General features: G+C 40.2%; 3 protein-coding genes across 4 annotated transcripts in view; 2 read left to right on the top strand and 1 right to left on the bottom strand.

The window, feature by feature from the left end:
- FAM180A (family with sequence similarity 180 member A) overlaps positions 1–23463 on the top strand; it is a 24798-nt gene extending 1335 nt beyond the window's left edge. Inside the window, exons 2-4 of one of the 2 annotated variants that reach the window (XM_039708110.1) lie at positions 20213–20313; positions 20616–20991; positions 22487–23463. In XM_039708110.1, coding sequence (XP_039564044.1) covers positions 20213–20313; positions 20616–20957 — 443 coding nt within the window. In that variant the 3' untranslated portion in view covers positions 20958–20991; positions 22487–23463. Of the gene's footprint in view, positions 1–20212; positions 20314–20615 lie in introns of both variants that reach the window. The other variant, XM_039708109.1, reaches the window with a different exon arrangement.
- A 1465-nt stretch (positions 23464–24928) lies between these two features.
- Positions 24929–54861, top strand: SLC13A4 (solute carrier family 13 member 4). Its single transcript, XM_039708205.1, has 16 exons — positions 24929–25686; positions 30992–31120; positions 33701–33837; positions 34043–34224; positions 34917–34971; positions 36573–36612; positions 37322–37399; positions 38687–38877; positions 40014–40133; positions 42933–43034; positions 44128–44229; positions 45286–45381; positions 46488–46620; positions 46958–47119; positions 48601–48738; positions 49447–54861. The coding sequence occupies exons 1-16, from the start codon at positions 25522–25524 to the stop codon at positions 49582–49584; spliced, it is 1968 nt and encodes a 655-aa protein (XP_039564139.1). The 5' UTR covers positions 24929–25521; the 3' UTR covers positions 49585–54861.
- A 350-nt stretch (positions 54862–55211) lies between these two features.
- Positions 55212–61543, bottom strand: STMP1 (short transmembrane mitochondrial protein 1). The gene is made up of 3 exons (XM_039708206.1): positions 61436–61543; positions 58171–58224; positions 55212–55676 (listed from the first exon to the last, which is right to left on the bottom strand). Exons 1-3 carry the CDS (start codon positions 61541–61543, stop codon positions 55596–55598), a joined length of 243 nt encoding a protein of 80 aa, XP_039564140.1. The 3' UTR covers positions 55212–55595.
- Between the last annotated feature and the right edge of the window lie 10154 nt (positions 61544–71697).

The raw sequence follows: 71697 nt of genomic DNA, 5'->3' as shown, positions 1-71697 counted from the left end.
ACAAACTTTTTTCATCAGACTCTTGTCTGATATTGCATGAGTCATTGTACCTGCATGTACCTTACTTTTCTCTTCTGGTATAAGACTGGAAATAGCACCAATATTTGTCATCAGATCCTGTAATTCTGTAGGTAAGAATTTGTTGTTCCAGGGGTGACACAAAACTGTGAGAAAATCAGAACTATATCTTTATATATTAATTTTAAAAAACCCACAGCCCCACCCTTTGGAAGAATGATGTCACGTTGCCTAAGAAATGGAAAAAAAGTAAGAAAAAGAGTTCAATTTCATGTAATAATCACTATTCACTTTAAGGATGTTCTTCACTTTTGCTAACACACTTACTTTAATTACACAACATCACAACACTAAAAGAAATTTATGCAGCTATTAAAGTTCAATGTTAATCACCATGAATATTTAAAGAAAAACATCAGAACTCTATTGTGTCTTTTGGGAAAGCAGATTTTTTTTCAAGCTGGAAACTTTGGAGACTTCAGAGGGAAGAGAAAATTCATTCCCTGTTGTGATAAGGAGTTCAGTTGTCACTAATAGTGTGTGCAGGCATTTTCTGAGGAGGAAACCAGATTTTCACATCTACTGGGACTATTCTGCTCTAAAGATGTTTTAGAGACACGACTCCTTCAGCAATAACTGCTTCAGTGAACCTCCACTCCCTTGTACTGTGTGTCAACCCAACCAAATCTGCAGTACCTTGAGAGGGTCCAAGCACTGTCTTAATTTTTGAATTGCTTAGAAACCTAGGATGAAATTTGAGCAATGACACATTCTGCTGCACACTCAGAGCTCTTTCCCTCCCTCCCTCCCTCCCTCTACAAATGACAACTGAGTCTTGTTTAGGTTAAACTTCAGTCATTTAAGTCTTATCTGAGTCCTGATTTGCGTTTTGCAGTGAAAACGCAAAGACAGATCAGCATCTGGTCTGAGGGAAATGAAAGACAGATCTGTGTATCATCTCCATGTTGACTTGTCATCCAGATTGTTTACAAAACAGTAGGGCAAAGGTCTTGCTTTAATTGCCAGCAGTTGTTGTTTGCAGTAGAAATGAGCAGTCAATATTGTATACAACAATGTCTGGCTTTGACCATTTTTCCATGGGAAGCACTGGGGCAGCCTGGGATCCCCAGCCCTTGTAACCAGTCATTCAAGCTTTGGCTCAAGAAGAACTCGGACATGTGAAAAGATGAACACACTTGTGCTGACTGGGAACTCCCAAATCCCTTTTCCCTTTGCTTGGAAGCATCAATGAGTTGGTGGGGGGGGGGTGGGGGGAAGGAAAAAAAAAAGCATTTCTGGCAGGAAAACAGAGGGCTTTATTCATTCCTTTTTCTTTTTAAACTGCCTCAGCCTTTTGCATTAAAAATCTCACACACACACTTCTCAGCCTGCCTTGACTGAGCTGTGGACACGGGTCCAGAAGTCACAGGCAAAACTTACTCCCTAGGATGGGTGTGTTTAAAATAACAAAGAAAAGATCCTGAATGATGATGAAATAATTTTCTTGTCATCACCTCAAGTTTCCTTGAGCCTTTTTTAGGCTTGGCTGCATGGAAGTATCCTCTCGGATTTTGTGAACCTCCTGTCTAGGGAAAAAACATAAAGAAAAAAGGAAATTAAAATTCTCTACTGACTAAGTACTATTCCCTATGCAATGGCAGAAGTGAGGTTATATAAATTCTTCAAGTTCTAAATAAGAATTCCAGATCTTAAGAGATATTTCTTCTGAAGAAACCAAGGATCAAACAACAAAAAAAAGCAAAAAAAAAACCAAAAAACCCTTCCATGCAGCTATGGCAACCAGTGTCACTGCTTGCTGGTTGCTTCCATCAAACTTTGAGAAGTACCAATCCACTGGAGAGCAGAAGCCAGTATTATGAGCATTACAAGAGTTGTCTGTTCCCTGAGGAGAAACCCTAAGGCAATCCTTACTAGCACATCTCGGCTGGCAAGAGTTTCTTTGCTGTAAAGGCTGCCTGATTCTAATAAATGGGACTCACAAACAGTAGCATTCTTGCTGTGCGTTTACTCAGGGTGGGAAGATGCAGATTTCTTATAATTGTGTCAGTGCAGGAGCAGCTGCAAGGCTGAGTTTTTCCATCCGTGGAGGCTGGAAAAGGAAATGTTAAAAGACACAAAATAAGGTAGAATGCTTTTCACCCATCAGTGTCAAAAGGATATTTCAGCACCACAGAGGTCTCATGCTTTTGGGGAGTTTTTGTGCTGCTCCTTCCACACCTCTAAAGCATCACTACAGTCCCATCAGATCTATCTGGTCCATGTGCATAATTTTCTACCCAGTCTCTGGTGGCTGGTGAAAGTGAAATGGCTGTTTGAGAGCACCAGGGGAACAGTCTGCTCTCCTCAAAGGTTTTCTGCAGAAGGAGCTGCTTGAAAGGACAGAAGGTCCATCCTCTTTAATTTCCCCACAACATTGCAGACTCTCAGTATTTGCTCTGGTGTGGTGGGAGCTCAGTTTGTGGGTTTGGTGGAGCAGCCACTGTCTGAGCAACTTTGGCTGGCTACTTCTGCTTGTGGACTGAGCAGGCTGTCAGCTCTCCAGTGCCAGGAGAGGGAAGACTGTGTAGAAGAGAAAGAGAGACTGGCTGTTGCTAGAAAGCCAGCCAGTACTTTTGTAAGGAAGCACTGTTTAATATGTTCTAATCTCTGTGGTCATTTGGTTGCTGGTGATCTCTGCTGTGTGTGCAAAGATCAAGTGGCCCAGAAATTAGAGCATGCCCTTTATCCCCACTCCTTTTTATCCTATTTCCCTCTCTTCCCTGCTGCATCTCATATTGCACCTCTACAGCCAGGCACTCCCTGCTTGAGCAGCTTCTGGGATTCCACCCCAGCAGTAACTCTTGGGTGACTCTTTTGGCTTGGAGAGCATGAGCAAAGGGAATGTGGCCTGAACTTTTTTTTTAATTGCAACAAAAATGGTCAAACACGACTCTTTTGGCTTGGAGAGCATGAGCAAAGGGAATGTGGCCTGAACTTTTTTTTTTTTTTAATTGTAACAAAAATGGTCAAACACATACACATTTAGGTACCAAGTGGTCCTTCAGTAAACCAGGTTATGGTCTGTGTTATCTGATATGTGACAAGGTTTCCAGAGATCTGGTCCAAGTGTAAAAAGAGGTTACATCATCTGGTCCAGCTAACAGAAATTTTTAAATTGTAGCATCTATCCAACTTCTTTTAATTTCTATAAATTTCTCTTCATTTCTATAAAGACTTTGTTATCCAATTCTTAAAATGTGCAGTGCAAATGATAGAGATGAAATGCTAAGGAACAGCACCAACACTCTCTAGGCCTGGATGTGAAAAGAACATTACTTCTTAAAAGGAAAATGCAATATTTCCCTTTCCTCTGGCTCTCATGTGATGACTTGGAAGACTGCCAATTGCCCCAACTTCCCTGCTTGTTGGGCCCATTCCAACAACCTCACTGGAGCTGCAAAAGGCAATGGATCTCCTGCAGAGGTTTTTCCCACCTACCCAGAGTTTGTTCCATGAGTCTGACCAGTTCCTGGGAATGCATGTTGGTGGGCTGGAATCCCCTGATGCAAATAATTTCTGCACAAAATATTGCAACTCTGTCTGTAAGGAGATGAAGGCATCTCCTAAAGAAGGTCTGGAGAGAGATTAGTTATTAGTAAAGCTGCTTGGTTTTGCAAAGGTAGCTGAAATATCACAGTCTCTGAACGGATTTTAACCATGGTATGATAAATATGCAGTAAGGCAGGGCTGTGACTATAATCAAAATCCATTCTAGTGTGTTCTGATTCCCCAAATGCTCCTTTAGGGCCAGACTTAATTAATTTAACCTGCATGGAGGATGATCCCTGAATCAGAATTCACCTGAACCTGAAAGACATGCAAAGGATGCTTAAAAAAAATAAATAAATCAAAGTTTCCAATCTCTTCTAAGGCAAAGATGCTAAACTCTGATGAGATCAGAGGGAAGATAGAATATGGAAGTTTTCACATTTTAGTTTAGATCACAGATGGATTTTGTACTCTTTAAAAGCAGTCATGCTGTTAGGAAGGAAGGATCTAAGTGATTCTGAGACTTTATTCACCACAGGAAGCAGCCAAAAAATGGCTAGAGCTTACTGCTCACACAGTAAAAGTTAAAAAGAGACAGGAACTGGACAATTTTGAGGAAACCTGAGTAAACAACAAGAGGAAGACACAAGAAGTAAAGCTGTTTTCTCTTTGATACATCCTAGACCAAATGAGATCTATTTGCTGAAAGTGGCAGCTGTAGAATATTCCTGGTGATCCCAGTTCCATCCCAGCACTGAGGACTACCAAATCAGTTAGACATTTGCTGCCACCTTGGTCATCTTTCTCAGAATCCCTGCATGCTGTAGTGTCACATCCATTTGCCCCAGTTCCAGGGATAGAGCTGTCCTGGGATCTGGATCAGTTGATATGGATCAGTGTGCACAAAGGTCCTCCTGCCCCAGCAAAGCTCATCTGGGAAGCACCTCCTGCCCTTTGAGCCCCTCCTTCCACTTTCACCTCGAAATAGCTCCCTTCACCTCACCCCTAACAACCATCTCACTGCTCTTAGTGCCTGTTCACCAGGCAGTGTTCTCTTCCAGAGGTGAGGCAGCTCCGTGATGAGTGAAACAACTCATGCAAAGACTGTAAAACACTGTGAGTCCCCTCCTGGTTACCTTAACTGCTGGGCCCAGACGCCTCAGTGGTACCTGGCATTATGCAATACACATAATTATGCAACACACGGAATAAAAAAGAATCTGTCCTTCTCCAGAGAACTTTCAGTGTAATTAAGGAGACAAAATATTAGCATGCTTTTTTGTTGTGAAGCACAGAGTCATTAAATACCTCACCCCAGGATGGTTGTGTGTGTATATAGTCCTGTGTGTTGTTAATAGCTGTGGTTATTTTATTTTTTAATTCTGTTTCTGAAGCATAAAGTGCTTTTTCTTGTTTTCCTGGGGTAAATCATGCCAAATTCAGCAGGAGTGTAATGACTTCTCATGCAGAAGGGAATCCTGTCAGAAGCACTGAATGGTACAGTCGAATTGAAAGGGAAGTCAGCAGGCCTTAATGAACATCATCAGGCTGCAGAGGCTCTGATTATTCAGCTGGTGACAGGCAAGATGTAAACTGCTGAGGTACAGAACCGAGTGGGGCAGCAATTAACTCTGCAGCAGTGCCTGTGCCCGGGTTCAAGGCAGGGCAGGACCATGGGCAAGCCCAGGAGGAGAAACTGGTGATTGCCCACAGGCACAGCCAGGGCTCTGTGAGTCTCCCTGCAGCCCAGTGGCTCTGCTGAGGGGAGCTGAGTCCATCCAAGATGCAGAGAAGCCAGCTGGGTACATGGACCTGGCTGCAGCAAAACAGGGAGCTGTGTGAGTGTCGGGGTTTGAAGGGCACAAACCTCGCCCTTGCTTTAACTTCAAAAGCACTTCAATGTGCAAACCAGCATGACAAAAGTCAACAGTAGTTTTTCTGCTCTCAGGAGCAAGGCCACAATTTATTATCTGAAATTTTGTTTCCTTGCTTTTTAAAAATCTTCCAGCCCAAATCAGGTATTTGTTGTTTAAAGAATTTTTCAGCAAAATGGCACTGGCATGGGAGAAGGTGATGCAGCATCAGCTGTACAGAGAGCAGATGCTGGCAAGCTGAGGGGGAAATGTATCAAAGCATCATTAAAAGAAAAAAAAAAAAGGCAACTTGAGAATAAACTGCAAATGACACTTGTTATTTAACACAAACCAAAAACCCCAAGGGGACTGTTATCTCTGGGGTTTTCCCCCTAACTGGAAGGGAAGAAAGTCAATGCAGGGATCCTGTATGACTCTGTTGTGCCTGACTCTCATTACACACAAATCCTGTTTAATTTGCGAATTGCAATGGCAGCTTTGTGATATATCCCCAACATCATGGTTGCTCATTCAGGTACATTAAACCAGCCCAGATCTGCAGCACAGGCTGCGGTGCTCCCGTGCCTGCTCAGTGACCAGTCCTCAGCCAGTAACCCCCTTTCCCCTCCCTGAGGAGCTCCAGGCTGCCGCAATAGCCTGTCTGCACTTCTCTCCTGTCACAGTGCTTGTTACAGCACAGCCTCAGTGTCGGGCTGGAGGCTGAGTGGGAGGAGAAGGGAAGCAAAGTTAAAAAAGCTCCACTACTCCCAGTTTCCACAAACATTCCTTTCCTCTGGTGAAAGCATATGCGAGGCCTTTCCTGGCCCAGTTTGCTGGTTAGGTTTGGCAGCCCCTCAGTTCCCCTGAGAGCAGCCTGCATACCACTGGTCCTCTGGAAATTCCTCCCTGGCCACAGGGAAGCAGGTCACCAGCCAGGAGCCAGGCTCCAAACCACTGAGTCTCCCTCTGCTCAGGAAGAGCCAGGTGGGTAGCTGAAAAAAGATGCTGAGAAAGGGAAAAATAAGCTGTTGAGTGCTCAGAGGTTATTTGGGAGGAAATGGGACAGTGGAAGGACAATGCTGTGCTTCAGTCTCACGTTGGTGACCCAAACTCACAGGGTCTTCTGTGACACCTGCCTGCCCCTGGCACCCTGGCAGGGCACAGGGGAAGCAGGACACTTCAGATAGGTTCTGCATAATTGTAAAGAGAGCAAGCTGCACTGGTCTGGATGTGGATATCTTCTGCAAGCCAGGACATCAGGATTTAATCATCTCCATCCATTTGGCAGGTGGTGGTGTGCCACAAAAATTACCTTGATGTTTCTGATCTCTTCTCTGTCTTGGGAAGAGTAGAGACTTTCCAATCTGGCAGGGATCATTTGAGCCACAAAGAGGGAGACAGAGACAAAGGACAGATATGCTGAGAAAGAAAAGGGTGGAGGTAAAAATGAAAATGGTGTAAAGGACAGGAAAAATGAAGATAAAGGAAAGGTGCAAAGAGAGAGAAAATATATAAATATGGATGGGAACTATTAAAGTGCACGACATCAAGATTAGAGTAGCATTGTCAGCACGGTATGCATCCTCACTTGAACCCACACTTCAGCAGATGCCCATCTGGCACAGCTGGTCTCCATCTTACCCATCTGCCTCTCAGGCTCTTGGAATGGTTGCTTTCCTTTGGAGCTCGCCTCTGCCTTTTTCTCATGTAAGCAAGACTCAAGTTTGCTTCTAGTCCCCAACAGACTCTCATTCTACCAGGATACTGAGAGCTTCCAGTCTGGGCAATTGACCTCTAGTCACAGTATAAAAATTAAAGTTACTGCTACTGAATCATCAGTGTGTCAGGATTTCTTCACTTTTTTTAGCCCCTCCCTTTGATCTTCTACACTATGTAGGCAAAAAGACTCTTGCCACTGCCCAAGAAACAGCCTGGTTTTATTCCACAGAAGCTGCGGGAATCTTGCAGTTTTACAGGACTGTGGAGCTGCAGCATTTCCCATTAACATCAGTCATAAGAAATAGCACCACAACTGCACAAGTCCTTGTAGGTCCTTATCAGTCCCCGGAGGGATGGATCAAGTTTTGAAAGCCCTCAGTTTCCTCCCCAGTTTTCATAATGCTCACAGCCATGACATTACTTTTTTGTTTATGCTTGGCTCTGAAGAAACACAAAGTGTTTATTGAATTTATTTATTAAGCACAGATTTTATGTCTCAGAGAAGTGTTCGTGTTTTAAGCCCTCTTTTAAAATAAAAGACATTTAAAACATGCTTCATTTTTTATTTATGTAATTATTCATGGCTTGGCACTGAACAAACTCCATTTCCAGTTAAACACTACTTGTGGACCTCCTAATATAGTACAGCATGTGTTGAGTGAAACCATCTATTTTTCATAGTTGCAGCAACTTCTGTTTTCCTAGATTACCATGCCAATTTGGCAGAAAGTTTTGGAAGGTAATAGTCTAATGATAAAAATGTATACACTACTTGTTCTGCTGCTTTATACTGCCAGGTTTTTAATAAACAGAACTCAAAGTGGCTGTCCTACCTTGACTTGTACTTAGCAAACATAAAGTTCAGTTGGGTCCTCACAAAGGAATGAGGACACAAAAAAATCCAAAGATTTTTCCACACTGGGCTATCCCACAGCAGGAATCAGATGCAATCAGCAAAAATTAGATCTACCAGCCTCAGTTAGGCCCAAGTGGCAGGAGACACTGTGTGTCTGCCCTGTTGGGCTCTCCAGCAGGAGAGGATGATGATGATGATGATGATGATGATGATGATGGTGATGATGATGATGATGTGGCCCTGTTGACACACAGAACATCTGGGAAAAGCCAGGGTGAAATGCATGGGCACATCATTTCACAGCATCTGTTCTCTCCCTAAAACCATCCTGCTGTTCTGAGGGAAGACAGCAGCCACTTGGCTGAGGCCTGGGCACTGCTGCATTGTAGGGATGGAGGGAATCCTGCAGGAAGGCAGAAAGCAGGATATGTTTAGCAGAGGGACTGAGAGAGATGGGGCAGTCACACAGGCTGGGGAGTAATGTCACTATAGGACACGAGACAGCACGGTGCAGACACGCTGTTGTAGAAAATCTTAAAAAATCAGGGCGACAGAGTAGTGTTGCCATGGTGCTGCATTTTCCATGTTCACAGCAGGGGAATGCTGTGGGCTTCAGCTGATGAAGTCTGGTTTTGAAGAATCTGCCTGGTAAATACCTAAGTGTTAGGGATACCATAACAAATTGCATTTCCCTAGAAAGATGCTCCTTTTCTAGCCAGAAGCTATATTTTGGGAGGAGGCTGCTGGACACTTGCTGGGAATTTCTGGATACCCTTCAAGCCCTGCACGACTAACTGCATGTGCCATAGCCCATCAATCCATCACGCACCCAGCTCTGTCAGCCCCACTCCCTGTGCGTGCTGCTTACAGCCAGTGTGCTCCAGCCAAAGTGAATGCCAGAGCTGAAAAACATCTGCACTTAGATCCTCCAAAGGAACACAGAGGGACTCTGAAGTAAAATATCACCATTGAGGCAGAGAACTCAGTTTCTACTTGCACAAATTTGGCGGTGTAACCAACTTGTCACATGTCTTAATTACCCCCTTTCTATTCTCATGATCAAAGATGGAAATGTGTGTCATGCCCAGCTGGCTTTTCACACCCACTTGTGATGTTCCCCCAGGAGCTTTTCCCTGATGGTTGAATTCATGCTACCAACCATGATATGATACATCCTCTGCTGGACCTGAGGGTGGAGGTCATCACCCCCTGGATGTCTGCCCACTGAGGTGGAAAAGAGTGCCAGTCCTTCCCATTGCATTTCCAGCTGGGAGCAAACTGTGCTTTACTGAGCTGTTTCCAAAGCCCAGTGCATTTCCCTATGAGTGCTTTTTGCTGACAAATTAACACATGTATTATTCAGACAAAGCTATAAATCACCTTCTGAGCATTCCTTTCACAAGAAACCAGCATGCTCGCGGCAGCCTGTCCCTGTAACCCACTGCAGTGGTTAACAGCTACTAATCCAAGGAGCTCAGCCATGACAAGCTAGTTTTCATTCTCCTTCATCCATCCTTAATCCTTGGCACTCAGAGGTCAAAGTAGAACTTAAAGATTACTGGGGCTAGCATTTGGAATTGCAAATAAAGAGACAAGTAGTCCCTGCCTTGTTTTGTGGCCATACTAAATGTCAGTCTACCCCTACAAATGACCTCTGTGTTCCAGCATCTCAGACAATGATTACCCTAACTTGACAAAAGGAAATCATACGAAGATGATGTACGATGTGTATCAATCACATATTCATAACCAGGTGGTGTCTATAAGCTTACCTGGGAGGTCACCATCACTAAAAAGCAGAGGAAGATCTGTCACGCAGATATATCACATGCTGAAGTCCAGCTTTGGCAAGGAGTGATTCTGTAGGCCAAAGCAACAGACAGCAGACGGACCAGAAGATTTTTCTCTAGCAGGATGTAACCCATACACCAGCAAGACCTTGCTAAGCAAGCTCATTTCATTATGCAAGTTTCAGAGTCTCTGAGCTAGCAAGGAGAAAGCCCAAATGGAAAATCAACAGGATGAGATTTACGATGAGTATCACAGCATCTTAATTAAAGTGCTTCTCCACAATAACAATGCCTTCACACACAGTCCTCACACACAGAGGATTTAAACCAAGGAACTGACTCCCAGCTGGTTTCAGTCAGCAGCATGTTAAAGGGTTTCGTGGAAATCAGGCCTTCCTCCCTTTCTCTGAATTTATTCATGCTAAATTTAGAAGATGAGGTCATTTTTTCCTTAAACACTTACTTCCATTATTTTCCCATAAGCCAAAATCAATTTTACAAGTTCAGCTCAAATGGCTCCAGAAGAGGGTGTACATTAAGGAAGAAGAGCACTGAATCAAATATATGTGACATATATTTGTGGCAAGGAGCCACGATGGCACCTGTAGGGGCAGGCTCTGCAACAGTGAAAGAGGTTGAGAAAGGTTTTGAATTTCCATCAACTTCAGGCACAGCTGTCAGCATTTTTTGCCTTTCAGGTCTCTCTCCTCAAGAAATGGGATATTTGGGTTATTCTGTTGGCTGTAAGAATTCTGTAACCCTGACTCTACCATTCTTGTCCCCTCTGTGATGCCAAGTGTGTCTTTCACAGCACAGGGCCTGGCTGCCAGGAGAGCAGCATCACAGAGCTGGTGGTGCCAGCTCAGGTCATCTGAGGATCTCACCTTCAGCAGCCTTTAACAATTTGCAACATTCCAACTTTTAGCAAAGCTTTCTGTATTTCATGGTGAATCCAGTTGTACGTCAGTCTCAGCTTTATTTCAGCAGATCTTGAAACCTGAAAGATCTCAAAATAGACAGGTTTTAGGAGGAAATAGGAATAGGAATAAGAGTAGACAGGTTTTAATTTGGGGTAACAATGAAGACTGGAAAAATGTCAGCTTTGTAAAATGGAAATCCCATATGTGTGTTTGTGAAATGGGGGATGCAGCTATAAACCCAGCCCATTTTAATTCATCCTTTATATTCCTATGCAATGTTTATGGCAATATCACCAAGACTGCCTTGGCCCAACATCGCATCTGCACACATTGAATTCCACTGATCAGGTTTAGTGGAGCTTTGAGCTTCACTAATATTTCAATACTATTTCCACAGAGATGCTGACATTAAGGGGGCCCAGACATGCACACAGGTGTGTACTTGACAGAATAGATATCTTCCTATGCTGATCCTCACTCACCTCTCCAGGAGAAACATGTGTTTGCCCTGACTCTCACCAGGGATACAGCCCAGCTTTCCATCCTTCATGCTCTGCTTAAGTAACAAAGCAGCTGAAGAAGTCCAATTCAGACACAAACCTAAATCCATCTTCAGGTCTTGAGTCCCTTTCTCAGACTTCTTACCTTTATTGACACTACTAGAAATCATACAATGACTTGAAAAGGCTTTGCCTCAAAAAAATAACACTTTTTTTTTACAAAAAGGACGCAGTACCCCTATTCTTTTTGTTTTCTGGGCAAGGCTGATTTATCCTCTTTCTCATCCAGCACATATTCATGTCATTAAGAAAACCCCAGCAGGTGCACTGACATTTGGAGCTCAATGAACAGCTGGAAAGGCAGCTGGGGTTTCCCTGCTTTTGAAGAGCAAGTTAAATCCCAAAGCTGAGGAAGCAGAAAACTGGTATTTATGTATTCACTTCCTAACAATTTATTTCAATTTGGATGGGGATCTGAAGAAAAAGGGAAGACATTTCTGGTTGTTTCCAATTGAAATGAGAAGATATGGTCAGTCTAATATCAGTTCTGAGCTGTGATATTCATACTTAGTGAGGATGAGGAAGACATTTCTGGTTGTTTCCAATTGAAATGAGAAGATATGGTCAGTCTAATGTTTATTTCTCCTCAGTTCTGAGCTGTGATAGTCATACTTAGTGAGGATGAGGAGTACCTTGTTGTTTCATGTGTTTGAGCAGTTCATACATGAGCAAAATAATAATAGTTGGCAGTCAGATCAGAGATTGCTCGTACACCCACTGTCAGACACTTGAATTTATTTGCCAGTTGAAACCATTCACAGGTGGCTTAAGTGAATAATTCCAGGGTCCCTGGCATTTTTGAGCTGTCATGTAATAATGAAAAATAATTTCATACTACTCCCTGCTAGGTCTGTGGTTCAAACTGGACCTTTGATTCTTTCCTCTTCATCCAGTCTGGGAAAAAATTTAACATATTCTTTCTGCCAGTTGAATTTCCTCTGTGTAAAAGCTCAGTGGGGTGTATGTATAGAAGGGGAAGAAGAGTTTGGCAGCTGATGGTCCTGCAGCCAACCCTCTCTAGCAGGAGCAATGGCTACCCTTGTTGAGGTGGCCATCATCAACAAAAAATGGATCTTCTCTATCTGATGGTTAGATCAAGGGTGTGAAGACATGAGGAAGGGCTTCTGCTTTTCCTCTCAGGGCTGATTTCCATCCTTAGGTCATCTGAGGACTTGAATCATCACCAGCTACACCAATTGCAGTTAGAACACAACTGCACTGGGAGTTTCTCACACATAGAAATGCTGCTGGTGTAGCAGATGTGTTGTGAAGTGAGACTAGCACTGTTTTTTTTGTTTGCTTTTTCTCTTCATTGACAGCCAGGGAGATTCCTGGCTTAGCTGCCTGTGTGGCCACACAAAGCAGTGTTTTTTGTGGCACCAAGGGAAGGAGGGAGCGCCGGGCAGGAGCGGCCCCTTGCAGCTACAGCTCCATTAGGTCAGGCTCAGCAAAACCCTGGCCATACTGCCACCTCTGCCTGCCAAGACACAAAGGGAACCCAGCCATTCTTAGCTACTGAGTGAATACCTTTTCTGGGTGCCCAGTGACTCAGGTCTGAGGAAATGCATACGTGGGAGGTGGTGCAAGGCTTGAGCCCGCTCCTTTGGGCCCTTCGATGTTGATATAAAAAAGGCAGAGATCCGGTGAGAGCTATTTTGTGTTCAAGGGCTTTCCTTCCAGAGCAGCAATAGCACCATGCAGGAAGCCCTTGGGGCTGCTGTAGTCCTTCCTTCCTTCCTCCTTCCTTCCTTCCTTCCTTCCTTCCTTCCTTCCTTCCTTCCTTCCTTCCTTCCTTCCTTCCTCCCTCCCTTCCCTCCCTTCCCTCCCTCCTCTGCTACCTCCTGGGAGAAATGGAAATAGATTGGAGCATCATTATATCCCTTTGCCTGTTCATTTGTAGGAAATGTGAAATAGGAAACTACTTCAAATGTGTTTAATTAGGACAGTTTGGTGTCTTTCCCTTGGATCAGAACCATTGTGAGCAACACAGGCAGGGAAGGAGAGGTGGCTCTGCAATGAAGACAGGAACATAAAGCATTTCCCATCTCTGCCTGAAATTAACTGTGTTACCACAATTATTTATTGCCTATGAGTTAAACCTGTGGAGCAGGGTTGATATTTGTTTCCTTTATTGCTGCCCTTCACTTACACAGTTTTTGCCATAGTCTATTCCAGTTTGTTCTAATATAGCAGCAAACTGACAGATAAGAAAACAATATATTTCACTTCTTCTTTCCTTCAGTTTCTCTGGGTGCATTTTTTCTCTTCACACCTTCTGCAGCGACTTTACTCCAGCATATTAAAGGCTTCTCCTGGCTGACTGGAATGTTTTCTTATGAGCATAAATAATTCCAGGTGGGGACCCCTCCTTATCACACCAAGGGAAGAATAAATAACACAGTATACATTGTTTCAGCCTGGGAACAGGTGAAAATGCTGCATAATGGAAATTCCATATGAGGGAATAAATTCTCAGACCATTTTAGTTGGTTGGTGCTCGTGATATCTTTGAAACCATTTCACTTAAGTCATGAATGTAAATATCCTCCACCTCTCACAAACACAGGCTCAGGCGAACCATTTTCTTCTTTAGCAATATCCATTTCTGCAAGCATAATGGTTTTTTGGTCTTTCTAATACACCTTTGCATTTCTAACTTGTGCCAAGTAGCTAGACAGGCTATTACCACTCTAGTTTTTTAATGGGAATTCTGTTGCACATTAATCTAATCTCACACATCTCAGGTCGTTTATGAAGGGCAGAAGTTTTATGTAGAAATGGGTTCTGTTTTATGCAACTGAGACACCCTTTCAGAATGTGTTTGTTTCTTTAAAAGGAGATAAATTAGTAAAATCTAACTTACTTTGAAAAAAACAGTATGTTGCAGTATGGAATTAAATACAATCTGCTATTAAGTGTTTTAAAGGGTTTTTTTTTCTTAAGAACAGTATTGCCTGTTGCCAACTTTTGTAAGGAGATCTACTTCCTACATCCTAATTAACAAAACTTTTCAAGACAAAGCTTTTCCTTTAACAATTTTTTTTTCTTAATAACTAAATATGATGCTAATGTCTATTCTCACTTTTAATCAACAGTTGTGAATTAAGTTTAGCCTTAGGAGCTAAGATAGCAAGGAAATGAACTGAGGGCAAAAAGAGGCACATTCTCTTGGTAGCTGCTTTTAAACATGTGCTAATTCATGTTGTTTTGTAATTAAAACATTTTCTCCATCTTGCTGCTGTGTTCTCCTAAGGAGCATTGGGATTTAATCCCCCAATGATGGAGATTTAAATATATCAAAGTTGGATAAAAGTCTTTGCACTGCACTTGTTGTCACAGAAGCTACTTATGTCAATAACTGCAAATCCAGACACAAATCCAGAAGTTTCAGATGCTAAACTGTAGCGCTGCAGCATTTTGTCCTTGTCTTTCTAGGATTTTGTATGTGTTTCCCCCTGTTTTACTTCCCTTATTCTTCCTCCAAATCCCCAGTCTGTCAGTTTCTCCTGCCCTGGGACAAAGTGTTCAATGATTTCTCATATAGCAGTTTTGATACAGAAAAGCAAGAAGTGAAAGAGTGCAGCCAAAGCTCATGTTCTGCCCTGGCAACAGCTGCAGGCCCAGGACAGTGCAAACACCTTGCAGATGGTGAAGATGAGTCCTTCTGGGGATGAGCCAAGCACAGGACAAGGAATAAAATGCATAAAACACATTAATACTTTAATAATCCTGCCCTTTTTGTGATTTACATTACCACTTCCACTGCCTGACACATCTGTCACAGGTTAACATCCCCCCCAAAAAGTGAAGCTTTTGACACCACTGCAGAATGGTAAAGGGTACCATTTTCAAGGTATTTTCAAGGGTATTTCCCTGTTAGCCTGAGGCAAAAAATAGGGAATAGAGAATTGTTACTGCAGCAGCGAAGAAACTCAGCATGGACCCACCAAAGTGTCATTAGACAGAAATAAAATTCTTTATGTATAAAAGATACTTTGGTTTGTGTGCAAGCCCTCAGAAGTAAGGTTATCAAAGAGAAGCACAAAACAAAAGCTTTTTTCAAGCGTATGCAAACTTTGACACCTGTGTCCTCTTCTCTTCTGCACAGCCTGGTCAAGGAGAGTTCAAACCTTTGCTTCCCACACACAGTTATAGAATCATCCAGAAAGAATGGGCCAGGTTGGGAGGGATCACAGTGGATCACCTGGTCCCACCTCTCTGCTCAAGCAGGGTCATCCCAGAGTACATGGCACGGGATGGTGTTCAGACTATTTTAAATATCTCCAGTGCAGGAGATTCCAAAACCCCTCTGGACAATCTGCTCCAGTGTTCAGTCGCCCACACAATAAAGAATCCTCTTGTGAGCATTTCAGGCATTTGCCCTAAAATCCAAAACAACAGCTTCTAGGAACTGCCCAGCAGTCTCTGCAACAAAATAGATTCAATCAGCCTGGACCACTCACTATTTTTTGCATGGCATTAATTATAATGGATAATGTATCTGCCTATACAATCACTTTATGGGCAGTGCTGAGGATTTTTTTTTTCCTTTGGCAAAAACTTGAATCCATCTTGAAGAATCAAATCCTTCAAATGAATTCCTTGTTCCTCTGCTCCTCCTGTCCTTCATGAAAGGTGTCCTTCTGAAGCAATGAGATAACTCTTTTCCATGCCTCTGATGGCAATCAAAATCATTCCTTCTGAGTCATAACCCCAATTAAACTGTTCATGCCCTAGAGCCCCGGGGAGCTGTACTTGCTTTGGAGCAATGGTCTGCACCAGTCCCAAACTGTGCTTCATACCTTTTCATAGGGGAAGAAAAGGGCAATGATGATGCACAAATAACAGAACTCCTGCAGCTATGCTCTGTGCTTATTGAGCAAACACATCACAGGAAGCATCTGGGAAATAATGAACAGATGCATGAACTGGAAAGCAAAACTAAACATCTGTACCCTCACCAATCAAACTGCAGGGAAAACCTGGGAGAAGATCACAAATATTTACCACACGGCTAATGAAGTGCAGAAGATTCTGGCAGAATCTCTTAAGAGAGATGAAAACATCTTTAAAATGAGGCTATTGTCAGCCTCAAATGTGATGTTTTGTTGAAGCCATAAAGATGCTTTAGCTAAGTGGTTAGAAGCAGGTCAATGAGTTGGCAAACATAGCTTTATTTTTTTTTTTAAGAGCCTGGGTAGTCTTGAAGGAGAGTGGAATTTAGTTGACAGAGCAGTAGGAGACTGGATAGGCTCCTGTAGCAAGAAGAAAATGGAGATTTCTGTGCCAGTTCTGAAGGGCACTTTTAACCACCCCTTAGCAGGAGATGTGTGGGCTGCCTGCAGTCTCCAGGCAGAGGCAGTGGTGCACTCCAGGCACAGGATGAGGCCATGCAGGGCCAGGCAGGGAGGCCTGGAGGGGGTGGCTGTGCTCAGATGTGCTGTTCTCTCTGATCCACCTCTAGCCCTGAGCTCTGAGCAGGCAGCAAGGCAGAACTCCCAAGGCCCCTCTAGAGAAGGGATTTGGAAGAGGATGAGCATGGCAGTTATATATAGATATATAATAGAAAATGTTTTCAGTAAGGACAATGAAAAGCTTGTTTTTCCTAACTTGTCTCTGCAAATCATAAGTTTTTTGTTACATGACTAACCAACCCTTAGGACAGAAGCACCCATATCTACATTGGAGATGTCTCAACATATTTGTAAGAGAAATAAAACCAATAAATCAATTGGAGACTCTCCACTGACTTCAAAGATTACTAGGCTGGGCTTTCACTGTCAATATTAATAGGGGATCTCTGCTGCTTAGATGTTCTTGGATACTGCTATTGAAATGAATTGGCTGCAATATGAACATAAAATCATGCGTATCACTCTGCATCTCCAGTTGCTTGAGAGCTTTATAGAGAAATCTCTTGGGAAAGAAATTAGTAAAGAATTATAAACTCTTCTACTGTTCTTTGATGTCCCCAGACAACTCATGTCAGAGATGGAAGTAAATGCAGGAAGAAGTAAAAGTCAGCAAAAAAGCTTCAAGTAGAATTTGCAATTATCAAATGCAGAAACTGACTGAAAATCTTTCTGTATCTCAGCTTTTGTACTAAGCCGACACGTGTTAAGTCAGTACAATGAAAATCAGAGTGCTTGCTCCAAGTGTTCATACAGACTTGGATGAACTCATGAATTCATGGAGAGGACTATGGAGGGAGTGATGGTGAAAGGATTTGACTACTGAGCAGGAAGATGGCGAAAGGGAAGGACTGAATAAAATGCAGATCAGGAAAATCAGATAACCATGACAAATACAAACGAGCTCTGAAAGACTTTCTGAGTCTCTAAGAACTGTAACAAACTTTAATATGTTTTGGGAATGAGATAATGAGACTAGGGAGTCAGTGCTACAGAGGCTGGCACGCTTCTGATACGCATAAAAATCCCTTCTCACTGCAGAGCTGCCCAAGCCCTTGTCCCTTTGAATCTCCTAACAAACCCTTCTTCTTTCTGAGGTGTTACTTGTGACTCAGCAAGTGGGCCAGTACTGAGTCAATAGCGCGGCATTCATTTTTGTGTGAGTCCTTTGCTGAGGCTTTTCTGGGTGAGTGGTGATGGGCTGAAGCTGGTGGTTCCCAGCTCAGCTCCATGGTGGGAATCTCTGCTTGGATTGAAGCTTAAATGCAATCAGTGTGATGACAAGAAGCATGACAGCACTGAAGCAAGATGCCACAGACACCTTTCCCATGGCTCAGGGGATATTTGAGATGTAAACCATCTGCAGATGTAGAGGTACTCCATGCTCTGAGGCTGTTTTCACCAAAAGGGCATGTAAAAGCTAATAGGTATAAAAATGAATAGTCATCATTATGGACTGGATTTCTGCCAGCTGCTAAGTAATTAGAGTTTTAATTGCCCAGTAATAAAAGTTTTAATTACTCAGCAATTAGTGCTGAAGTTTCGAGTGCTTCACACGCACTCAGTTGCATCCTTGAATTGTCAAGAGCAAAAAATGGAGTAGCTCCAGTGTGCCTCAGCAAAGCTCTGAGCAAGAGAGGGAAACATCAGGGATGGAGCAGCTATGCCTGAAACCTATCCTAACTACTCTATCTAACTTCAGTATGTGTATTGTAATTCAACAAAATATTTTACCTTTTCCCTAGCTAACATAAAGCCAAAATACCCTTTGTATCATCAAGTATGAATTTCTTCATACCTAGCATTATCGTGATTCATTTACCATATGCAGGATAGTAAAGGTCCTGAGGCTCTGGTTTCTCTCTTCTTGCTTTACTAGAATTTAAATATCATTAACAAGCCAAACTATAACAAAATCAGCAGTTGCCAGTGGTGCAGGAAGCAGGGCTGCATTTAGGGTACAGAGTGTGGAAGAAACTGTATATATATGATCTGCTTGGGTAACTCCAAAGAGGCAAATTGTCTGATGAGCCATGTAGTCAGAGAGTTGGGACAACTTTTCCATAAAATAATTACAGTTGCTTCAGCTTTTTAAAATTTTTTTTTAATGCCTACAAGAGAGAGCTTTAAATGATGTTCAGGTTTTTTACGGGCAACGTGCAAAATCCATCACAAGAACTTCGGAAAAACCAGACAAAATTGATTTAGTAAAAATGTTTCATGGGAAAAAAATCTGGTAAAGGGCAGATTGAAACCTTCTAAAAAATTCTAAGTAAGCTGCATGTTCTATTACGTGTTACTCATAGCTCTAAAAAAAAATCTTAATTTTGACAAGGGAATCATAATGCCTGTCAAAATTTGGGGGATTTGTTTCCTTTTTTTCTTAGACTGGTTTCCAAATTTATCTATTGGCAAGCAGCTAAAGTTGAGAAGTGAAGTTTATGGGAAACATACCAACAGTCACATAAGCACAAGTTAAAAAAATAAACCCTTCCTATTCCTGAATGGTAGAAAAAATCCAACAAATTCAAGTTATGATTACCCAAACATCAAACAAAATAATATACAAATAATAATATACAAATAAAACATTAAACAGATTTTTTTTCCCTTCTACTCTGAAAGTAATTTAGACTTTTTAACAGTACATGGATGGTTTGTAACCTGGTTAATAACTCAAAGCATTTAGGTCTTCTCTAAAGCAGAATCAGATCTTTCCTATACCCTGGACTGTCCAGGTCACTGATTTCACAAATGCTCTACTTCACTGGGGTGCTGAGTTCAGCGACTGTACATATGTTTCCTGTCTTATTTCCCTGAGACAACGTCTGTAGTGCACTTCACAGTGGAGAATAGATACCTGATGGTAGCAGGCTCTTTTTTGTTCCAGTTATTACACTGCAAAGTATTAAAGTCACACTAAGCTGGGATTCACCTCACTGGATGTAGCTGCCTTGTCTAAGCTGGTAACAGGCTCAGTGAAGTGACACAGACATCTGGGTGAGTCACTCCTTCCAAGTGTAAATGCCCAGGACAGATGAGCTGGTTACTCTCTGGTCGATCTGTCTCTAATGAATAAGGAGAGATCAACTTTTAGGCAATTGAAACCAGGAGAAATGTAGACTCTCAGAAGCATGACAGTAGAAGAATGGACCAAATAAAATAGTTTTTGTTGAGTATCAGTACTGATTTCCCCTTCCAGATCCAAGAAAAGGGCCTGTATTTCAGACAATGTTAATGCTGCAATTATTCCTTTCACCTCTGGTGGTGCAACTCAGAGTCCCAGACTTGGATAAAAAAGCACCCTGTGTTAGGCACCCTGTGTTAGGCACCCTATGGATCCAGCTAACCTCCATCCTTGGTAGATAGGGTCAAAGCAATCCCTGTCAGACATTTCATTTACAGTCAAAGACCATACTGTACAGTAAGACTTTGCAAGAGGCATTTTTTTACTTGATTCTGTTGTTGAAAAGTGCTGCTTTTTGTCAGTGTTTGGCACTTTATGGAACCTCTCTTTTCCCATTGCTGTTTTCCAGCTGTGCTTTTCCCAGCTGCTCAGCGATTCAAGAGGTCCTCAGCTGCCTTCCTGAATCCAGTGTTACAAAACTCGCTGGAAGATGTGGTCCTGCTTTATGAGGTTCAGTATTATGATACCTTAAGCCTTAACTAAGACTGGGAGTACTGCCCATAATTGGGTTATCCATTATCTGGCTTTGTGTCCCTTTTTTTCATCCCAGCAGTAAAGCTGTGGCTATGTGATAGTGCACCAGAAAGGTGGGAACACATAGCAACTTTCTGTCCTTCCCCACCTCCAGACAGTGCAACTGTCTCCATTTGACAAAAATTAAAGACCCCAGAACATGTTGTTAATTCACATGTACTCTGTCTAGAGTCTCTTGGAGAAAATAAATAGCTTTCTGTGTTCTGATTTTGTACCAGTTTCTTTTAGCTGAGCTTGACATCGACAAAGGTCAGAGGATCTCCATCAAAGACGAGGAGCTGGCTTCCCTGAGGAAGGCTGCTGAGTTTGACACCATCTGCAACGAGATTATCCCCAAGAGCATCACAGAGATCCGCAGGCTGAGCAGCAGGCTGTCTTCCTACCCGAGGGTCCTCAAGAAGGAAGACTTTGAAAGGACAGTGCTGACCATGGTCTACACGGCCTACAGAGCTGCTCAGTCCCAGGGGCACCAGAAAGACACTTGGGCTGAGTCCTTTGTCAATCTCTACAAAGCCCTGAAGAACGACTTGATGCTCCCATACAACAAACAGCCCTCTTAGTGGAAGGGGAGCAACAGATCAGCCAGCTGCTCTGGTTGGTGAAGGACACCTTGTAGCACGCCCACCACTTTATTCTGTAAAGAGTTTAATAGTCTGCTTCGTGAAAGATTGTTCGTTTTCTGGCTCCCTCTTGTGGAGCCTGCTTTCTAGTTCCATGCTAAATGGTGAAAAACCTCTTCAGTCCTGAGAATTCGGTTTTTGTGCTGGCTTGGAGGCACGTTCTGTGACAGGAAAAGAAGGCAGTTTGGTGCACAGCTAGACAGTCCCTTTCAGTTTCAGGCAAACCCTTGATTCATCCTTTGGGTTTCCTATAAGCAATACATAAATATACTGTTCTTATGCTCACATGCTGGTGTGAAAGTGCTGGAGAGGGCTGCTTTCCTAGCTGAGGAAACAAGTTCATGCTTTGGCTGGCCAGTAAGAGAATATTACACAGAGATGAAGGCCCACTGTAAAAGGAAGAGGTTTCATAACTGTCAGCCTTCAGAAATTATGCCACATATTATCCATTCCAAATGTTCTCATAAATAAGCACCCTCTGATTCACTTCATTTGGCTGAGCCAGTGTTTAATTGCAATAACATTTTCAGAAGACAAAGGGCATTGTGAAGACCAGCAGCAAACAATGCCTGTGAACGTATTCCCCCCTTCCTGGAGCTGTCCTCCCAAACAGTCTGCAGTGATTCTTTCATTATTTGCACATGACTTTGCTTCTGCTGCTTGTTTTTGTCCTCAGTGGAATCCAAGGCAAGACAAAAGTCCTATTTAATTTGATAATGACACATTTCTCCTGGTTCTGTTGCTTGAACGTAGGTCATCTAAACCTATGCTCTACAATCCCACTGAGGCAAGAGAGGAAGGTGCATTAAAACTTACCTGGTGCTGAATTTGGCACTGTGGCTCTTTTTTTTTAGTAGTAAATTGTATATTCATTTCAGTATCCTTGTGTTTCTGTGTGTGTGTCTATGTTCATGCATGTGTGTGCACATGAGTGCTGAGTACGTAGAAGAATCCCAAATTGTTCAGTCAGTGAACAATTGCATCTGACCACTTGGCAGAAAAGGCTATTTACCAATTCAGTGGTGCAAATTATGAATTTGGGACTAGCAAAGGAAAAACTGTAGAAATACTGCAACCAATTATAATGAACTCCCAAAAAAGTAATGAACGGAAAATAGACAGAAAATGGAGATCTATTTTGTCAGAAGGATGACTAGCTATCAAAAATCCAGACTCTTCTAAATCAAACCCCCAATGTTTGTGCACAGGAGATACAAACTCTGTTTTTCTATTGATATTAGAGGTGCTTCTGCTTCTAGACCATGGGAAAATAGCTGAACATGTATTTCATCCTTTCATATCATCATTCTCTATTTTTTTATTACATAATATATTAAGGATGCAGGTCCAAATCACAAATCCCCAAGACTAAAACCGACCTAAGCATTCCAGCCCAAGTTCTGAATCATGTTTAACTGTTTTTGCATCACTTGAGCAAAAGGAATTAATTCTTCTGTGTCCCTTAACAGGGGTACTTCAAGGATTGGAGCTGAAAAAATCCGCCCAGAAGCACAGCAAAGAGCACAGTGCAAGCAGTCAGAGCAGTGGGCTTGGCAAACACCTGTGGGAATGTGGAAGCACAGCAGCCTTGGGGCAGTCTGCCCATGGCATTAGCAGCTGGACAAAGGGCTTATGAAAGACAGACTCAGTTTTGTTTCCCCCAGGAGTTTCTGGATTTGTGCGTACGAGCATGCACGTTCATTTAGACACACAAATGTGTAAGTGCATTTTATACCTGAAGATTTTTGTTGGCCATTTTCAAAGCCTGTCTGGCAGATGGCAAAGGAAACTGCAAAGTTCAGGCACAGAGCTGTGGGCCACACATATCTCTGTCTCCTCTGCTTGCACACACAGAGCTCAGCACCCCCAAAGCAGCCTTGCTTTCCTGCCCACATGCCCTTTGATCCCTCAGCTTTAACACTCATGATCTGCTTGTGATTCCTTCCCCCCATGCTTTATAAACACATGAAGGGGAAATGCCACAGAGTGCAACACTGCCTTTCCAGCTCTGCTTCTTGGCTCCCTGAAACACCACTTGCTGGAAGGGCCTGGAACGAGGGCAATTAATAAATGCCTCATAGCCAGCTGCTCCAAGTCTGCAAAAATCACAAGAAAGAGAACTAGAGCAAATATTAATTGCTGTCTCAATAATCAGAGAAATACCTCCCAGCCATGCTCCTTGCCCCACAACAGGACTGCCCATCAGAGTTTACTAATAATAAAATATCCCATAAAAAGAATTACAGATAATTTTTAATATCTTATCATTCCCTATGGCATACATACCTTGTCATACTTACAAATTGGTAACTGAAACATTTATCTCCTCAACAGAAAATAGAGGTTTTATGAATTTGTTTCCCTCCTTCTTTTACTGTGTCTAATGTAAGAAAAAGATTTATTCCTTGGGAAAGTGCTTGGACTGCCCAGGTTAATTTAACAGAGACTCTCAATGTAATAATAAAAACATTCTACATAAAAGTCCTTGCCTTTGCATTGTATTGATTTCAGCAGTAGATTTACTATTTTACAACTTCAGCTTGAGTAATTGCTTACCTCAGACTGTGAAACTCTTCATGGGAGCAATGGCACCGGGGAGAAGAGGGAACAGCCCTTCTCTCTAAAGGAGATAAAAAACAGAAATGAGAGTGCCTCCTTTTTCCAGGATTCAGGTGGAAAGAAGCACTCTGCCTTCAGGGAAGTTCTGAGGGCTTAGGACACATTTCTACCTCAGTATTGTGGTTTAGGTTGCTTTCTCCCTATCTCAGTTTTTGTCTTATCAATTTGGACTGAATCTTCTTTATGGGCAGTTCTTATATCACAGATTAGAAAACCATTGTCCCTAAATGGAACATTTTATCCACCCTTTGACCTTATGGATCATAAAAATATGAAATAAGATTATATATTTCCACTTAAAATAAAACAAATTTTCATTTTATGGACATTTTAGACCTCTTTTTTGTTATGTACTTAGTTTCTCTGAAACTATTAAAAAAAGAGATCCTGAGCTGTATTGGCCAGCCCAAAATCTTCACATGAACTATAGCTTATCTTCCAGATCTAGTTGTTGTTTACCTGAAAGGTCTCATACTTTGAGAGTGTTGCTTGATGGAAGTTTTGAGGTATAGAAATCTAAGATACAAGTATTAATTTCAGGGAGAATTCACCCTGCACATCAAACTCCTCTGCAAGGCTGCATTTGCCAGAGGAGTTTGATGTGCAGGATGAATTCTTCCTGAAATTAATACTTGTATCTTAGTTTTCTGGCAGAGGACAGGCAAGCAAGTTTGGGGGGCATGGAAAATCCTAGATGTATTCTTCCCATGAGATACAGGGCAAATATACATTTGTCTGCCTACAGATGGTGCATGTAATCAGCCAGTGGGTTCAGTCCTAAATCTCCAGTGCTTTCTGCCCCACAAAAAAGCATTAATAACAGAAGAGTTGGAAAAATGCTTTTTCCCCTAGAAGACAATAGTAGAAAGTCTAAAAATTCTCAATTTGATTTGGAACCCTATGGTTACTCAAGGCAGAGGAGTCAGTACTGAGATCAGCCCATGCTTTCTGAATTAGTGACATCCAAGGGTTGTGATGGAAGAAACACGAAGACAAAAGATACTGTTCAGAAAACAACGATTATTTATTTATCATCAGTACAGGGACCCTGCAACAATAACAAACTGTTCAGCAGCCTAAAAAAGGTCTTTTTATATATTTGTGGGAATGTCAGGAGGCTGTTGATTTTTTCAAATGTTCTGACTGGGTTTGGGACAATGGGTGGAGCAACTTCTACCTTCTGTAGTCCTCATTGGTGAATTAGAGTTGCCTGTAGCTTTTTAACAAATTTTTGTCTTGAGATCAAGTATAATCCATGTTGGAATTACTCCCCTGTGAGTTCCAAGCTCAGGGCAAAAGTAGGGTAAAGGTAGATACAAAATAGAAGCAAAGAAATAAAATCTGAAGGATCTGCAAATGGAGGGGGAATTTGGTATTTTCTTTAAAGAAGTACCAGAAAATTTACTTCTATGCATTGGAAAATAAATTATTTTGTTTAGTAATCTTCCAGCAGAAAAGAAACTGTATTTGAAACTTTCAGACTATCAAACTGTATTTGAAACTTTCAGCCGCTCAAAACAAATCTTGCCTGGTTTATGAAAAAGGAAATAACACCACTAGATGATGCAAGAAAAAATCTTTATAAAACATGGGAATAAGGATACAACACGTCTACGACTGTGAGTCTGAATGAAAAACAAAATTTGTCAAAAGATCACTATGCTCCAACTTGCAAACCTCTGCATGTTATGGTGTGATAATAATTCAGATGTGCTGGTGAGCCCTACCTAAATGGAATGTATTTTTAATTTAAAAACCTTTTCAAAACAACAGATTGAAGAATAAATAAAGTAAGAAAGATATTTTTGGTGGCTGTAGGGATCGGAGATGAGGTTGTGAGAATTTTTTGGGGGGAAATCCAGCCACAGGTGAAGGAAAACGTGGCATGAAAATTGGAATATCTGAGGAACCAGAGAAGAATCTGAAGGAGAAGAAAACCACCAGAAGGAGCATGGCAGTGATGAAGGAGATTCTCCGATCCAGAAATCTCTTGCTTGTTGTCCTCATTCCACTTCTGCTGCTTCCTCTGCCACTTATATACCCCAGCAGTGTAAGTACATTTTCATTTTCTTTTTAACAAACCTCTGAGTGCGGCAGGTAGTCCTGCTGATTAAGTTTGCAGCGTGCAAAAAGAAAGACAAAGATGTCAAGAAGTGCAGATATTAGAAGAATTAAAGACTCACATTTGAAGGACTGTCAGGGTCACTGATAAATCATCACTAAGAGCTAGAGCTACCTTGAGTCATGTCACAAGCAGAGCTGAAGAGTCAGGTGAAGCTAGAAAAGCACTGCTTTAAAGCAGAAGTGTTGGATCTCTTTCTAAAATAATATTGTGTGGAAGGGGGAACAGAACAAACACATCCATGATATTTTTTTTAAGGAGAGGTCTTTAAAAGGTATGCTTATAGAGTCTTTAGTTTTTTAGTTATAAGTATGTATGGAGGGACTTTCAATTTAGGGTGGGTTTATAAAGACAGCAACTCAGGAGCTGGGGCTGGGTGACAAATGCATGGCCCTGGCTGCTCCAGAGCAGGTGTAGGTACCTCTGCTGGAACACTGCAGCTCTGACACTGGCATACACAGCAATGCAAAGGAGGAATATCCTGTGCTTAACACACAGACCAGGGAAAGGAGTGAGTGCAGCTGTGTTCCTGACACTGCTTTGGAGATATTGGATGCCTTGTCTACATGGTAAAGTCTTCTCTTTGCACATCTCTGCAGTTTTAACCCATAAAATAGCAATGTTTTTCTGCCTTAGACAGGTGGTGATGTTTAACTTATCAAAATCTGCAATGTATTAAAAATATGCATTTTGTCCTTGCCCATAGACCTAGACATAAATCTGTCCAAAAAGTGCAGCAATATCCATTCCATCTTCTACCCTGCTGAAGATTCATTCTTCCTTAAAGTATCAGGGGTTTTATGAATACTAGTTCCTTACCCAGTAGAAATGCAAAGGATTAGAAATTGCATAGCTGATTTAAAAAACAAAACAGTAACATTTTGTTTGGAAAATAAACCAGAATTCATAGAAAGGAAATGTTCCTGCACCACTGAACTGTATGTTGCACTTTGACTTTTCCTGCTTTGAACTTCAATATATCTTGGCTGATCTCTTGCAGTGCTTTTTCATCTCTTTTATCTCAAGAGAGGGAATGAATAACAGACAATTGTGCTCTTCAGGGAACAGAAAGGCTCGCCCTTTCACAGAGACTTGTTCTACAGAGGGGTTTAATCTCCCCTGATGTCACTGGAAGGGTGACATGAAAAGAGATGCTCCCTGGCATGCTCAGCCAAGGGGATTGTAGAGCCCTTTATGGCTGCTGAAGCAGGAGTTCACTTACAGGATTGCTGCAAGAATTGCTATTGTACAGTACAAGCTCCTCTGCACTGTTACTCTGCACCTCGTGGTGCTGCTTTTCTGAAAAGTGGTGTGAAAATCCATCCAGTGGAGATTTACATCCACTTTGTATATATGTGAGTGATCACAGAGGGTAAAGTACAGCTGGCAATCTGACCAAGAGCTGCACAAATGTTTATAGTGCTATTAAAAAAATATCTACACCATTTAAACTCAGCTGACAGTAAAATGCTTTTGTGTAGATTTTACTTTGTTACGACCCATTGACTATGATTACTTTTTAAATATGAATATTAAATCTGATGCCTGCTCACATGCTTGTATTTTTGCAATTATATTCGGGTTTTTGGTCTTTTTTATAGAGATTGAAATTGCCAGGTCATTTATATTTGCATTTTTGCAGGGAATCAGCTTGCAGTTTCTTTGATGATACCAGCACATCTCTGGAAACATCAAAAGAGCATTACATGTGTAGTGGCAAGAGAGATCAAAGGGAGCACAAGGACTCAGAATTGCTGGCAGATGCTACTAATGGGAATAAAGTCCACAGCTTCTTTTATATTGTTTTGTGAAAAGCAATGGTTGGGTGAAGAATGACTTTGAGAAAAATTGCTCAAATTATTTTTCCCTTTCTGGAGTTATGACTGAGCTTGCACCATGTGTTTAGACATACATAAATGCCTTTCAGGTCAAAAAAAAATGTGCACTTTACAACCCGAGGGTCTTTTTCATTCTGTCCTTATTTCCTTCATTGTTTACAGTGACATGTGAGCATTTTTACTTCTTTTTTGTAATCTTTATCCATTTTTTTTTTTTTTGGTCATAAAGCCAGAGATATCACAAGGCATGCCATGCCTCTCGATTTCAGTCAGCTGTGACCACTGTTGCTGTGGCCACACTGCACCCAGTCAAGGACATTTGGATGACTCCTGAAAGTCACCTGTTGGCAGCGCTGTGAGAATGTAGTATCAGGGGATGTTGGCATCTTGATATGCGAAATCAGCAGAATGGACCCTAAATCACAGAACATGCTCTGAAGAGCCACAGTTCACACATTTTCATTTACCTTTGGTTTTATTTACACAAACTGAAGGATGGAATTTCAGCATGATCCCATAAAATCAAAGAAGTTATTCCAGAGTCTGCATGTCTCTGGAATAACTTCTTTGACATGTCTGCATGCAAGATATGCAATGGGCAAATAAGTGGGCAAATTTCTAACATAGAATTTATTCTTCCTTTTAATCATGCTGAGATCCTTGGATATTTTACTTACAGAAGTTTTATGCATGACCCTTAGTGTGGTGTTTTTAGCCATGCCTTCCTTTCAGCTCTTCTTTTAACCTAAGGGATTGACTGAAAACAGATAATTAGATGATAGTTCCTCCAGCCATCACATGTTTTCCTATTCTCTGCTTCAAGCTCTGAGGTGGGTTTAACAGAATTTTTCAGCTGTAAATCAGTAAGTGAGGAAACAGTTAAAATAACACTGCCACTACTTCAGTGTAATTCTTAGTAGCTTTGGTAACCATTAATTAAATATATAAACTCAGTTCAATTAAATAGAAGAGATTAATATGGTTTCTCTTGGAAACCAACTAAGAAAATAAATAAAGTTGCCAGACAAGCCGATTAAGTTTTTAGTGGAGATTAGCAAGCTTGGCTTTCCCAGTACTTGCTTACAGTTCTGTACCATTTAAAAATGCAATTTATTTGGGTTTTTTCTTTTGTAAAATGATTACAGCCTAGTTATAGGAAACACAAAGACTTAGTGCCCATCCCAGTAAGGTATTGGTAGAGATGAAAATTCCTTCTATCCTATTCCATTTTCACTACCAGCCTACTTATTTTGCCAAGCACAGAGGAGTAATAAAAAATTACATAATTGCTCAAAGAAATTAGAAAAAAAGTACATTTTTGGACTGAGAAAATGTTTTGGATAACCCTTGGATCTTACATCTGGACTGCTCTAAAATAAAAAATAATTGATTCTTCTTTAATTAGAAGTTGTTCTTCTCCTCAGACAACTGCTGAATCTGATACAGAGCCCATGCAAACATTAGCAGAAGCTAATGAGTAAAAAATTAAAAATATGTCGGAGTCACTAGGTCACTTGCTCTGCTCTCTGTGGAATATTAACCTTGAGGTATAATGTAGTTAAACGTGACTGAACAGCAAGTCAGTTAATTCAGAGCTAAATTTCACCCTACCACTGAAGACATTTTCCCCAATACCCAATATAAACTTGCCCTGGCTTTGTTGAATTATAATCATTTAATGTTACACTATTCCGAAACAGGAGTCAGAGCAAGATCTGGCAGCTAATTTAAATCCAAGCTTCTGAGTAACTTTGGCTATAATTCTTGCACAAGTAAAGGAAATAGTACATATGAATCTATCTTAACTTCCTCTCTGGACTGTGTTATGCCTGTTGTTACTATAAGCTGTACTGCAAAAAAAAGAGATGAACATCGAATTGTGGCTTTTTTGGAGGTAATGTAAAAATGACATCTATAAAGATGAATTTAAATACAAACTTTTGATTAATTCCATTGAACCCATATCCCTGTATAATTTCACTAGCCTTTACCACCTTGTTCACAAAACTGATTGAAAACAATGAAATGTAAAACATGCTCTTTGATTTGCACAAGGATCTGTGAGAATTGCTTGTGAGACCTCTTGAAAACTGCTTTATTTAGAGGTCATCCAGCCAGGATGGTATTAATAATATATAAAATTATATTTTAGGAGACTCAAGTAGCATTTGTGAACAGTGAATTTTCTAAACCATAGCCATTTGTGAGCTGTGACTCCATATGGCTTGATAAGTTCATATGGAGTATCTGGTGCATAATGAAGAACAGATAAATTTACAGCTGGAGTAAATCAGTGCAGACCTACTAACTGCCATATAGCAGCACGTTAAGGCAAGTACAGGACTTGGCTTCACATTTGAGAAAGGGAAAGAAAAGGAGAAACCTTTTCTTGAGGATAGATTCTGTAATTATCACCAGCAGACATCCGCAGGTCTCTAAGTACAGAAACTAATGCTAAGTATAAGAAACTGAGCATAAGGAGAAATCCATCCATCAAATTTGAGAGCCATAAATAAAGATATTTCTAAAGAAATGGACCAGAATACTTCCATTCACTGGCTGTGTTTTCCTGTTAGAATATTCAGCAGATCGCACTTTTCTCTATCATATCCCGGCTCCCCATGACTGCTCACCATGATGCTCTCATGCCTTTTGCAACCAGAACCTTGGACAGCAGCAAATTTGTTTGATTAGCTCCATTCACCCATTGCCTCCAACCCCACAGGCCTGTGGTCTTCTTCCAAAGGTCTGTAGAAGTTACCTGAGCAAATAAAATCAGCTAACAAATGTGTTTGCGCATTGCTTAAAAAAACCCCAACAAACTGAAAAAACAACAAAAAACTCTAACCCAAGTTTTCAGAGCATTTTCCGAAATAACTACAAGGCAGTTTTATAGCAAATATGAATGCTCTCATCTGGTCCTGAAAACTAACAGTTCCTGTCTTTGTCCAGGACTGAAGAGAAAAAGATGTTGACATAACAGGCCAACAAGTCTAATCTGAGGAGTCATGATTGAATTTCCATGATTATGCAAGTCTAATCTGAGGAGTCATGATTGAATGCTTGGTAAATATTTGATTATGAAATCAAATTAATTTGCAAATGCACTTGAAGCCATTAAGCCATTATTTTGCTGATAAAGGGGCTTATCCCAATACTTTTCCTTGGATTATGTGTGAAAACTTCCATTAGCATCATCTTCTGACCCTCTCCTTTCAGAAGGTAGCCAAGATTTCACACCTAAACAGCTGCACCTTTGGAGGTTCTTTTTTGTTTTGTTTTGTTTTGTTTTAAACCCAGGCACTCACAGTCTGAGGAATCCTATGGGTGAGTTCCCAGGGCTCCCCACAGTACCTGGTGGGGCAGTGACACTCATCCTGTGCTTGTCCCTGCAGGAAGCCTCATGTGCCTACGTGCTCATCGTGACAGCTGTGTACTGGGTCTCTGAAGCAGTGCCTCTTGGAGCAGCAGCCTTGGTTCCTGCTTTCCTGTACCCTCTCTTTGGGGTCATGAAGTCCAGCGAGGTCAGACCGTTGTGTGTTTTTATCATTTAATGTTCTTGGTCTCAGATAATTATCTGAACGAGGCTGATCTTTGTGCAGCAGCAAAGACTTGGAGGTATGGGAGGCAGAAGTGTACATCCTGTAATGTGTAACTGGCTCCCACCAGCCCCTTCTTCATCTGAAAATAGATACAGGATATAAGATAGGCTACAATAGCCAGGAGAGGTGTTCATCCTTTCAGCTCCTGCATCACCAACAATTACCTATTGCACCAAAGGATCCCAACTCTGCCCTCCTCAAATCCATGGGAACAGCACCCATAGGATACACTGTCAAGTTTCCTTCCAATTTTATTTATTGTGGATGCCATATAAGGCAAGAGGCTACATATGCTAAAACAAATTACCATTTACTGGAAAAAACTAGATAATTTTGTTATCCAGGTGAATGTCTAGCCTTTTTTCAAAGCTGTAACCTTCTGCTGCACTGTAACCATAAGTTCTCAGGAAACGGAGTAATTGTACAGAAAAGTCTCTATGATCAATTCTGAATTTGCTTACTTGAGGTTTTTTAGAATGTTAATTTGTTTCAATATATGCCCAGAATTTCTTTTATTGTCTCTGCTACTTTATCCCCCTGCCTTTTCCTATCTCTTTTTGGGGGGTGAAGGGACAGCACATTTGATTTAAGGATGAGTAATGCGGATAAGAATGCAGAGGAATATGTAGCAAACAAAAAATTGTTGGATTTCTCTCACAGTCTAGCACTGAGAATACCCATAAATGGATAGAAACAAGCATGAGCTGAGAGTTTAATGACTGCTTATTCCCCCAAGTTTTGCAATAAAATGAGATACATTTTCATACCAACACAATTCAGTATTTTCACAATCTTTTTTTCCTAATATAAAGGTAAAGTAGTTGGGCATTTTCATTAAAAATTTGGCACCACATTGGAGAAGGAAATTTAATGTCAGCCTGAGAGAAATTCAACCAATAGCAAATAAAGTGACAGTAAGACTACTGCAAAGAATGTATTATTTGCTTTAGGAACAGAAATAAATCCCTGCATTCAAAAATAAACAACTCTGAAGCATTATTTCCAATCTTCTGTTCTGGATTGACTCTTGCCTAGCAAATTACTACTATTTAAGCTATTTAAGCTACAAATTACGCACAGGGGCTTAAGAGTATGAACCAGTGTGTCATATATATGTTTGTTGGTATTAATGAGACTATTAGCATTCACTTATTTCTCCAAAATGGCTTTGAAAGGAATAAAGGAGAAAAAACCCCAGATTCTTCATGCTGCTGCTTTGATTGATTTCCTTCATTCACCTCATTATTTTTTGAAAAGGTAGCAGGAAAATAAAGAAAGTTAATGAGAAAGAAACCAGTGGAAGAAAGCCAAAAAGGTGATATTTAAAAGTTCTGGCACACAATTATGATGGCCAAGTCTATTTAGTCACCATAGGGATTTATTAAATAAATGTCATTAAATATATAACTTGTTGCAAATTTCACGAAATAACATTATTGTCATTCTTGCATTTTATGGAGGAGCATCAGTATAACTGAGGACAATGGAAAAATTATTCTTTCCTCTGATCTTAATTGTTTTAAAATGCTGGCACCTACATTTAATTAGAGAACTAGTTTTCAACTGAAGAAATGACATTTTTTTAAAAAATATTCCAACAACAGCCTAGGAAGGATTGCATCAAAATGAAATGAAAAATTTTGCTAGACCCCAAGCATCTCTTTGTAACTGTTATTTTCTCCCTCCCATTTTGTTTTTTTTACAGAATTATGTGTGTATGTTTGAGTAAGAATTTTATGGTTTGCTTAATCCGTCATTTTTGCAGTTGCTTCACAAAATATCTTCTCATATTTTAGCAAGACCCACAACCACAATTCCTGCTTTGGAGGTGGTGTCTGAATATTTTCCTGAGTCAGTGATGGTTTGTGTTCATTGTCTTTCAATTAAAGTTCTCATTCTTGAAACTTTTCCCTCTTTTCCTGATAAAATGGAAGTGGATTTCCAAGGTGACAAGTTTTGACACAGGATTTGTGGATCACTGCAGCAATATACCAGCCCCTTTTTATTGCATTCAAAGAGCAAGTCCCAAAGGACTTTTATTGTGATGCAGGAAGTTCTAGGGATGCCACATTTTTCCCAAAAGACAGAATAAATATAGGCAAGATAGACAATAAAACCTCCAGGATGAAAAAGCAGATGAAGCACATGAATAAGCTGCCTTCAGTGCACTTTTGTCTGTGCTTGTTTCCATCTGAGCCTAGCTGAGTATGACTGACTGCAGGCACTGAGCATCCTGCTCGCAAATAAAACAATTCTCTTGATCTCTTCAAAACTCAGAAGCCTATAAACAGTAGGAGATAGAGCCTTATTTGTAAACACAACAAGACAGAGATTAAAGAGAATATTTTGATTTATGAATTCTTTGTTTTCTCCAGCTCCCTGTCACTCTTACTTGAGGGAGAAAAAATGCACTATGTGATATTTCTTCTCATTCAGCATGCTTTCTGTGCAGGGTATTTACTGCTTTTTTAACTGGCTGCTTCTCCCTGGCCCTTAATGCAGGTGGCTGCTGAATATTTCAAGAACACAACTTTGCTCCTCATGGGTGTGATTTGTGTGGCAGCTTCTGTAGAAAAGTGGAATCTCCACAAGCGAATTGCCCTGCGCATGGTGATGATGGCTGGAGCCAAGCCAGGCATGTGAGTGAACCTTTGGCTTCGGGGTAGTCTGAGGCTGAGAGCAGCAGCTTGAAACCACTCCGATCTTCCCATCCATGGGCAAAATCTGCCTTGGTTTGGGACATTTTTCATACCCATCTTTCCTTTCAGAGTCTGACTGCTTACAAATATTCCTCTCCTTTTCTGTCACATCTGACTCCCCGTGTTTCCCCATGCTGCACTCCAGGTTGCTCCTTTGCTTTATGTGCTGCACCACGGTGCTCTCCATGTGGCTCTCCAACACCTCCACCACAGCCATGGTGATGCCAATCGTGGAGGCAGTGCTCCAGGAGCTGGTGAATGCTGAGGAGGAGTGCGAGGTCATCACGGCTGCAGGCAGCACCATTGCTGAAGAAAACAAGCCAATAGGTATTTGTCAGTATTGGCATTCACTCTTTTCTCATTTGTTTGTCAGTGACCAGACTTGTTGATACATATTATTGAAACTCTATCAAAGTCAGATCTGATTTACACTGCCAAAACCACTGATATGTACTCTTCCTTTTTGTACTCTGATATTCCCTTCAAAAAATTAAAGGAAATTTTAGAAGAGATGGAAGAATAGGAGTTGGGAAACTATTTATACTGAATCAGGGCATCTGCTGTAGCTGTGTGTCATAAACTCTTGGTCATAGGATTTTACAGGGTTGGAAGGAAACCTTTGGGAATAAAGTCCAGGAAATTTAGAAGAGGCTTAGAGGTTTTCTCTTGACAATCCCATAATAAAAAATTGATAAGAGCTCTAAGGTTTATTTTGTTCATTCCTTCCCAGAAGAAGAAGGCTTAGGAAGAAAAGAATCTCTCTTTTGTCTAACTTTACAGTTTCCAGGCTGAAAATTATTTCATCCAACCTTGTCTATTACATGTATGTATCATAGTCTTTTAATTGCCAGATGCACATGATCAGTGCAATGCAAAATAATAAAATCCCACATCAAGGGAACACCTGAGAGTGTTTGGACAAGCTTTTGTTTGCAGCAGCTCCTCCAGGTGCAGTGGTGTGAGCCAGGGGCTCAGCTCAGTTCTTACCCCACGGGCTGCTCTCTGTTCCTCTGTTGCAGGTCTCGGTGAAAAGCACGGCCAAGCTTCACTGGAGCTTATCTTCATCAATGAGGAGTAAGAATGAACCCTGTACACCAGGACTGGACATTTGAGCCCTACACAGGTTGCAATGAGATGAACCCAGGAGCAGGGCCAGGAAGGGCAAGCAAAACCTTACAAGTGAATGTGTCACATGTGACTGACAAGGAAGGCTTACATGATTAATGCAATGAATGCAATGGTCTGGATCTCACTAAAACTTTGCAGTATTCATTTATTTCTTAAAACTATGGATATTTTAGGGAGAAGGAAAATATTTCAAGGGGTTTGAAAGCTCTTTTGAAATCTGAGTTTGTGCTGTATAAGAAAGTGCTGTCCACAGGTTTTATCCTGTTCCCCTGAAGGAACGGTGATGCAGAGGATCCAATTACAGCATGGGCTGTACAGGACATATCCAGAGGGACGTCACTTACAGAGCATTTCTGAAGAAAGTCTGAACTGCCTGCATTCAAGAGAGATGAGAGTGGAGGGCAGGGCGACATGGGGGGAGGGAGAACCCACAAAAAACCACACCTCCTCCCTTACAAAATTTGTAGAAGATTTCTTTAAATATAGACTAATTTCTTCAGAGATTTGAAACACCAGTAGTTTCTATTTGGGGAAGAATCTAGAGGGGAAAAGATAAATCAAGTAAAGGAATAATTTCTTTGTCAAATTATCTATTCAAGACATCAAGGCATCAAGTCAAGACATACAAGACAGTATACAAATCTAATATTCCAAAAATGTATTATAGGCCAATACTGAGGAGCATCTTATGAACTGCAGGAACGAAATTGCACAGTCCCTTTTTGAGCTCCTTCTGTATTGTTTGAAACTGCTCAAAATAAAAGAGAAACAAGTTTATTTAAGTTTATTATACACAGTTTTATTATAAACAGGTTGATGACTTTAAATTAACTGGCAAGATTTAAACAGTTTTCTTATTAATCTAGAGACTATTTGGTTTCTCCAGTATTCCCTCTGTTATCTCTTTTTATCCCAGCCATATTTTCTATGCAATATAGAATCAAATCTTCAGGTTGGCATTGTGCCATTAATCCCTTTAACCCTTATTGAAGAGTATATGTGGGATTTTTCAAACAGAACTATTATTAAAATAGGATTACTTGAAAAAGAGCTTTGAATTCAGAAGGAAAAGTAGTACATCTTCTGGAAATGAGTTCAGTGGATTGTTTGCATGATCCACATGCCACACAGGGCAGTTTTTATGGAAGGCTTTGATGTGGTACACGTAGGTAGTCAGAAATGGCATTGGAAAAGTTAGCAGAGGAAGAACTTGACTAGAACAGACAGCAAAGGTGCTGGATTGCCTGGTGATTCACTCCACAGAGAATGAAGTCTTGTCCTAGAATGCATTAAATACTACCAAGAAAATAATTTTTTCTTGCATGGAGGTAGAACTCCACTTACACAGATAGAGATTGAGCTATGAAATTAATAATTACTTATTTTTGGCCAAGAGCCCACATAAGAGGTTGTAGTAAGTGGTATTCAGCATTTCAGTAGGCACTAGTTCTCCTGCAGATGTTGCCCATCCTACCCATGATGTGTGCTTCTTGCAGAAGCTGGATGAACAGGCATTTTTAAAGCATATTTTCTTTCTTTGTTTTTAGTGCTACTACTACTGACTTCAGCTCCTTGATGCACTCAAAGGTATTGTCATAGGTGTTATGTTCTGTGCTATGCTGTCTCCTAGTGCAGGAACCAGCAGGGCAAAATGCACACAGCTCTGAAAAAAACTGCTGGTCCCTTTATTTCAAACGTGTGGTGGTTGTTGGCAGAAATTAGGTATTGCAGAATGTCCTGCTTTGTTTTTAACTTATCAGCCCTCTTGCACAAATCAATTCGGGAATATTAGCTCCATAACAGCAACAACAGAAGTACAAAACAGTAGAAGTCTGTTGTACTCCTTGCTGGAGATACTGAGATCCAGTCAGAGAACTAACAATTCCATATGGTTTCCAGCAAATTCAGATATGATCTTTTGTTGTTCCAGTATTGCCAACTTCTGAGGCTGAGAATTCTCAAGTTGCTGCAGCAGCCTGTACATATCACAAAATCAGTCCCAGGCTCAAGGGACCTGTTAGAGTCTCCAACATGATAGAGGAAGACCTAATCTTATTATAATTTGACTTTAAAATCACTTTTAAATAAAAAAAAAAAGCAGGGGGTTTAAATTTTTTTTTCCCAATATAAAATTGACAGCTGATATTAGTGGGTTGGATTTTCTTGTAATTTTGGAGCCTTTTTTCTTTTTCCTGTAAAGGTACTGCCAGCCAGTACCTTTACAAAGCATCACAAATTCACAAGTGCCCCTAGGAACACAAGAAAGGCTAATCCAAAGGCATTTTCCTCCTTGCAGAGTATGAATGGTGTGCACATGATAGCCAACCCTATTGGAACAATGAATTCTACAAGCAATGGGCAGCACCTACCTCAGGTAAGGAAATGTTAGACCTGGGGGTGAGGCAAAAGACAGATGTGAATATCACCTGCACCCTAGTGTTTCATATTTGTTCCTTGAAAGGAATCATTCTCCATTGCCTCAGCACAGCCACAGCTTGGCCCTTTGCCAGTTCTTGTTCCCATTTAGATGCACCCAGCACAGGTGTGTTCAGAAAACCCTTCCCCCATGGCTGGGACAATTCATTTAGCTTTATATCCAGTAATGTGATCACGAGTTTCCTTTATTATTTGACTGTAATAGCCACTTTGTTTCTGCAAATCCTCCTTGGAAAATAGCCCAACTCAAAATAACAACCCCTGGCACACAAAACCCTACTCAGAATTAAAAAAGCAGCCCATTAATCTGTTCAGCCACTTTGTTAGGTATTCTTAGTATCCACTTCCTTTTTGTCTTCCAAAATATCCAGCCTCAAAATCCTCCATTAAATCAATCCATTCCAGTATTTCTATTTCTCTTGAGGGGATCCCAGAAGAGATTGCTGTTTGGATGACAATTTTGTAGTGTCTTAATGGCATAAGTTTATGTCCATGAAAGATGAGGCTAAAATCAACACAAGAAATTGTGTTCACAGTTCAAAAATAAATGAAAAGAAAAATTAGTAAATGCAACTAATCTTTCTGAACCACTTGCTATCTTTTTCCTCATTCTTAAATTACAGGTTGCGTGAGAAGTGCCTTGAGGTACTGTACATTTTTTCCCAGTATAAGGACTTCATCTACCAACACAGACATTTTCCTGTGACTGATATGAAAGCTTCTTTTGGAGCAAAATTTTCTGGCATCTTTTCCTTCCATATTCCCATTGCACAGACTTTTCCATTCCATTTTGAGATTCCCCAGCACTCCATTCCTAATTAGAGGCCCTGAGCTAGTTTAAGTGTGAAAAGTTCACCAAGCCTTTGTGTGGTGGCTGCTCTAAGCCTCAAGGATTATGGATTCCTTCTGCTCAGTGTTGGCATCCTGACCCTGCAGCCCTCAAAGGCTTTTGGTATCCCACTGATATTCCAGTCAGACATGGAGCTGGACCAAACCTTAGCCAGAAGTCTGATTACTGCTTATCCTACATTTTTGTCACAGACCAGCCCATTTTAGGCCCTGGGACAAGTTTCCACAACTGATCCCAATTAATCCCTGTAAAGAAAAATCTGGCCTTTCTTACACAAACCTGTTGCTTCTCTGGGCCCCGTGTCACTCTGGCATTAGAGCAAGCCAAGCTGCTGTTCTGATCACCTGCTTTGCTTGTGAATATGTCCCCTCACAGGCTCAGATCCTGGTCCTGCCCCCCGAGCCCTCAGAGCTCGGGCTGAGCAGCAGGTACCGGTACCAGACCAGGCATGACCACATGGTCTGCAAATGCCTCTCGCTGAGCATCTCCTACGCTGCAACCATCGGGGGGCTGACCACCATCATAGGCACCTCCACCAGCCTCATCTTCCTCGAGCACTTCAACAAGTAAGTGGCACTGGGATTTGGTGAGAATCATTATCATCCTTGTGGGTCATTTCCCACCTCAAGGAGCCCTAGGAAGAACACTCTCCATGAAGGAAAATTTGCTTCTTCCTCTACTCTAACGTTATTACCAGTTAATGTTTGAAGGTTACTACATGTCCATGTCTTTCTCTCATGCAAAGTAAAAACTCCTCAGTGCGTGAACATTGAAGTTTCTTCAGCAACTTCTTTTGGTTTGACATGATAAATGCGATGAATTATGCAGGCACTCTAGAAAAGTAAACACTACAGCTATGAAGATAGAGCAAAGACAAAGAAATACTCACAAAAGAAATGTCATAAAAACAGCTGCTCAACATGTAGTGCAAAAAAAACCAGACAACCAACTTAGATATGTGGCCTTATGCATTTGTTTCAGGGAAGATGAGAAGCAGCTCTCTCATCACCAAAGTATTTCCTTTATCATAGGCCCAGGGCTCTCAAAGACACGAAAGTTTAAATGTCAGAAACATGAATGTTTTTCTGTCATGAGACTGGTGGCACTTCTCATGCACAGAAGCACATCCAAGCTCAGATCTGATTCTGACCATCTTCTGCTACTGCCTTGATATCTCTCATTTCTCTCTCTTAAATGGTGGTAGCACAGAAGACTTAGTTCAGAGGTCATGCCTAATCCAAGGATTTGGATTTTACAGAATTTTCCAAGATCTTGCTCTTATGACAGCTGCACCAACATCTTTGTCAGAGCAGAGCAGAATGTAGTCAATATTTGTGTGGCGCGTGAGAAAACATAGAAAGAGGTTCTGGGTGAAATAATTCTGAAGACTGCCAACCCTAAAAGGGGCTTTAATATAAACCACAAGTAGGGATGGAGTTTCACTTCAGGTATCTCCAAGTCTTTTTGAAGCTGGCCAGACAACCTAGGCCATCTGATGTTAAAGGTTTGGAGAGCTACACTGTTTGTCTGTTGGTTTCACTCTGCATAGGTAATGCAGCTGTTTGCAAATGCAAACTGATGGAATTTTTCTCTCACCCCATGACAGATAAATTTGCCCATAGGTGTGTTTGCAGCTATGTCTGTTGGTGGTCCCTGTCTCTGTACTGTTCTAACTTCTCATGAATCCTCTTTTAATTTACAGCCAGTACCCAAAAGCTGAAGTGGTGAATTTTGGAACTTGGTTTCTGTTCAGTTTCCCCATCTCCCTCATCATGTTGGTGCTGACTTGGTTCTGGCTGCACTGGCTGTTCTTGGGCTGCAAGTGAGTGAAAGTTGTTCAAGATATACAGATTACAAAAGCAGGGCATCTGCAGCTCCTCTCAAACGTGTCTCATAAAGAAGTTTTGACTGGCAAACGACAAAATTTAAGGAACAATTTCCTTCTTGCCAGAATTACCAGGGGAAATCTCACTGTTTAGCTGCCCTGCACAGACAGCAGTGTACAGTATTGCTGCTTGAGATTGAAGTGCCCAGGTATTGCTGATGGAAATCCATACTAAGCATTCAGCTGGTTTGGGGTTTTTTTCACTCTTATGACAATGAAGATTCCCTCGTGGACAAAATATCTTGTTATAAGTCCTTTTGGAAAAGCACAGTTTAAAAGATTAATAGAAAAAAACCTGCAAGTAAACAAGTTACTTTTCAGATCTGCCTCCAGTTCAATTAAATTAACATAAAACCAATTAAAACTAAAGGTAAATAGACTCCATATATATTTCTCTTTAAAGTGGAAGGGACTCACAGCCTAAGAAACAAATACATTTAATACCAGTCCCTAAGCCCCAAAATAAGAAAAAGTTTCAGTCTTCAAGTTCATTTGTACCACATATTGTCTTTACAAAGTTAATGAAAACTGCCAAATGTGTGCCTTTAGAATGGCTTTGTTAATCTGCATTGAATTGTGATGCAGACACATTTACTCTGAATTAAATTTGCTTAATTTGATTTAGTTCACTCTTAAAAATAAACAGAATTGACATCACTACTTCACCCAGGACAATGAATAAATTGATAATGAGTTCTGCTTGCTGCTGACCTTGACTAGATTTGAAGAAGTAATTTAAAGGTGAATGGCTCCAAGCCCCTCTCAGTCAGTTTCTGAGTCTTATAGTTCCAAATTAAAAGGCTAATATAAATTCCCTCTGCCACATTATTTTAATCTTGAGAAGAAACAGGTCCTAACATGACCCTCAATTAATTTGGTTTGGAAAAAAAAATTGAAATTCCACATCGAATCCAAGACTTCATGCTGATTAATGTTGTTCTAAATAATACCAGAGACTAAAGCATTATTGACTTTTTGAGAAGTACTAGTTGATTCCAAGGTTCCTTAATCTCTGACTTCTATTCACTGCACTTCATTAAAGAACATATTATGCTGGGAACTGGGCTTCAATTCTCTGCCTTCACATCCTCCTGAGCCTGGAAACACTTGGAATATGTTGAAACAGCTGCCTAATGCTTATGCATAAATGTTTCATGAATTCCTGTAATGTTATTTTCCTAGGAAGCCCTCTGCCATCAATCTGTTATTGCTTGGTTTAGCTGGAACAGCATTTCAGACTTTAAGGCCCTAGACCAGGTCAAGGGTGAAAGAGAATGGACTCATCAAAGGATCATTGCCAGCAAAGAAGAGCTAAGGGTGGAAGTTACTACAGAACTGCCCCTAATAAACCATATAGCTCTTCTCTTCCAGCCTGGAGGGCTCTTCCAGCCTCCTCTCTCCCTGCTGGTAGATTTTACTAAAGTCTAACAGCAAGATTTGCAAGGAAATTTAAAATACATATAAATGAAGAGCAATGCTAAGTGAGCTAAAAAAAAAGTGTTATATATTTGTCCATGTAAAATGTAACCCCTGATTAAGTCCTTCTGTTGGCCAGGCAGGGCCTGTCTGGATCTTGAGCAATGCAAACTCCTTTGTGAATCTGACCTTAAGCAGATACATTGAGGGAGATTGCAGTCCATGGTTTGGCCAGTGCCACAGCTTGGGTGCCTAGTGAGGTACCCAATGAGATACTGAAATAGCAGGAACCATAAAGCACCCATTATCACCTTAAATAACTATAAAAGTTGTGCTGCCATGGTGCCTGAGTCACTGCTGCTGCATCTTTATAGACTGGCTTAGATCCTGTTACACCTCTGTGTGACAGAGGGTACGGCTGGAGTGAAAAAGGAGGAATCTGTGGCTCAAAACACAGCTAGGTAACACTTCTGGAAAGAAGAACAGGAGAGGGTTAAAGTGAGCTTGAAAGCATCTTAATTTCAATTAAGAATGTCCATGCTTTCTTACAGAATGAAGGAAAACTGAATAAACTATGGGATTCACTTAACATCCGTACAAGTGTACAGGAGGCTCAATATATCCAGCTAGGAAACATGTTTTCACGTCCCTGGCAGAAGCACAGGCATTTTTCACCTGGACAAAACACCAGGCTGACTCCCCTGGCCACTGTGGTGCTTTTCTGGCTGGGCCTGATTTATAAAGAAATGTTATTGTGACAGTAGAAGCAGAGAGATCATGGCAGCTAATGGGATCCCAAGCACAGCTTTCCCTCATTATGGATCCTGACTATTCAAGGCAAATATGGTCTCAAAAGCCAGAGCAGACCCCAAATATGTTGGATAACCCTGATCCAGGAAAGCATAATTAGCCCATGAAGCATTTCTATTGATAGCTGACCTCTGTCACAATCTCTCCACGTGATGATAGACACTAGCTGTAGCTTTGGGAGGTTTCTGGCAGCTCTTTGAGGGAGCCTACGCAGAGGGAGCCCAGCCATGGCTCAAGATGGCTCAGTGATACCAATCAGTACTAGTCAGAGCACCCTGGGGACCTTCCAACTATGTCTAGAAATGAATCTTACAAGAACTTGAAACCAGATTAATGAAATAGCAAGAGCAATAATTTCCTTTCCCGTTGCCATCAGGCCTTGTTTCAGTCACATCTTCTCCCAACAGTCCCTGATACCAGAATTTTCAGTCTACCCCATTGCTGGGGCTTTTCCAATTACTTTTTTCCCCCCTCATTATGCCCTTGCCTAATTTTATTGTGCTATCTCAGTTTTAAAGAGACTTGTTCTGTGAGCAAGAAGAAGAAGACCAAACGGGAAGAAATGTCAGAGAGAAGAATTCAAGAGGAATACAAGAAACTGGGAAATGTTAGGTAAACCAGACCTGCCTTCCTTGGGAATTTGTCTCTCATTGTCTCCTACAGCGTTCCTTGTTGCCTTGGGCTCATGTAGCGCATTCTAAAGCTCTCAGCTCTTTTTCCTCCTCTCCAGTATAGAAATAGAACAAAATGCAAAAATGAACTAAAATCAAAGACTTTGTTACAAGCATGTGTGCTAACATGCAATTCATTTTTTTTTCTGAGGAAAAAGGGAAAAGAAATAAAAGATTCGAGTTTATTCCAGGGTTCAAAGGTCATCTAAGTCCAGGTTTGTCTTTGAACCCTAAAGGACCCCTTCTCCTAATGCAGGCACGTACTTATTTTAGTGGATATACATTCAAAAAAAGGCTTTTTCCCGGCCATGTGTTGTTCAGCTTTCCCAGTTGCCCATACTATTTATGCACGATGACAAGAAATGTCTCTTGAAAAGATTATTTGGCAACATTTTCATTTTCAAAAGGGCTGATATGGCACAGAATTCCTTCTTCACAAAACATTTTTGTGCTGTTTGACTGAAATATTGACAGATCAACTGCGTGAATACAATAAAACTGTGAAACTAAACTGTTGTTCAGGCTGTGCCTAAATATGAAATCGCTCTTAATTTAAATCTATGCTAAATTAAAAATCATCAAGCCACCTCAAGTATCCTCAAGTCACCTTGTGTGCACCATCAGTGCTAATTTGTCATTTGCTCTTAGGCTTTCTATCCTTCTAAGAAATGCAAGAGAATGTGTTTACAGTGGAATGCTAATATGAACTTCACCTTGTTAACACATTTAATCAGATAATAATGCAAATATAAAACAAGCATTTAGAAATATTTTCCTTCAGGTCTTGCCCATGAATGATAGCATTGCAAATACAGATGGATATTTTTAGCCTATTTCTTACTGGATTTAGATGGTTCCCAGCTGGGAGCCAAATCTAGAATTCTTTAATTCAAACTAATCTTCCTTGCTATTTTATATGATTTTTATCCTTTTTTGAAGCCACTTTCTAGTTTCTTACTTCTTCTGGAACTTGCTCTTGAGTTTTCAGACAGACCCTGGAATTACTGCCTTGTTTCTCTGTTTTTTATTTCTAGCTATCCTGAGATGGTGACTGGATTCTTCTTCATCCTGATGACCTTGCTTTGGTTCACTCGTGAGCCTGGCTTTGTACCAGGATGGTCATCTTTTTTTGAGAAGTGAGTAAAATCCCTATAACTACTGCACAGGAATACAGCTTTGCTTCTTATGACTTTCTACAATAATTTTTTCTGCCTTAGACATCATCAGACACATTTAACAAGGCATTAAAAATGGAGTCTTTATTCAAAAATTAGGATTTTTTTTCTTAAATTATATTTTTTCGTATAGTGAAAAATTCCATTATTTCTCAGTATTCAAAGTGAATTAAGTAGAGAAAATAAACCATTTCAAATGTAAAAGGAGGGTCAGATTGTGAGCTTAAAACATTTTAGTACATTCATAAACAAGTTTTCACTAGAATATATTGCAGTGATAATTGAAATTAAAATTTTTGACAAAAAAGTGTTTTATCAAGAAAATGTCCATTCAATTAAATATTGCTGAGAATGGTGACTAAAGCAAATATTTTTTCTTTTATTTTAAATAATATTGAAACAAATTATATTAAAGCTTTATATTAAAGCTTACTATAACACACTTTGCACATCAAAGAATAAGTGATTTGAATGTAACTTTTCTTTATACTGCCACTGTATAAAATTACTTTAATTTTTCATTCAAATTTTGACAGAAAACCAATTTCTAATACTGTGATTTTCTGATGATCACTGGAGTTTGGTACTCTTCAGAATACTTTTACAGGAAGAGTTTTAAACATTTAATTTAAAATCAATCTACAGTTCATTTCTAAAGGATCACCTGGGTTTGACTTTTCCCCAGAATGTGTTTACTGTTTCTCACACTACAGTAAACACTATTTTTTTTGTACCTCCAAGTTAATAGATTTGTAAACCAAAAGGGATTATTTTCTTCAATCAGAATATTAAAAATTGTTGAGCTGTGATTGAAGTTGCCTACCAGAATCACTTTAATAAATGGGAAAAAATCCAATTTGTACCCTTGATACACAGGCATATTTTTCTAGTAGGTTGTTGGTATGACTTCAGATGAGGTACAACTGTACCTGCAGAAATGTGCTTGGGGCTATGTACCTGGTTTGGAAATGTTTCTGTTAACGTCTTTTTATGAAAACATTGTTATTTATTTCCTAGGAAAGGTTACCGGACTGACGCCACTGTCTCTGTATTTCTTGGGTTTCTCCTTTTCCTGATTCCAGCAAAAAAGCCATGTTTTGGAAAAAGGAGAAAAGCTGAGGAGAATGCAGTAAGAAAGAGAACTGGTATAAGAATAAGTGTCTAGTTGTTTGTTTTTTTCTTTTTTTGTTTTTTGGGGTTTTTTTTGGGGGGGGGTGTGTCTGTAAAAATTCCAAGATACTTTTATGTTGGGAAGTCAAGGTTCATCTTCTCCTCTGATACCAGCCCATCCTGCATCAGATCCCTGTTTCCTTTGCCATAATTCATATTGTCTCATCCAGAGGATGACAAACAGGTCTTGAATCTGAGACTGCCACCTCTTCTGTGTTACCAGAGTAATTAGACTTTAGGACTGAGGACTGAGCTTTAAGAAATGTTTAGATGGAGTTCCATATTAAAAAACTATAATGCAAAATCAGCTCAAGATAAACCCCAGTAAAAAAATTAGTCCTCACTTATACAGTGGAAATCACTGTAATATCTTAAGATAAACATTAAAGAGGTTATAGAGTGCCGGACAATGTTCCAATTTTGTGCAATGCTTCTCTCACAGTCTTCTTGATAATGAGATTGTTTCACATTTGTGTTTAGGTAGCACTCAGTGGTTTGATCAGTTTGCTGCACCAGTCTTTCAGCAGTGCTATACAATTGTGTGCACAGTCCTATATAAAGATTATAAATACATAGAAAGATATATTTTTATGCTGTCATATTTTGTACAGGTTTTAGGAAAATATGACACTCTCTAACTCCTCCTTTTAGAAAATACTCAGACACAAAAAACCCCCTAATGTCCTCACATAAAATCTAGGGGTCTAAATGCACTTCAAGCATCATGGCCTACTTCATAGCCCTTCTTTGATAATATAGTCCCATTGTAACACCACCTCTGTGGTCTACAGATATATGCACATGCATATCACAACACAGCACACAGTCCCTCAAAAAGCTGTAACATGAGAACACAGGGGTTTACAACTATTTACATTAACAGAGCAGCCAAGGGAAAGTCAGGATATTTGGAATTAATACACTGCATTTTGTGAGGTCAGGCTATCTAGAGTTGTCCCATGCATCTTCAATCATTTCTGTTCCTGTCAAAAATGTGAAAGTCTTTGCAAAAAGGGCAGTAAATACTGGTCACACACTTTATTTCATATAGGAGATGGTGAAAAGTCAACAGAAATCAACACACTGGAGCCCATCATTACCTGGAAGGACTTTCAGAAGACCATGCCCTGGGAGATTGTAGTGCTGGTTGGAGGAGGTTATGCCTTAGCAGCTGGATGTAAGGTACTGGTGTAGATTTTTTATCCTCCTTCCTAAACATATTATCAACCTTTTATTCCTTTGTATGCTCCCCAGTTTGGATTTATGATGTGGATACTTTAAATTTTGTACATAATGCAGTAGGCAGCACTTCCTGCACTCCATATATGTCTTTCTTGATATTTATTAAAAACTGCAGTGAAATCTAGTTTATTGAGCAAAAGGAAATGCAGAAAGCATTGACCTGAACTTTGTTTATTTGCTGGTGGGATTCTCTGATGTAAACTGCCACAGAAAGAAGAATCTGTTCGACAAACATACCAAATATTTAGTAATTCTTGTGCTTCTGTCCTTTCCCCAGACCTCTGGCCTCTCTACGTGGATTGGACGTCAAATGCTCTCCCTGAGTAGCCTTCCCTCCTGGGCTGTTACTCTGCTGGCTTGCATTTTGGTGTCCATGGTAACAGAATTTGTTAGTAATCCACCAACCATAACCATCTTTCTGCCTATTTTATGCAGTATGGTGAGTTAAAATAGTGGCATTTTCAGTCCGTTGTTTCCTCATAGGCTTGTGGGAATTTTCAGGATGTCAGGGTCTTGGCACTCTGTCCACATGAAACCCAGCCTCAGTTCCCAAGCTACTGTTCTGTAGTCTTGAAACTAGGAACAAAAACATAATTGAGCAGCCAAAGGCATATTTGAGCATCATGGAATTTATAATACATCTCAGGCAAAGTGCACTGAGGAATTCATATGCCAGGTACAAGAAAAGGTGATTATGGAATTAATAAGTTATGTTAATTCACGTGAATTTCACGTGAAGCTTGAGATGCTTCTGTCAATGTTACTTTAAATGTGTTGTTCATTACTTGGTAGTCATCTGCTCCATACTTGTGAGAAAAGACTGGAGTGCTGAATTTTATTTCAGATTTAGAAGTGTTCAAGGGGTTGATCTGGTAAAGCATACTGTCTTCCACCATGGAAAGCAGAGGTGTTTGTAAGGGGCAGAAAAAATCAGGATGCTCTTGACAAAGGTAGAAGAAAGAGAGAGTAATTTAATTTTATATTGGAATAGCAGCTACAGAAAATTTCTTTTTTTTTTAGTGTCATGTGAAACTTTTCTGTCCAAGAATGGAGGTCGTTAATCATCTTTCCCTATTATAACTATTTTATGGGATTGTCCCAAAGCATATTATGTGCACAGTTCTGAGTTAATATTAAGATGTGGTCAGATCACAATATGTAATTGTGTTTCTGTGGCTTAGAAGTTCAGATTTGCTTCTGCTCCATGCAGAAAGACATTCTCCTGAAAAATATTTAGAGCAGTAATCTACTTATAATGTGAACTGCCACCTTAAGACAGACTCCCTTTTCAGATTGCAAAAGTAACCTGGAGACACTTCCCTCCCCAAAATGATAGTAGCCTTGTTTATCCTTCCCTTTCCCTCTCATATAAAACTGGGCCAAAGCAATGCAAATGAAAATGGAAAATTTTATCACCACTGAAAACTGCATTCTTTAGCCCACTGTAAAATATATTCCATCATCTCTGCCTTCTCACCATGCAAATTTGGATCATGAAGAGCTGGTTCTCTTAACTGGTATTCAGGAGAACATCACATAATGGTCTCAGCATATTCAGCAACTGGAAGAAGCAAGTGCTTTGTGTTAACCTGTTGTGACTTCTCGTGGATGAAGACTGAAACAGCAGTCAGTGTTAAGGTCCACAAGACAAAACAGAATGACACAGAGAACAAGTGGGAGAAAGAGCAAAAGTGTCCTAATAGTAGCAAACTCCACCCTTCCTCAGTGTGAAATGCCTCAAGAGAGATCCCTGGAACATGACCAGCCCAAAATTATGGCATTGCTCTAAAAAACCAACCAACCACAAAATACTTTCACACTTAAGTTTAGAAATTACAGCAGAGAGGGTCCTTTCATAGTCATTGCCAGCAGCGACTTTTATTGATCAGGTGAAACACTTCTCTCCCTCTGTTCTTCCAGTCAGAAACCCTGCTTATCAACCCTTTGTACACCCTGATTCCTGTCACCATGTGCATCTCCTTTGCGGTGATGCTGCCCGTGGGTAACCCTCCAAATGCCATTGTCTTCAGTTATGGGCACTGCCAGATCAAAGATATGGTGAGTCTTGGCACTGGGTACATCCTCCCATGCTTCATCAACTCCAACACCTAATCCCACATCAAGATGCTGCTGCTAATAATAATAATAAATAGTAATAATAATAATAATAGCAGCATTGGTGAAATAATTACTATATTGCTGCAAATATTAAGTAGTGATGTCTGAACTGCTCTTACACAATAGAGCTGTCTGATTAAGAACAACCACAGATCTGCTGTAGGATGCACACACTTCTTATTTGTATTTTTTATTTTAATGTAATGATCTAAAGAGCTTTAGGAGTACACAATCCTGTTAGCTCTGACCTACTAAGACAAGCACAAGAAAGAATAAGAAATTAGATCTATCACATAGCTCCACAGCAAGTCATGTATCACTCTGTTATGTGTGGTTTAACTCCCCATTCTGATTATCTGATTGAGAAATCCTATCTGATTGAGAAGTACAAGTGACAAACTAAGCAGTTCACAATAAACTAACATTCACAACTAACTAACAGTCTCTAACCTGAATGTTAATTCCTGAATACTCCAACATATACCCTGACACATATGCTCTCATTTATGCTTTTTTTTTTCCTCTAGAAATCACTATACATAATTATCACACTCTATATGAGTCAGTATAAATATTACTGGTTTGGGGTTTTTTATCCCTATGTTAACTGTTTTCATTAAGTTGCTCTGATGCATTTTGCTTTTGCAGGTGAAAGCTGGCCTGGGTGTAAATCTGATTGGCCTGGCTGTTGTCATGGTGGCCATCAACACGTGGGGAATTAGGCTCTTCCAGCTGAACACCTTTCCAGAATGGGCAGCAGTCAGCAACATCACAAGCCAAATGTAATCTTCAACTAAAAAAAAAGCAAAAGTGCAAGACCAAAGCAAGCTGGGACAAAATATTGAACCTTCATTTCACATATGAAAGAAGGAAGCTTGAACCAGGATCTGCTGTAAAACTGTGAATAAAATCCACTGGGATGTCTTCTGCAACAGCTTTTCAGTTCTGAAAATCAGCGTGAGTTAAAAGGAGAGATTAGCTTTGCTCTACTGTTGCTTTCTCTGGGATACCATAACTCAGAAAAAAATCCACTCCTCCAAGTTATTTCCCTATAGCTTTTTCATGCCTTAGAGCAGTTAGGTAGGACCTGTATGCAGGACTCCAGTGGCAGAAGACAAGTACACATACACTGCTGTACTCAGCAGCAGCAGATTCAGTCCTACTAGTGACCCCTACACTGAATGTAGGGTGAGCCTTATTCCCAAACCCAGAGGAGTTTTATAAGCCTACTTTTTTGGAGGTAAATTATTCTTGGTTTTTTTTAGATGACTCATCATTGCTTTGCAAAAACCATTTTTCCACCTATCTCATATGACCTGGACAGAAATCCAGCTACCAACTACCAGCACAGTGCTTCAAAGGGATAATAGAAAGCTCCAGAGAGGAAGGAGAAATCTCCTTGGAAGGAGAATATGGGGTTTTTTTCCACAGCACTAATAAATAAATTTCCAGTATTGCAGTACTTGCAATCTCAGCTTTGGAAGGAAGAGTTTCAGAAACAGAAAGTTTTGTTCAAGACCTTCTTCATCATTACTGCAGTGGGAGTTCTTTCAGCAGGGGAAGCTGTGACCAGCAAAACCATATCAGGCCAACAACCCCTACCACTCTCCTGTCTCTTTGGCTGCTGTTTAATTATGCACTTATGATTCCCCTGCCTGAGAAAGTCTCATTCCTGATGGCACTCAGTGCTGCTCCAGTAAGAAGGGAGAGGGCTGAAGTGGAGTGGTGCTGGTGTATCTCCCCATCCTGTGCATTCACTTGAATCTCACACCCCCTGCTCTCTAGCAGCCCAGAGAGCAGGCACTTCAAATGTAGGAAACTGTGGCATAAAGTAAATAACTACCAAGCTAAAAGGCCAATCTCTTTATCTCTTATCAATAAATTCCCAGCTTTCCTCACTGGATCTCTGTGACACTCATTAAGTCTTCTCATGTATTATGTCTAGTTTTTAATAATTTCTTTAATGTCATACATTTAAGCTGTATATTAGAATGATTGAATCTCATGTAATCACACATACACTTTAATGAATTTTTATGCTTTCCACTTTTAATCTAGGCTCTCTAGATGTGAATGTATTCTGCAAAAATAAAATGTCAATAAAATAAATTATTCACTACTGCACATTCTGGTGCTCCATGAGCATACAAATTGGATATATTTCACCCATAACCCAGCAAAACCTTAGAGAAGCAGTGTTGAGACAGCAGCAGGTTTTGGTTTACTGCTTCTGTCAAAACACAGGGATCCCACAGACTCATATTGGAAATAAACAGGTACAGTAAAAGGTCTCAGGCTGGCAGAAGGGAGAAATATGGGAAAAAAACAAAAAGCATGTCTTAGCCCTTGTTCCAAAAGCAGGAAGATGTATCCTTTAGCAAAACAATTGCTATTCCTGGTAGTTCCTGTAAATTTCATTTTGAATAGCAAAGTGTTTCTGTGCATCAGTCACCTAAAGCATCCCCATGTCCCTCTATGCATAAAACAAGACCTTGGCCTCACTTTTTCCAGCTCTTCTCCCAGCTCACCTGTTGAGGTGAATGCTCTATGTGTGGAGACATGAGGCTTGACTCCATTTTCTCAGAAGGCTGATTTATTACCTCATATATTATACTAAAATACTACATAAAAACTATACTAAAAGAACAGAGAGAAAAGATGATCAGAAGGCTACAAACAAGAATAACATAGAGTGCATAACAAAAATCTTGTGACCGCTCACAGCCTCAGCACACGTGGCTGTGATTGGTCATCAAGTGAAAACAACCAACAGGACCAATGGAAGATGCACCTGTGGCATTCCACAGCAGCAGATAGTTACTGTTTACATTTCTTTCCTGGGGCTCCCAGCTTCTCAGGAGGGAAAAAATCCTACTAGAGGATTTTCCATAAAATATCATAGTGACATTCACCTGTTCCTGTGTTCCCCTCACCCTGAGCCTGCTGCTCTGCTGCACTCCAGCACACAAAGCTCAGGGCAGCCTCTGCCATGCAGAGCCTCCTCATCCTTTCTGCTCCCCTCCCTGCTCAGGGTGTTTACCTGCTCCCCAGCAGGAGGCTGCTCTGAACAGGGACCCCAAAATGGTGCTCAAAGCAAGGCACTCGAGCCTCCCCTGACAGGAGCTCCATCCTGAAGCCCCAGGAGCAGGAGAGGAAGGGCTGCAATGTCTGTTCACCAACATGGGCAACTTCCTCCAGGACAAGCACTACAGTGGGTGGGCATGTCTGCAATACCAACAGTTTTGTCCCTACACACAGCAGGCAGAACACCTCTTTGTTCACAGTGACTGAAGATACTTTTGATCATTCTCCCCCTGCCAAGACACTTTCTGGCTTGCTTTCTTCCCAAGGCTTTAGCTGCTCTGCACCTTTCGCTTGCAACTCATCTTCTAATCCTTTTCACTTCATGCTTCATCCACCAGCATCTTCCAATTGCTTTGCTGCTCAGCAACAAATCACTCTCTGCCCTCCTAATGCTGATTTCTCAGCTCTGCTCAGCTCCCACCAGACCTTGCTATCCCAGAGATTTCCCAGGGGATATGAACACAGGATATTCTCATTTGTGAGAGACCAGCAGCTGCCATTCCATCCAGCCTTAGGGAGACCTGGGATTACTCAAAAATCAAACAGGGTGCCTAGCAATGCTCTTCAGTAAGAACAGCAATAGCAGGAGGTAAATTTAATGGCTCGGTGCTCTTGCACATCTCAAACAGTATTTCTTCAGAAGCATTTCCAGGAGGCTCTGGTGTAACTCATGTCACAGGGGCATTTGGAGTGGCCTCAGGCAAGGACTTTCCCCAACAGACTGTTTCTCCTGTTTTGGTGCTTTTGGCATGCTTCCACATTCACAGCTGCTAGTCACTGCCACGTCCCACCAGGTAGATGCATGAGGCAATGGGCTGTGGTTTTTGGATGTAAAACCAATATTCATGTTAGTGAAGTTCTGTGAGGTGCATCCACCAACTTTATTTGGGTTCTGGCACCCAATAAGCCAATAATTAGCTTTGCTGTCTGGCATTTGTTTATTTTGGTTATTAACCCTTGCCTGGTTAATGGCAGAAGAGCTTTAGGGCAGCATTTTCCAGCACAGGATAATACTCTCAACCCACAGTAAATGTTTTAGAAGTCTGTCAGTAGCCCATATATTCCTTTCCTCCCATTTTGCCTTGAACCTTCAGCTCCAGAATATGTCTCAAAATACTCAATACATGAACACAACTGTTTTCAGGAAAGGAAGGAAGCCTGCATATTTTAGCTGGCAATTTTAGCTACCCACATAGGCATTTGAAATGGACATTAACAGTCCATGCTAAGTGGGAAACTTGCTCCTAGCTAACTTCATGGAGCATCCATCTTTTGTGCCCTGCTATGACACCAGTGCATGCAAAGCATTCTGAGCCACCAGATGCAAGACCTGCACCAATCACTCATCTGTGCTCACCCTCTGAAAGGTGAGGTCAAATTTTAGTATCACCTAGAACAACCTCAGGCTAGGTAAAATGTGTTATTCAGAAGTAGCAAAAGTCCTATCAGCTGTGTTATAATGTTATCCAGATTTACAGCTTACTACATGGGAGGAAAAAACCCAGCTTGAACTAAAATGGAAAGTTTTGCAGTGTGAAACACCTCAGAAATCCTGTCTTTAATACTAACGAGCACATATTGTTCCCACAGCACTACATCTGCAGCTTTTTACTTACTAATATGCTAGGGGGAAAAAAAAACAACAACAACAAAAAAGAATTCTAATATCTGCTTGGAATGCTTAGCTGAAAGAGTCAGCTCCCAAAACATTTTTAGAGTAACTGGCATGTTTGGCAACAAATACAGAGATGTTGAACATTATCTCACTTCTCATCCCCATGTAAAGAAAGGGAAGAACAATAAAGTATGTTTGAGCAAAGAAATAATCCAATTTTAAATACTAATATCATTTTACATGGCAAGCAAAGAAAAATGAATGGGTTAGAGACAGTATTTTTCAATGCTCAAGAATAGGAAACGAAGGGGAGGGAGAGGAAGTTGAGGGAACTAAGTTCATCATGTTCATGAAAACATCAAAACAGCTGTGCAGCACTATCACTCTAGGGAAACAGTTCTGGGCATGGAAGAAAATTCTTTCAGTCAGGTCTGAAATCTGAAGGAAATGGAAATCTCTCTGGATATCTTCCACATATGCTGCTACCACAGGGCTTCTGATAGCTGGGTTCAGGTGGTACAACCATTTCTCCCTGTCAGAGTTTCTTGGAGTGGTTCCTGTGGAGAAAATTGGTTGCATCACTACTAAGATTGTCTGACTTGAGCTGGCTTTAAACTTCTCAACCATTTGCAGACTGAAAGCTTTTATGTCAGCTACACATTTCAGGTCAGAGGTGAAAGGAAGGATTTAAAATTACAGGTGAAATATTCCTTGCATATATTTATATTGCTTAAGAAGAAGAGTCTTTGCATGAATAATAGTTTGTTTCAGGAATGCATTGTGGAAGAACAATGTCACCACCAAACTTTGGTAAAGGATGCAAGTGTTTAGTGCATAGTACACTGTAAATGTGTCTTTACTGATCCAATGAGAACTCCTGAACTTGGGAGTCCACTCAGATACATCAAAAATTAAAGGCTTTGGGGTAGAGTGAAAATTACCATGGGTACATAGAGAGTTCTGTACTTTAAAGCTTTGATGCTCTGTTTATAGCAAAGAGCACATTTCACTGACAAAGCAAGACAATTAGTGCTCAGAGCTTGGTTCTTTTCCTTCTGAATGCCCCTAGACCTGTCTAATGGACTAAACACCCATCAGAGATCAAAGTACATCTTCTGATTTAGTCCCTTCTGAGATGAACACAGACCACATGCTCTATGGGTTTTCCTATGATGAGAATGAAAACATAGTAAAAGGACAAACCACTTTGAAGGCACAATCCTCATCCTAATTAAAACATTAATGGAGGAGCACTCTAGGTATGCTTTAATCTAGAGCCTGAACAAATGGAGGTCATTTTCTGTGCTTCTCTGTAGCACTTCACTACCAGGCATTTTCAATAAGAGCAAGAACACCTTCCTGGCACTTTTCTGTGTTCTCCATGTCCTGCAAAAAACTGTCAAGGGGACTCTGTCATTTAAGCCATGTTACAGACTTGATAGACCTCTTCCATTTTAAGGGAAAAAAATTATTTGATAGATTCTTGAATTAATAAAACTGACATTTCCTGAAATCATTTCAACTTTATTTTTCAGAATTTACAACAGGATTTTTGCAGCATTATGGTTTCAAGCAGAAGACAAGAGTTCTACAACGGATGTGCGTTTTCTCACACACCAGGGGTTTTAATGGCTGCTTTTTTGCTTTGCTGGCGTGTGTGGCTTAAGGATAGTGAAGTACCACTGCTCACAACAAATGACAAGAAACTCTGAAAGTTACTTCTTGATGCATTTAATTTCTTTTGTGCTGTTCTAAGAGCTAGGGTATTATCAAGTGTGAGGTTACAATTGTAACAAGACCAAAAGCACTCCAGTTGGATCAGGTAAAAACAGGTTACAAAATATTAGGAAAAGAAATACTGAAAAATACAAATTATATCATCCAGTCACGCACCAGAGGCAAATCCAAATTCTGAAACCCTTGAAAAACAGTCCCGGGAAAAGTTCACAGCCGCCCTTTCAAAAGAAGGATATTCCAGTTCTAGGAGACTAAGAGTGGAGCAACCTGCCATGCCAACCCTCTACTTGACCTTTGTTGCCTGAAAGGTAAATTGCATCCTTGGTGCACACACAGAGTTGACCTGGAGAACACTGCACTTTCAGGACTTGTCATTAGGAGGTTTCTTCTTGGCTTCCACATCCTTCTTAAAATCTTCCAGCTTCTTTGCAATGTTAGGAATCTTTAAAGAAAAAACAAAACAATCAAACTCCACACAACAAAAAATCCTGGGCTATGTGCGTTTCATCAGGAAAGACAATACCTTACACACAGCAAGAAATTCCATACAGTTTAAACTGGTTTTTAAAAGATATTTCCAGTATCTGTTACCTTGCACAGAAATTAAATCTAAGCAGTATCAGGCAAACAGCAGATGAGAGCACCTCATATGAGGCTTCAGGAAATACTTAGATTATTAAGTCTGTAAGTCAGTGGTGATGGGAACAGGAAGAAGGAAAAAGGATCACCTTACAGGAAATTTAGCATGACCAGTCTGGCTTCCTGACTGAAAGAAGACAAACTGCCAAGAATAAGTAGATTTAAACAGTGATGCACAGGCTTTCGAATGGGAAATTAGATTGCACTATACTAGTCATAACCCAAGGGAAAAGAGATGTTCAAGACCATCAAATATCTTCCCAAGAAATTTACTAAGGAATATTTCTCCTGGTTCATCTTGTGGGAAACCAAATTCCTCACTGGGGAATTCTACTGCATTGCAAATTGGCACCCTATTGCAGTTTCACACTTGAATGAAAATTCAATTTACTGCTTGTGAGCTCCAAATCTTCAGCTTTCTCTTACAAATAAAATAATTTTGATAAAATAGTCCAACAGTAAATTTTGATAACTTGAAAGGGAAAAAAAGCTGAACCTCTTAATAGCAAATAAAAGATTATGACTAGCTAAAACTGGGAAGTGATAATGTAAGATTTTACAAAATAATGTATGATTCAAACAAAATTAAAGTAAATTTTCCACTCTTAGCTGTGAAAAAAAAAAAATCGTGGGTTTTTACTTCATATGTAACCTGACCACAGAGCAGAAGCTAATGCAATCAGAATGCAGTTCTCTTATTGAATGGTCTGAGGCTCACAAAACTGGTAACAAGTTCCTCTAACCTTTCTTTTAAACAGAATTAAGCTCTGTTTGAGCAAAAGAAATTAAGAGCCCAGCCTGTAACACGCCTGACATTTAAACGAAACCAAGAGAACTCCACCACTGTCAGCAGAACCCTCCATGTATTTATTACTAAGCACATTGTGTGTACAGCTGCAGAATTAGGACCTCATTATGACAAGCTTATATTAAATGTCACCTCAAAGCAATCATCTTCAGCACCAGCAGTAAAATTTCCATTTCATCCTGCAAATCAGTGTTGCATTTCCAGGGAACTACTTCCAGCAAATCAAAAGCCTGAGTCTCCCTCTTGTGGCAATACTTTATCAGTGCTGCCAGAAAAGCACTATACAATGCTTGTGATACATATTGATACATCCAAATATATTCTTATGACTGCATTTTTGTAACACTGTAAAACATGTATTGGACAGAAACACCAGCGTTTCATTAGTCCTTTTACTGGACTGACAGGAAAAATCACCCAAATCTGTACAAAACAAAAAGCAAACTATAGAATTTTTTCTAAGCAAGATGATTTCAATACTGAAGATGAGAGGAAAGCAAAACATAAATGCCACCAAAGCCTCAAAAACTCTGTTTTTCTCTTAAGGCTAATACAGACTGCCTAAGAATTTTAAAAGATTTATATGTAAAATGTTATTAACTCCTCTAGCCAGCAAGTACAGTGGCACTGCCCTTACAAGGGATTCTGCTGACTCAGTAGAAAGTAAAAGCATGTTTTGAAGGCTCAGCTTGAAATCTTTTTCCTCTGCCCTCTCACATTGAAAACTGTTAACTAAGAACTGAAAAAAAAAGTTCTCTTTCTTTTCTCACTGTAAGAAAAGAAGGAAAGAAAGACTGCAGGTCAATACATTTTTTGAAGTAGGAGAAAGTATCACATTTACAAAAAAAGCTGGCAAAACTTATTTTCATTATCAGTCCAGAAGAAAGACATTTCACATGCTTTGAGGATTTTTATTAACAGTTATACTGAGTGAGAACACTGTAAGAAGACAGGCTATCCAAGACAGGAAACCAGTATTTAGTGCTGGCAAAATCCATGAGCAATTGATAAATATTTCTATTTCTCCTATATTTTCCTGTAGAAGGCTGGGCTCTAGGACTGAACAGAAGTTTAGGCTTTAAGCACTACACTACCACAGATAATATTTTGGTTACAATTTTTTTTTCTTTTTTTGCAATTAAGGTTGGAAAAGTCCTACAAGATCAGAGTCCAACCTTTGAACAATCACCACTTTGTTAGCTACACCAGAGCATTAAGTGCCATGTCCAGTCATTCCTTGAACACCTCCAGGGATGGAGAGTCCATCACTTCCCTGTGCAGCCTGCTCCAATGGCTGACCACTCCTTCAGTGAGGTAATTCTTCCTGAAGATGTCTCAGTTCTCCTGTTACTCAAGTCAGCATGATCTGCATTCTGTTCAAATAATATAAACCATCAAAATAAAGACTGATTCAATTCTAATTAAGGGAAAATGGTCAGATATTTTCAGTTCAGGACAGGTTTATCTCTGAGAACAGCAGGATACTCACATCATAGTTCTGAGCCAGATACATCCCAACCACGTTGCCAAGAGTAAAACCAAGCTAAAAAGGAAGAAAGGGAGAAGAGTGAACACCCTTCCATCAAGAGCTTATTGGCTAAAAGAAAAAAAAGGAATATTGCAAGTTATTTAATGAGTTTCCATGCCAGATACATCCCAACCACGTTGCCAAGAGTAAAACCAAGCTAAAAAGGAAGAAAGAGAGAAAAGTTAGTACCCTTCCATCAAATGCTTATTGGCTAAAATAAAGAAAAAGGGATATTGCAAGTTATTTAATGAGTTTCCACTCCTACGTAATTTCTCATCTTTCATCCAGAGAGGTGCCATTTTCCCCATCTTCCTCACCAGAAACACCTTGCCATCATTTCCAAAACACCACACAGTTTTGTTATTCAATCCACATCCCCAAGACTATTTGGATCAAGCTGTGTTCATCCTTGTAAGGTTCTCTACACACCCACAAAGGCAGTAACTCCTAGAAAAATGGGGGAGACAGCAGCAGGGACCTACACATCACAGAGCTCTTGGTCCCTGATGGGAAAGCCTAAAACAACACCCCACTAGAAAAGTGCTCAGTGTTGGAAAGGGAGATACATGTCTTAGTATGAAGTAAAAACAAAACTCGAAAACTTCACAACATGAATTTAAACTGATGTAAACCTGCTTCTTCTCTTCTGCAGCAACAGCTGGGCATCTTCCAGCCAAAGCCTTCTGACCCCCAAAAATTAATCTCAGCCAAATCCACTCTGATCTAGGGGCTCCTCCATGGCAGTACAGTTGGCTGGAAGCTGGGCACAACCTCTTCTGACAACTGTGCAAACTTATAGTTGATGAAGGGTGTCCATAAAAATGCACTCTGGAAGCAGAACAAGAGCAAAACACAAACACAGTTTCTGGTCCAGACCCTGTCTGCCAGCTGAGGAAAATCCTCAAGCTTAAGAACACTTCCAGAGTGAAAAAAATTCCTCTCTTCAAGGTCAGGTGATGAGATTTTCATTCAGTAACTGCTCAGTATCCTACATTTTATTTCTGCTGTTACACTTCAAAATAAGTCTGCCCTATACCATGAAAGCTCATTTAACTATTTTGAAAGGGGACACTACTAACATTGTGTTTTCATTTATTGTTAGTACACAAATCGCTCTTTGTAACAGCTGAGGACAGTTCTATTTAAAAAAATTGTTGTTGCTCATGGTCACTGCTGTCAAAATAAGACTATTTTAAGAAAAATAAAACCACAGTCTACAAAACAACTTTGCTAGCACTTACTGACCAGACATCTTTTCCAGGCCCAAAGCAGCACAACTCATCTTTTCTGTGATCCACACTCCATAAGCAGCACTGGTGAAAATCTATCTATAGAAAACTAAAATTGGCTGAGAGCTGTCAAATGAACTCTGACTACAAGTTACTTCAGTATTTTCTTAAACACATTTTCGGTCTTATTCCTTATTTTATTATATCCTTATATTCGTATAATTACTTTTTTAAACTTAGCTTTAACAATTTAAGTAGAACTATTCCTGTGTATACCATCCTGGTTATCATATGCTCTTGTAGTTTCAATTACAGCTAAGTATGTACTCTGGGAGACACTAACAAATAATGCACCAGACCTGTGATTCCTCCTAATTCAGAGTATCACTCTGGAAGAGGAGAATTTCCTGTATCTTTAGCAGGGTCTGGGAAGCCACCTGGAAGCACAAACTAGATCATTGTTTATTAGCAGTGTTCTAGGCTTTTACCCTAGAACCTCCCCAATATATGTAATATTCTGTTGTGAGACAACCCTTACTCAGTAGAGATAGCACTGAGATCAGTACTCCCTTGAAGTGTACTCCTTTATTGGAAAGTCCAGCACTGCATCCACCCAGTTACATTTATTTTTAGAGCTGACAATTCCAGCAGTGGGGGGGAAAAAATCACTACTTAAGATTTCAATTATATGGAAAGCAAAACACATAGCAAATGAAAATGTGCATATTCACTAAAAACAACAGGATTGATGAGGGTTCAGGGTCTTCCAATTTCCACCCAGCATTTCAAGGTGCTTTGTAAACAAATGGCTTATTTAAAGCTTAACTCTGGACTGCAAAAACACAAGGTTTGTGAGATTATTCCTTTATCTCTCTGCTACAGCCCTAACCAGGGAGTGCAAGAGTCAAACATCCAATCTACACCCAAGCCAGGAATTAGTATTAGTACACTAATTAGTATAGAATTATTATATATTTCGTCTAACAGTCATGAATTAATGAGCAGTTGTAATTATAAAGTATTTTCATCTAGCAACACCAAAAAAAACAAAAACAAAAAAACTGAACAAACAAAAAAGAAAACAAAAAAAAACCCAAACAAACAAAAAAACCCCGAAAACCATTAGCAGAAAGCAGTGGAGTACCCCAAACAAACAAACAAAAAAAAACCCCAAAACCATTAGCAGAAAGCAGTGGAGCTGGTAAACACAGATACTTTGAGAGAGGCTAACCATATTTAGCCTTACTGAAGGTTTCCACTGGGGTGCAGAAGGGATTATAAACAGCTACAGAAATGACTGAGGCTTTCACACTTGTTCTTATGAAGCTGGGATGAGAACTAGGCCTCATTTATTTATTTTTTATATAAAAAGAGGCAAGACTATCCCAATTCACAACAGGCCATAATTTCTTGCTCTGTATCAACACCTGCTTCATGAAACTCATGAGCCTGCTCCATTATCTCACCCCAGCACAAGATGAAGTCTAATATTCAGTTTAATAATTCTGCTGTTCTTCGGGGCAGTAATGAAACGCGATCCCTTGCTTCAATTTCCATACATAAAAATCCACATCGCCGGCGGTACACTTTTAAGGGTGCACAAAACGGCAAGGGCGCTCTCACTAAAGGAGAGGCATTTATGCCTACACAAAGAAATTTGAGCAGCAAGGGGAGCATCACCGTGAGCAAGCAGAATCTCCAAGGCAAATTAAGAGCACGACTTGGAGGAAAAACAAGCCGCGGAACTCCATTTTCAGAGCAGCTTTAAGGCACCGCTCTGCGACAACAAGGGGAAGGAGGGGGAGAAGGAGCGGGAGAAGGGAAGCCGCCCAAGGATGGGGCGCTGCCGGGGAGCCAACACCGGGCGCAGCTGACAGGGGCCGCGGCGTGGCCGGACCCGGGGCCGTGCTGCGGCCGGACCCCGCGCCCTCTCCCCTCGGCCGGGCAGCGGTGCCGTGCCATGGCGGGGCGCCGCGCCCCGGAGCCCAGAGCCTTACCAAGAACTGCAGCATGGTGCCCGCTGCCCGCGCTGCCGCCCCACCCGACAGCCGGGGAAGTGAGGCGGGCGGCGGCTGCTCCCCTTCCGGGCCCGCCCTCGCCGCCATGGCCGGGGAAAGGCTCCGGCCCGGCCCCGCCGCGCCCCGGCGTGAGGGGAGCTGCCCCCGCGCGTTCCCGGCCCGTCCTGAGGGGCTGCTCGGGGAAACGGAGCGGTGTTTGGTTTTGTTTTTTTTGTTTTGGTTTTTTTTTTTTTTTTTTTCTTTTTTTTTTTTTTTTTTTTTAGGTGGCATGAGTAATTGTCCTTATTGATCACTTTGGGTTCAGCTTCTTTTAATGGCTGCACTTAATTCATTGAGATTTGGGCAGTAAATATCAGGAGGATTTCTCCTGCTGCAAGTCAGTAAGAGATCGCAGGCTTTATCGCAGTTTATTGGAAAACTCTTCCCACCCCCCGCAAATTTTCAGACAAGAAAAAAAACAAAACCAAACACAAACAAAAACGCCTAACAAAAAACCCTCAAAAAACACACGCAAAAAAAAATCCCCAAAACAAAAAACAAACTCAAAAAAGCAAAAAAATAGCCCAGCAAACCAAAACCTCCCATGAGATGCATATATTTTTGAGCTATTGGGAAACTCTACCCTGAAAGCAAGTTAACTCCCATTATGTCTCAGTTCCCAGAAAGCTCCAATGCTCCATCTAACAGAAAGTATGTAGCATCTCCTTTCTGAGGAAGGTACCTTGGTGAAGTAAAGTATCTCCTACCCACTTCAGGAAAAAAAGCACAGAAAGATACTAAGTAACACCTTTTTTTTTTTTTTTGTTCTGGTGAGGATCCAGACTTGAGACCACTTTCTCCTGAATTTCAAGGGGTCCCAAAGCTGCTGTGTTCTTTCCTTCCTGAGCAAGAGCTGACAGGTGGAAGTGACACAAAGATTTGAATGGATGGGGCACAAGAGCCAGGGCTGGGCTTCCTTGTCCCCTGGAATGACTGACTACTCCAGGGGTCTCACAAATGAGCTTCATTCTGGAAAGAAGAATGTGAAAAATGCGTATTTTATGATTGGGTTTTTGCAAATATTAATATTATATGTGTTATGTTAGAAAGTTATGCTGTATTAGTTTTCTTAAGAAGTGTGTTAAATATAATTTTAGGTCATAACATAATGTTAAAATAGAAACTATGCTATGTAAGATACTTTTTAAAGAGAGGACTCGCACCTAGATAGCAGCCACAGAACACCTAAATCTTTCAGAGAAAAATAATTTATTGCTCTCTTAGTGAGTTCTTCCTGCCTCACTCAACCCTGAAGACGCTGTCAGGATTAAGAGGAAGAAGTTGACACTGACCAGATAGAATCCTTTGTTTGAATGGAATTTATGCATCATGTGTGAGGTGCATGAATGTGCAACAGGCTACTGGTTTTAAGGGTTAATCCTCTGTTAATATATGTCCTTTTTCGGGCTTATTTTGCCCAGAAAGAGGTACCCAGACTGTTCATAACTGTTTTTTTTTTTAATTTTCTCATGTTGTCTTAAATTCCAATTGTCCAATTTTTTATTACTCTAATTATATTACTATTTTTATAACCATTTTATTACTATTAAACTTTTAAATTTTTAAAAACAAGTGATTGGCGTTTTCCACAAAGAACAAATTAGCTGCTTATAATTTTTTTCCTAATACTGAAGCTTTCTCCATTTGTGCAGGATCAGAGCACTGAGATAACATTAGACTCCAGCCTGAGCACATGTCAGAAACCCGATGGGGCAAACAAGGCTTTTGGGCCTCCACAGTATCATCACAGGGAGATAAGGTTCATTAAAAATGTTGTTATTGTGCTTAGGCTGTAATGAATACAACATGTGTTAGACAGTCTTGGCTCAACATTACATGGTTATTTTCCTACATGCCATGAATTTCCACATGTGTTAGACAGTCTTGGCTCAACATTACTCTCTACACGGTTATTTTCCTACATGCCATGAATTTCTTCTGTGACATTTAGAGGACTGCCAATTTTTTTTTTTCCTTTAAAGTAAAACTGTTCCATTTGCATCAGCCAATGCTGAATCATTTTGGGTCAGAGAGTGTAGAGGGTGGGTGCTGTGGATGGCATACATTAGTGGAAGGAAGAGCTCAGTCTGGTAGTTATAAATGCAACAATTATGCTTTTATAGATGGGGGTGAGGGGGGGAGAAGCTAAACCAAAAAAAACCCAAAAACCAACCAAACCTACTTTTTTTGCTTCTAGGAAGACTTTCTCAATGTATCTACTATACTCTGGTATTCTGCAAGTACAATCAAGCCCCTGAGGCATGCAGAAAGCTTGTTTGTCAGGAAGTACTGGCTGCTCAACATTATGTGCAATTGCTAAATCATATTTGAAGATGCATTCATGTTGATTTAATATTGTTTTACTAGAGCATGTGCAGTACATATGTACTGCACTTTATGGAAAGTGAGAATATATTTTTTAAAGGATAACATTTAATTTACCCCATTTTCACACTAAGTTTGCTGGGTTATGAATATGCTAGGACAAGGATGTTTTTTGTGTTAGGCCCAGTGGAAAAAGGAGGGTGTTCTGTCATGACATGCTAACAAAGAAGAGTTTATATTCTGATATCCCCATGAGTCTATGTGCCCGGACAAACTTTGCCCCAGTGTGAGAGAAGTGGCTGACATTGCTGCAGGGCCACTGTCTATAATAATAATATTTATAATTAAAAGTTACAGAGATCAGAGGATATCTTTAATGACTGGAAGAGAGCAAATGTCAGACACATCTACAAGAAGGGCCCAAAAGAAGGCCCAGGAAACTAAAGACTCATTAGTGTTGCTTCAACCCCGGGACAGGAATGGATCAACTCCTCCTAGAAACTCTTACAAGCCAAGTGAAGCAGGTAATTTTTCTGTACAGGCAGTAAATGTGTGATTGTCAGATCTGAAAGCAGCACAAATAAAATATTTGATGTGAAAACTCATGATAATTGTGTTGCAAATATCTGAGAGTTTATTTGAATTAAGCAGTGATATTGATTTAGCCATCATGAGGATGCAAGCAAAGCAAGGTTGATAGGGAGGAATGCTATTTTGGCATTCTAAGCAGCATCCTAAGGAGAAATGATAAGTTTGCTATAGAAGACCTTTCTCAGAGATGACCACTATTTAAGTCATAGGATATAAAACTAATTTTAAAAAGTATCCTCTTTTTACTTTCACAATAAATAATATACAACTTTGACTGTAAGTCCTCAGAATATGTATGTTTAACTGTCTTTTTAATACCACTCTTCATTTCCCGTGTGCAGCTGGAAAGGGAAATCATACTGCCTCGAGATTGAAATTTTGTAAAATAAACACCAGATGGAGCCAGAAAACCATCTACTAAAACTTCTGTTAAAGTGTTACTGAGTTTAATCGGTACACTTGGGTTTTAGTTCTGCCCATTTTCTTTGCTTCATTTTAGTAAAATATCTTTTATAATCTGTGATGTGGTTTCAAGGTTTCTGAGAAATTGTAATTATCCAGGACTCTTTTGTCTTACCATGGAGACATGTACTGTTATAGTGCACAACAGATACAGAATATATTCTGCACTTGACATGTATTGAACAATATGTGATAAGAAATCAGAATGTGATGTGGTTTCAAGGTTTCTGAGAAATTGTAATTATCCAGGACTCTTGTCTTACCATGGAGACATGTACTATTATAGTACACAATAGATACAGAATATATTCTGCACTTGCCATGTATTGAACAATATGTAATAAGAAATCAGAACTGCAGGGCAGTAAGCTTGTCAAAAATTTAGTAGAACTTATGACCTTTCAGTATACCAAGCATAATTACCTACCTCAAAAAAAAAAATAAGTAGCCTTTCATCTCAAATCTTTCCTGGTGGAGGTGCAGTTTATTGTTAATTAGAGTTGCTGAAAACATCTTTTCCATAATAACTTCCAGTGCCTTCTGTCTCCTCTTAGTGGCTATATCCCAAAGGCCCTCTGGAGTTCTCAGATCAATAGCCTACTACATTTTTGACAGAAAGACAGAAAGCATACCTGACTCACTGTGTAAGTCAGATTGTTTAAGGCCAAATTTTCAAATGTAGTTATGACTAGAAGAAGTAGTTGGTTTATAGTGGTTCATATTGACCCTCTGAAAGTCAGTTTTTACACAGAGCACTCTGAGAGCCAAAGCTCATTCTGTACACTGGAGTCTGCCTGGCTTTGTGTGAATGATTTGTCAGAGGCAGAGGGAGCAGCTTAGCCCTTCGTGCCAGCCCTCAGCCAGCCTGCAGTGTGTGCTCCCCTCTGCTGCCCTGGAGGAACAGGCTTCAGCAGCAGCTGGAACAGGGAGATGTCAGGCACTACTGGGCTCAGAGTGAACTCTAGAGTGCACTCCAGAGCACTGCCTTGTCCTAAAAGTGCTCCTTAGCAGAAAGAGAGAAACTAAAGCATGAGGAAGATGAGCCCCAGGAGAACCAGAAAAGATAAACATACAGAAGGTCTCTGAGCAGCAGGGTTGAAGGGCAGCATGAATCACAAGTTGGAGTTGAGGGATCTGTCACACTCCCAGGGTGACACAACAGTGCAGGACCCTGGCTCCACTTCAGTAAAGATTGTTTCTGCATTTCCAATAAAATGAGAAAGTGTTCCTTACTCTCGTGGCATGGTCTGATGATGGATGTTCTAATTCCATCCATGAATCTAAACATCTACGGCTTGTTTCTCTCTAGAGTAACTCCACAACACCCTTGGCACAAGGGGAGGGAATCAGTGAGACTTGAGGAGAAGCTAGAAAACAGAAAATACAAGCAAAATTTTCTTTATGTGCAAAATAATAGCAATGGGATGCTTCTCCAACAAACCAACCATGGAAATTTGAAATAGTTACAATGAAAAAAAAAACCCACAAAAAACCAAAAGATAATTCAGCCACACTTTTTGTTATTTGTAGATGCAGGAAACTGCATTTCCTGACCTATTTAGGTATTCATTCCATCCTAGCATTGCAACTTAATCCTGCATTTCAACAAAAGGTGATCTGCAAGCCCTGTCTATGAATTTATCATACACCTTGAAATTATCTCACACAATGATATATATAAGCCTGCAGATGGCTGTAATTTATCTGCTTAATATCTGACCCCACACCTTAGAGCCTCTGGTTTTACCCATATAAATGGCTCTGGCTTTTTGTCTTTTTCCTCCACTCCTTCAGTATATTTATGTATATAAGCAACTTATATTTGACTTGGACTCAGCTTTCAACTGATTCATCATGAGGTCAGTCAGATGATGGTGCAGGTCAGAGAGGCTGTGCCATATCCATCTTTCACATTTTCATTTTTCTTTTAATGGAGGAAAGAGATTTTTCAGTTTTGCATACAGAAATAAAGAAATAATCATCTACCCTGCCAGGAGAAATGGAAACCTGTTCAATATAAGTTCCAGTGTATAATTAAAGATCCCTCAAACCCAAAAGACCGATGATTTTATTTATAGGCAGAGTACGGGAGTATCTTGAATGCAAATGAGTCATGATTTTAAGTTTTTACCCTGGAGCTACAACATCTAGAAACGTTCTTTAAACAACTCCTCCCCCAGCCAATTGAGATGTTCCCATGAATACATGTCCCTGGGACTAGAAATTCAAAAATTGGAGGCTGAGTCAAGCAAGAAATTATTGAGTAATGATACCTTTCAGCTCTAGCTGCTGGGCTGTGGCTTGACAAGGACAATATATGAGAAGTAGATGATGTACAAGGAATATATAATTCTCCAGTGACTCACGGAGAGGCATAATTGCATGAGCAGACAACAGATATGAAATGAATTCCACTCTGTGCCAGACCCACAGAGGGCATGGGTGCCAGTCATGCAGAATTAGCTGGCATTTCAAGCTGTAGCTGTGCAGGCAGCTGTGGGAGCTCCTGGTTCAGCTCCTCACATTCTGGTTTAGAGACAATCATCACAATCACATCAGGTGTGAGACACTGGGGAAATAGTCCCATCACTCATGGGATGACAGCAATCACCAGCACACCAGTTTTCTGAAATTGTTTCTCAGAAGAGCACTAAAGCTTTTTAAGAACTCAAATCCCATCAAAAGTGCAGAAAAATGAGAAAAGAAAACCTATTTATAGCTAAGCTTTCTTGCTGCAGTTAAAGCCCTGGGTGCACACACAGGCTCTACAGCCTTGGCTACCACCCCTGGGCTGTGAGACAAAGCTGGGAGAATCCTCACTGGGGCCCTCTGTGCCTTGGATCTGAAGCTGAGCTTGCTGCCTGCTGCTAAGGTGTTGAACAATCAAACATCACAGTGGTATTAGCTGATGGCTGAAGATACACAAGCTTTCTCTCACGTGTTCAAGAGTCACTCAGAAGTTCTGGAGTAAGTTTATGATGTTGCACACAAAACACACACAAGGGAAACATCATACAGGAATTTCAGAGTGATGATCAGTAGATGGTGCTCTTTTGCCAAGAAAGAATGTAAGAAATATTTTCAAATTATCAAAAATATTATCAACATATTTTAATTTTTTTTTTTTATTCCAGAATTAGGTAATATTTATTAAAAGTTGTTTCAAACACTTTTTTCCTTCCAAAAGTCACTCCAGTTTTTCAGTAGATAAGAGACAGAGAGGCACTGGTTTAACTGACCCACTTCATTAAACTTGGTGGAATAATCTAATTGTGGTGTTGCACTTTAAAAAGCAACCCTTCAAAAAGAATAAGATTATCTGTTCAGATTTTAGTTAGCTCTCCTCTTTCTGTCATGAGATCATTTGTTCTGCTTTTTATGAAAACAAAACAAAACAAAACCAACCTGTCACCCCCAAAATCCCAAGCCCCTTGAACTACCTGGTGTTATTTTCTTAGGCATAATTTCTTCAGTGAATTAAAATAATCTGAATTAATATTTAGTTGATCTGAGATAACTAAAGAGTGACCTGTTCTCTTATACAGTAGTAATCTCAAAAAGATTTTTTTTTTAAATGCCCCAGGATTCTTGTCTTGAAGCGACTTCCAGGTATGCAGTGAGAAGTTCAGGTGACAAGTCACAGATGCCATGCCTTTGCAGGACTGTGGCTCTAAATATTAAATTAGTCTCTAACACAAGAAAATCCACACTGTTGCTTTCTGCTGAGCCCTGTGCACATTTCTTTTAGTCTTCAGTGCAAATAATAATAACCTGCACACATCACAGAATTGAGGAACCCCACTTACTTGATTACGGTTATTTGGTATTCACTCACTTTCTGGTGTTTGGGGGTTTTTTTGTTTGTTTGTTTGTTTTGGTTTTTTTTGTTTTGTTTTGTTGTTTGTTTTTTTTTTTAATAACTGTCATACTCACTGGCAAGCAATCAGAGTTCAAATGCCCCCAGTTACCAAGCTACCAGGAAATTTTGTGCTGCCACTTCCCAAGTTTCCATCACTGTACAAGACAAGCCATTAAAGTAAATCTGGAAAGCACAATTTCTACGAATGCTCTTTTCAGCCTTGCCCCTGACTGCTGTGCCTGTGAGTGCTTCTATTGAGGAATTACAGCTCCAGAGCATCTCAAGCCTTCTCCTGGCTTTGGGGTTTGGGCTAATTAATTTAAAGAGCCCAAAAAGGATTTAGTTTCAAATGCTACTAAAACCCATGCTTCATGTAACAGCTGCCTTTACAGAATGGAATATTTGCAAGAATTTAATAAAAGCAAAAGTCTGGAACTCATACTATGTACATAATTTTCTCTGCAATGATTTTTTGAACTGATTGAATGATTCTTCTGTTTAGGCCAATGTGGTGTTACAGGAAGCATTCAAATCACTGTGATTTCATAAAGCTAAAGTCAAGGATATTATAAGATGTGAGACTTTAGCTTAAGCAAAATATGTATTGACTTTTTTTTTTAACCAGGTTGATGAATGTAAGATCAAATCTGTGCTTTGTACTTGTCTGTAATATGTAATTCAGAACACGTAATTTCCTTCTGTTTCAGTAACTGAGTGCTCCTTCTTTCATAGGCTCATTTAGATGCAGACAAAGAGATCCTTTACTTCAATAGCACAATTCTTTTAGATGGATGATAGATATGTCTCAGTTCTACTTGGGAACATTGAGGCTGCAAAGGTGTAAATTCTGTGGATGAGGAAATGTGATAGACTCAGAGGCCTAACTCCAAATTATGAAAAGCATTGGACATTTAATGCCTAATTTACAAAAGGACTAACTTAATATCTTGTCTTCTGAAAGGTTACTGAAGTCAAAAAACTGAGATGATCCAGCTGATCCTAACTTATTTCTGGTAGTGTGTCAAGAAACAGCGAGGCAAGCTCACGCTTTCCATGAACAGATATTATTAATTGCACTGTCAAATTTATATGCTATTGAAGTAAAACAATGTGTTCATGTGTGTCATGTATATTTTGTATAATATCTCATACTTATATTAGAATGGTTTAAAAGTCTAAATTAAATTAAATAACACAAACTGATGATTATGAAGGGAAAAATTTCTCAGTCTCAAGGAAGCACTTTCAAAGTATATATATTTTTTGTTCAAGTTAAAGCATCCATTTATGTTGGCATTTAGTTTCTGAATGAGAGTGTTTTGAATAAGCTTAGAGATTAATTGCTTTATGTAGCAATTTGATCTTATGGGAGACTACACAAGGGTGTCCTAAGAGCTTTGTGAAGTGCTATTGTGTTGCACAATATATACTACTTCTTGCAAGTTCTTGTCTTTATATTCCTGACCTCTGTTAACTACCATGAACCAAAACTAGCATATACATTCTCATTCTGATAATATATTCTCATAATGACTGTATTATTCTGATCTAACTTGGGAGAAAATCATAAAGAGGCACAAGTGCTCCACTTTAATCTCAAACATTTCATATTGCTCGTGGTCTTCAACAAAGTGTACAGCCAGATGCTCTTAATCTTCTCCTGCAGGCAGTTCCGACTGTGCTCAGTATCAGTGCTCAATATCTACTAAGGGGTGGTGGTTATTTCAGTTTTGTAATTTCACAGGTTCTTCAGGAAATCACAATATGATCTGCTGTTTTCTAGTTCAGAACCCCTTCAGAATTATGTTTAAAAATGCTTTTTGGATATTTTTTATTCCATAGAAGTAAAAGTTGTTCTTCAGATAAAAAGATCTCTACTTCTCAAGAAGTATTTTAATGTGCTGATAGTAGTTGCAAGTTCTTTTCACATTAGTTCATGTCTTGCTACTTAGGCCAACTTAAGGTGGTTCTGGCAACATCTATTTTAAAAACAATGTGATAGGTAATAAGCATGAGGTTACAGACTTGAATAACAGGTATCAAATGCATGCTCCTGTTGCCTTAGTAACCATTCCTTCCCCACTGAGAATTTAATTTAACCCACTATGCAATGTAAATTTAACCCACGATATTTCCTTGTTATAGTAAATGGAAACATTTCCTAGAGCTTGAATGAAATTGCTGGAAGAAACAGAGGCTAATTTGTAACATTATAGCAAATCTTTGGCTCAGGTCCCCATTCACCTGTTACATAACCTAACTACAGGACAGTTTTCTGCACCCTTTTTGTTTATTATGCACATAAGAGTCAAAAGCTTCATAAAAATTCACTGTACATCTGAGGATGACTTTATGTGATAGCGCACAGGTAAACAAATATAGTTTTGAAGTTACTGGTTCTGTTTGGCAAAGTATTTAGCAAAGCCAGGAAGATAATATTATTTTCCCCTTTTTGTCCCTTATTTCACAAGCACCCAGGCAATTACCCTTGAAGCTCATTCCAGCTGCCTCTAATTATTGTAGTTACATCTGCTAAGGCATGAAAAGAATAATGTCAAGGCTTAAGGTAAATAAAAAGCCAAAGAACGAAAGTGTTAAGCTATAGCTGGAGCTGGTTCTGTACTCAGGGAATTTTGCACAATGTGCTGTCATATCTTAAAGATATAAAAGAAAGGGAATCAAACTGTTCTTCTTTCATGTCTTCTTGAATTGGCCCCTGAAAGGCCTGATATCAGGTGAGCTCCTACCGTAAAAATTTGTGCTGGCATTTCTCAGGGACATGAAAAAGTGTGATCCCTGAGCAGCAGATATGTGCTAGCTGAGTAACCTTGGTAAGAAGCAGTCGTGGAAAGAAAAAACACACTTCAATGTGCTGCAAGCTGCACTATATGAAATGCATCTTCTGAGCTGTTTTAACAATCCTTTGCATCAGTATACCCTGGAGTCAATGAGGCCTCACTAGACA

This window comes from Passer montanus, unplaced genomic scaffold, assembly GCF_014805655.1.
Source record: "Passer montanus isolate IOZ18808 unplaced genomic scaffold, ASM1480565v1 scaffold20, whole genome shotgun sequence".
Taxonomy (NCBI): domain Eukaryota; kingdom Metazoa; phylum Chordata; class Aves; order Passeriformes; family Passeridae; genus Passer; species Passer montanus.
Note: the sequence above shows the minus strand (reverse complement) of the source record. Positions and strands in the feature narration are given on the sequence as shown.

Bases quoted from the DNA above. Each gene is read 5' to 3' on its own strand.
- SLC13A4 (XM_039708205.1), top strand. From the start codon at position 25,522: ATGAAAATTGGAATATCTGAGGAACCAGAGAAGAATCTGAAGGAGAAG. The intron at 37,400-38,686 runs GTAAGGAAATGT...GTCCCCTCACAG, and splicing joins ATGGGCAGCACCTACCTCAG to GCTCAGATCCTGGTCCTGCC. The intron at 47,120-48,600 runs GTGAGTTAAAAT...CTGTTCTTCCAG, and splicing joins TGCCTATTTTATGCAGTATG to TCAGAAACCCTGCTTATCAA.
- STMP1 (XM_039708206.1), bottom strand. From the start codon at position 61,543: ATGGCGGCGAGGGCGGGCCCGGAAGGGGAGCAGCCGCCGCCCGCCTCA. The intron at 58,225-61,435 runs GTAAGGCTCTGG...CTTCCTTTTTAG, and splicing joins GCACCATGCTGCAGTTCTTG to CTTGGTTTTACTCTTGGCAA. The intron at 55,677-58,170 runs GTGAGTATCCTG...TTTTCTTTAAAG, and splicing joins ATCTGGCTCAGAACTATGAT to ATTCCTAACATTGCAAAGAA.